The 55,869-nt window shown below is 36.0% G+C and overlaps 2 protein-coding genes across 3 annotated transcripts; both read left to right on the top strand.

Moving 5' to 3' along the window:
- The first annotated feature begins 7,207 nt into the window (after positions 1 to 7,207).
- Positions 7,208 to 7,966, top strand: LOC110028529. The gene has a single exon (XM_020730424.1). It carries the CDS (start codon positions 7,355 to 7,357, stop codon positions 7,745 to 7,747), a length of 393 nt encoding a protein of 130 aa, XP_020586083.1. The 5' UTR covers positions 7,208 to 7,354; the 3' UTR covers positions 7,748 to 7,966.
- Positions 7,967 to 29,344: 21,378 nt separating this feature from the next.
- LOC110028562 lies at positions 29,345 to 37,902 on the top strand. Of its 2 annotated transcripts, XR_002294437.1 has the most exons (5): positions 29,345 to 30,390; positions 30,488 to 30,639; positions 36,947 to 37,207; positions 37,535 to 37,658; positions 37,777 to 37,902. XR_002294437.1 is itself a non-coding variant. In XM_020730463.1 (4 exons), exons 1-3 carry the CDS (start codon positions 29,473 to 29,475, stop codon positions 37,194 to 37,196), a joined length of 1,320 nt encoding a protein of 439 aa, XP_020586122.1. In that variant the 5' UTR covers positions 29,345 to 29,472; the 3' UTR covers positions 37,197 to 37,207; positions 37,535 to 37,786. The 2 variants fall into 2 exon arrangements, 1 of the variants encoding a protein (XP_020586122.1); XM_020730463.1 differs by having other exon boundaries at positions 37,535 to 37,786.
- The last annotated feature ends 17,967 nt before the right edge of the window (positions 37,903 to 55,869 follow it).

Genomic DNA, 55,869 nt, shown 5'->3' with positions numbered 1-55,869 from the left:
CAGTTTGACATCCCTAATATTAATATATAAAAATAATATTATATATTAATTATATAACTTATATTATATAAATATACAATATCTATATTAGTATATTATTACTATAGTATATTAATATATTATTATTATTATTTTATTATATATTATAATTTATAAAATTTAATGTTTTAAATATAATAAATTTTTTATATATAATTATTTTATATTATTTTATATTTCAAACAATAACGATTCGAACACAAACGAACGCATCACTGTTCGTGTTTGGTTCGTTTAACTAACCGAACGAAAAAAAATTGTTCGCGTTTGTCTCGTTTACTTATCGAACGAATCGAACACGAACTCATTGACGAACCGAACACGAACTGTTCGCGAACAATAAACTTTTTTGACAGCCCTAGTAGTACCCTACACTAGTTTACATCAAGTCAGATTTGAATGGTTTTATTTGGTATGTGTCTTTTGAATGTTATATTTGGTATGGTAATGTTGCGAAGTAAATATATGGTTATATATTTACTTCGCAATAATTTATTCCTAATACTTATATAAGTATTATATATTTATATAATAATATAATATTAGTTTTATAATTTAAATATTCTAACATATATACTATCTAGAAAAACCCTAACCTCGCCTGCCATTCCTCTCTCGAACTTTCTCATAATCGGCTGCCTCTCCCACTCTCCCTCTAACTCTTCTCGTTGTTCTCTCGAAAATCCTTTCGGCCTACGGCCATAACAACTTAGAGTTTGTCGTGGGGTTGTCGTCTCCGTTCGTCTTCTAATATCTACTTATATTTCTCTTCGGATAGTCAATGTTAGCTCGATTGCTCGGTATTCTTGTTTGGTCGCTCGTTTGGCTACCTAGATGTTATCTCTGAGTATCTTCTCTCTAATATTTCATATTATCTTCAGGTTCACCTCTTATCTTATATTTACTTAAATTTATTTTAGATTTATTTAGATTTTTTAAGGAAACCTAGCATTGTAGGGTTTTGGCTGAATCGCAGTGCAGTCTCGCATATTGCATTTATATGTTTGTTTTTTTTTTCTATAGATGAGAATATGAGATCTGATATAAGTACTTTGTTGTGAAATTTAGTTCGACGTGCATTGCGTCGTGAATCATTATGTGGTTCTGTTATTGCTTCTAGATCAGAATTTTTGGTAAACAGTCATTCTCTTGCCTTGAATATTTTAGCAGTGTCTTGGTGTACAGTTATTTAGAGGAGGAGTATTTTCAACACTTGCGATATGTGTTTTTTATTTTTTGGCTAGAGCAGATATATGACTAATCTAAGATGTGTCATTTTTTGACGTTGTAGACATGATTCCTTAGATTTATTATTTTAGCCGTTGGCATTGAAATGGACCTCGCTATGAATGAAGTTATGGTGAATTTCCCTAAATCGCAATTTTTTGCTCATTTGGCTACCCAGCTTCATGTTCTACTGTCAGTTAAATGTGATGCATCAGAGGGCATTCTGTTTTTTTTTATAGTGATAAGTTGAATGATTCCAAACAAAATTATTACATGTATTACAAGAAATTTCATGCTACTGTGAAAGCTCTTAGTCACTAAAGTAATTACTTACTGACAAGTTATTTCATTCATTATACTTATCATGAGGCATTGTGGTTCCTGAACAATTAGAACAAGTTGAAAGACAAACATGCTTCTTAGGTTGAGTTCTTTTCTTTTCCTTTTGTGCTAAACAATAAAATTGGGAGTCAAAACAAGATAATTTATGTGTTGAGTTGTAGCCACTTATTTATCATCACCATTTAGTCGAAGTTAATTGGTTTCAAAGTATTAAATGGCCTGTAAGTCACTGATGAAGACTTTCAAGAAATTTGGATTCATTTCTTGGGGAGACTATATTAGCTATTTCATAGATTGGATGAGCATCAATTTTACTAAAATATAAGGTAAGAGATGTGAGTGAGAGAATGAGAATAATGATATTTCTTTTTATGTTGATTTTTTTCCTTTGTATTTTGATATTCTCTCGCACATTTGCTTGGAAAGAATATAGAAAAAGGACATTAGTTTACATCTTTTGTAGTACCCTACACTAGTTTACATCAAGTCAGATTTGAATGGTTTTATTTGGTATGTGTCTTTTGAATGTTATATTTGGTATGGTAATGTTGCGAAGTAAATATATGGTTATGGTTGCATGTATGTATGCATGTATGAAGTAATACTAATTCGGTAGTTTTGATTTCAGTTAGTGTGCAAGTGTAAATATGTTCGAATTAAATCTTTCACAATTAGAATCTTCCAACACAAGTCTACAACCATTTTAGGATAAAAATATAAAATGAGCAAAATTTTGTCATTAACAATTAACAATTTTGCTCTTATTATATGTTTGAACTATTGAATTGTTTGCACTTTCTGTAGAATAATGAGGAGAAGCACTCTTGACTGAAACTATATCACGTGTCTCTGGAAGTAGATCAGGATGATTACAAAACTTTTCCTTATTGCTAGTAGTGTCAAATGTCTGGACTTTAGGGCTGTAGATACTAATATCATGAAGGAAAACCTATATGCCAAAACACGTGTTTATCTTCTGGATCTTACGTGATCAGCCCAAATTATATTAGAAAGTGTATAGCCCAACAATAAGACCTCATCGAGCCGGGAAAATCGCTGCTGCCATAGATGCGCCAGCAACCACGGACCTGTAGGGTCTGCCATTTAGGCCAGCCATAAGGACCACTTGGTCGGCCGACTTATCTGCCACCTCTTTAAAATCAAAATAAAATAAAAAGTAAAAAAAAAGAGGAAAATTTACATACATAGGACCCAAACCTGTTATGCACCAACAAAACTTGTCGGCCACCCTTTGAAAGACCAAATCACCTACCGCGCAGCTACCCACTGGCCGATCGCCACCCACTCCAGCCGGCAATCGTGGCCAGTCAAGACTTAAAAAACCAGAAATTTACATAAAATAGCACCAAAACTTACCAGCCGTCACACCCGTCGGTCGACCACCCACTTGACGCCCACGAATGCAACAATAAGAAAGAACTCCATAAGGACTGGTTCGAAAAGGAAAAAGACTGAAGTACCCCTCATGACCCACTTTTAAGAGAAACATAATTGTGATCTCATGGGCATATAAATCAACCAAATATGAAGATTTTTACAAACGGTTGGAAACAATTTCATATGACTTGAGTTCTATTATTTATTGAATTTTTTTTGTAGAAATGCTGAAGCAAAATTCATATATATTTTTTTTCCAAACAAATTGTTTAGCAGTTGCCTCATTTATCATTACGAGTGGCACATTTAGCAAAATTATTATTTTGTCCTCATTGCCGGTAGTGCTATGTATGCAATTATGAAAGTTTATGTGTGAGATATGTAAATACATAAAACTTGTGTGCTGCTTATATCATTTTTTTTTTTCAAAATAAATACGAAATTTACATACATGCCACACAATTCTTAGGAGCATATCTAACACCTAAATTCAATGCATGAAAATAATAGTTTTGGGAATTAGGTATAGAAATATATAAGAATTGTATGGTATGTGTGTAAATGCCCCAAAATATATTTGAAATTAACTATTTGCAACTAAAGTTGAATTCACTTCAAAGTTAAATTACAAATTATAATTTCATATAGAATCTAAGGGTCTGTTTGGGGCAACTTATTTGGTGCGGTGGCGTTTTGAAAATGCGCTTGATCTGTTTGGATAAACTGCGTTTTGACAGCTTATGTGTTTTCAAAACGCTTTTTCACACCGCACCGGGAACTTTCTGGCAGTGGTTTAACTTTTTTAAAAAAAATAAAAATTTGTAATAGTCATCACACCTAGCTTGTAAGCAAATTATTTTTAATCAGTTTATCAACAAATTATTCAATAAGCTGCAGCTGCCACAAACAAACCCTAAGTTGCTTATACAGTGACTCATGCTCCTCTCTATCATCTAACCACTAAAAAATGCAATTTTCGAAAAAAGTATTATGGAGATATTTAAATTAAAATTTATTCATATTATATCTGAACACTTTTGGTTGTTTTGAAATTAATGTAATAAATAAATAAATATATATATATATAATATTACATTACTTTGAAAACTGGTTCAATGATTTTGAGATTTATCATTTTATTTTTTAATGAGAATGTTTTAATAAAAATATTCAGCTAATTTATTGAACGAAAATGTATATTTATGTAATTTTTTTTATTTTTTATATAAAAATGAAAAATATGTACATATCACACAATTCTTATGTATTTATACATCTAATACCTAAATTTGATATTTACAATTATAACATCGATGCATAAAAATGTGTATTTTCTTTTTAGGGGGTGTCTGATAATCCGATTTGTGCACAATTTACACGCGATTTAACAAAGGCCAGAGAATTTAAATTTGTATTTCGCTAAATCTAATTATCCTTCTCTTCCATTACTTTATTAACGTAATTTGAAATTTATTAAATCTGATTATTATTTAAATTTAATGGATTTAGCATAAGAAGAGTCATGGGAGTGAATTTATGGGAAAGACATAAACAAATTTAATAAATCTAATCTTAAATAGAACCAAATATTATTATAGATTTACATTATTATTGAATTTAGGGTGCGTTTGGGGCTGCTTTTTCTGAGCGGTGCGGCGGAAGGCCGCAGAAACAAGTCGTTTGGCGCGGTGTTTGATTTGCGGCGGCCGCGAATCTGAGGGAGAAGCGGGCCGCGGGATCGACCCCGCTTCTCCGCTTCGCTCCCGCGGCCCCGTCTAGCTTCTTCCACATTTTACCTAGGTGCCCTCGATTCTGCCTTCCGTTCGGCTTGCGATTCTGCGATTCCCCGATTCCTGCTCTCAATCCTTCTTCATTCCCCGTTTCTTGCGATTTCTGTCATCCTGTGATTCCTTGTTCTTCTTGCGATCCTGTGATTCCCGGATTCCTGTGACCTTTTGTTTTTCTTGCGATCCTACGATTCCTGTTACTCTGCTTCATCATTTCAGAGCTGGAAGGGTTAGAAAAAGGGCTTGAAGAAAATCTCCTGCTTCGCTATGCCCAGGTGCTCTCCGTCGTTTGCAAGTCCTGAAGATCATCTTCTTCGTCTCATCACTTCAAGTTACAAATACAGGGGTCTCAGTTGGCATTTTGAGCTTTGAGAAATACCCAGGTTAGATTCCAAGACCCATAAGTGATATTTGTGTGATTTTCTTTATTAATAATTTCGAACATTTCTGGATGTTTGAACTCATTAGAAAGTTGTCGGCATTCTTTCAATCACCTTCTAGTTTGGAGAGGAGAGAATTTCTCTTTCAAGTATTGCTATTATGTCTTGTAAAATTCTAGTTCAGGGTTTAAAAATTAATGTTGCACTTTTACAGTGTGGTTTGCAAGTCAATCGTCAATGCCTGTTTTGTTTCCCTAGCCCCGTATGAAGTGGCTTCTACTGACGGCTTATTCTTTATGCTTATTTGATGTGGATAAAAGTTATGAATGAAAATATATTCCAATTTGGGAAAAAAAGATTGGATACACATCTCTTTAATTGGCTTTATTTTAAGTATTCATTGATATTTGATAAAAAAAATAGTTAAATTAATTAGTTTGTTAATAATATGTTAAATCATAAATGAAAAATATATTTAATATTTTCGTCCCACCAAATATAAGAACATTCTTATTACAAGCCTTTTATTTCATATGTTCACCTATCTAACAAGTTAACATTTTAAAATATTTTAATCAAGTTATTAATCAAGTTAAATTACATTTATTACATAATTAACAATTTCAAGTTCAACTAATTTATCACATAAAAAATTTTGCGTATGGAGTTATCAAAATTTCACTGTTATAGTCTTTTCTTAAATAACTTTATCAAACAAGGGCAGAATAGTTATTTTTCCAGAAACAGCTGTTCTGCAGGTGTTTTCAAGCAACTGCACCAAACAGAAAACCAGCTTTCTCGCAGTTGCTTCCCCACATCAATTTCCTGGGTCAGCGCAGTTGCAGCAGAAAAGCTGCAGCTGCGCCAAACAAAGCCTTAATGAATCCGGTAACATAAATCTTATAGGCAGCCAAACACCCCCATTCTAAGGTATTATCATGATATTTTTAAAAATTTGAATGATGTACATGTAAATATAAATATTATATATTGGTAAATAAATACATAAGAATTGTGTGATATTTACATAAATACCCTTTTTATTAGCGCAAAATTTGTTCAAAGTGAAAGTCTAAAGTCATAAGTCGCGGCAAGGATTTCTGACCGACTTTATGGCTTGCGGTTCTTTTCTTCTGTGCGAAGCAAAATGCTATGCCTTTACATTTGCAGAATTAACGGTAAACAAACCAATATTAGACTATGCACCTCCACGCATCATATCATACCATACGGATGGCAAAATTATATATTTTCCAGATAAATATAATACGCAAATAATTAATTAAAATTTAAATTCTATTTATTTAAAAAAAATGTATTAAATTTGAAAGTTTATATTGATAAAAAATTTTGGTCTTAAAGTTTCAATCAATTTTATGGCATTTTTAATTCCCTAAATTACGAATAAAAAAACCGATCAAGTGATTAAAAATTTTTACTACTTATCATAATAGCTATTTTTTGAGTATGAGAATTGAATAAATTTTTAAAAACATACAAATATATATGAACGGATAAAATTTAGTTCGTTGTCGGCTCGTTAACTTAACGAACGCGCCAGACAGTAAAGCTTTGCGAATAACAGACTATTTTGAGGGGAAAATATTTGCGTACATAAGACATACACAGCGCTGCGTACATCAGGGGTTATTCAGTGGGTACAGGAGGGTTATATTTGGGTTATACCCCCTGTAACTTCCGTGTAACTTATATGTTCTCATGAAACTACAGAAACACGAAACTCATTTGTAGGTTACAAGGAGGTTACATGGAGGTTACAGGGGGGGTATAATCCCGATATAACCCTCCTGTACCCCCTGAATAACCCCCGGACGTACGCAACACTGCGTATGTCTTATGTACGTAAATATTTTCCGTTTTGAGAGCCCTGCCTATTCATATACATGTAATGGTGTTTTGCATGATATTTTTATAATTAATTAAGAGTGTGGTGGTTTGTATGTAAATTGCCCAAAATTATTTTTCTCAACAAATCTATAATTACTTCCTCGAGTTCCGCGCGTCCTCCGTGTCCCTTCCCGCATCAATATAGTAGCACATTCACCATTTCTTCTTCGTGCTTTCCTGTAATTTGCTTTATATTTTCTGATCCAGGTGTAAGGCTTAGGTTTTCCCTGCAAAAGAGGCGATCTAGGGTTTTCGAAGTTCGATCGTACCCTAATGGCGCTTGAGTGGGTGGTCCTCGGCTACGCCGCCGGCGCAGAGGCGGTTATGCTTCTTCTCCTAACTGTACCGGGGCTCGGCCGTCTCCGCACCGGGCTCGTATCGGTTACACGCTCGCTCAAGCCGATGTTATCGGTTGTTCCCTTCTGCCTCTTCCTGCTAATGGATATCTACTGGAAGTACGAGACTCGGCCGACGTGCGACCAGGAACACGCCTGCACGCCCATGGAACACCTTCGCCATCAGAAATCGATCATGAAGAGCCAGCGAAACGGGCTCTTGATTGCCGCCGCACTGCTCCTCTACTGGCTTCTGTTCTCTGTTACTAACCTCATTGTTCGCCTTGAACAACTTAACCAGCGCGTCGAGAAGCTCAAGCGGCAGGACTGAGACGGTGATCCGTTGGGAAGGAGGGACCGCGTGGTGAAGGCATCATACTTTGATCTTTTCCAATCCCTTTACTTTTGTTTTTCTTTGTTGAATAATAAACCCCTGTTTCAGATTTTCGCCGGCTTTTACTACGCTGTTTATTTTTTTGAGTTTGGTCTCTTTTGGTCTTTGTTTGTGTACACCCGACACCGCTATTGTTCTTTGGGCTGTGTGTTTTAATTATCTTCTACTGCTCTTGTTTGGTAATCGGTTTGAAAGTGATGAGGGGCTCTTTGTCAGAGAGGCTTCTTCAGTACGCACTTTTGATAGTTCTGTTTCTAAACCATTAAAGCGTTTAAACGGTTGAATTATGAGTGATGACGATAATGTCTTTATTTTAGCTATGGTAGATATGTCTGGAATCCAAAGTTTAGACTAGATATTGCATCTGAAGCACACGTACGTGGTATAAATGATAGTTTGTTTAAGTGTTGCCTTTTATCTTAATAGTCTATACAGAACAATTAGTGAAACTCACCTTGTTTTCTATACAGATCACAAGATCACAGACAATCATTCAATCATTCAATTTTTTTTTTTTTTTGGGCTCTTTAATATCTATTCATGGGATATGACTTGTCATATTTTTAATTCATAAGACGTAATTATGTTCTTTAGGAAAAATCTGTCTTTATTTATGGTATGTACATTGTCCTTTGTTTCTTGTAGATAGTCAATGGCTCACTCAGAACAATTCTTCAGATGATTTGCCACTAGACTAGAGTCAACATTTGAGTCAACATTTGTTGAGTGGCAGTGATGATTTGCTTTAAATTTGGAGGAAGTTATTTAAATATCTAGTTTAGTTAGTATGTGTTTGGTCATCGAGGAAAGGGGGGCGGCGGTGGTGAGGTTTTGTTTAATTTTTGGGGATGTATGCCGTGGGTAATGTTCCCACACATGCTCCTGGGCTTCTCTTTTTCATGCGATTCTTGTCATTCCATAAAGCATAATTCAAAGTGTTTAAAATTTCCATGAGCTGCACTCTTTTGTTCCTATTTTCAATAGTGCTGTTTTATAAGCCATATATTCTCATCTTTTATGAAAACTTTATTCTCTTTTCTTTCTATTATTAATATGCATTTACTTTTACAATGTATGAGATCAAAGAAGTTGTTGTTTGTCAAACATGGATACATTTTTTAAACTTGCTGATAATGTTCCCCCACATGCCCCTGGGCTTCTCTATTGTATGTAATTCTTGTCATTTCATAAAGCATAATTGGAAATGTTTTGATTATCCATGGCTGCACTCTTTTGTTTCTATCTTCAATTGAGCTATTTCGTAAGGCCTATGTTTTCATCTTTTATGATAATTTTTTTCTCCTTACTTTCTATGATTAATCTGCATTTACTTTTACAATGTATGTTATCAATCAGTTGGAGCTTTTTGAACAAAAATATTGTTTGAACTTGCTGGTATACCATACCTTTAGTCATATACTAATTAACTATTTATCCATGAAAGGACTCACATCCAAGGGCTTGAGGTTCTCCATCTTTTTTATCACATGTTCCTTTTGCAAGTCCTTTCTAGTTATGTGATAAAATTTGCGATGTTAAGTGCATGCCTCTAGTGGCCTCGTTTTTTGTTTTCACCATAGGCTAGTTTGAGTTAAGCTTGATCATGTAGGTTTGTGATGGGGCATAGGCCTGTCGTTGAAAAGAAACGGTCAAGGGACATAAACAATAGAAATGGAAACTGGAAAAGAAACAGTAAGGAGAAGTTTATTTTATAGTTTTCTCCCTTCCATTTTCCTTAACCATATATATATATATATATATTATAACCTCACCACATTACAAGTTTAGCAAAATTACTAATAACCAGAGAAGGAATAAATGGCTTAATTACAAATTACATAAATGAAAAATATCTAATTAATCGTAGAAATCGTTAAAACTTATAGGAGGTATCATCTTCGTGTTGGGTTAGGTAAGGTGAGCATTATTTGTGTCCGTATTAACTTGCCCCCCTTGAGGAAAAAAAAAACATCGTCCTCAAAGGTTGAAGTTGGGATAAGATTTGCGAAAATCATCCGAAGGATACCAAGTTGAATCATTGGTAAGCCCACTCATTGTATTAACATTTGCTATTCACAAGATGAGTTTTTAGGAGCTTACGAGAGTGGAGGATGGCACCCAATTGATGAGTGATGATTATCAATTTATGTTGGTGGTGATTTAGCAAAATGAAAGTTGTGTTTCTGGTGGTATGATTTCAACTACAAAATGTGGAAGTCTAAATGGATACACAAATGTGATGGAAGCTGTAGACGATAAGTGATGGTCCCAATACACTCCAAAATCTTATATGGACCATAATAACGAAGATACAAGTTAGAGGATGGATTTTGGCGGATTGAAGTTTGGTGATAAGGTTGTAGTTCAACTAAAACACAATCACTTGGTTTGAATTGAAGGTCTTGACAATGTTTGTCCTCTTGTTGTTTCATACTATTCTGTATTGCCATAAGATTTTGCTTGTCATACAGTTGAATATCTATTAATTCAAAGGTTGTCAATGATATGCAATGATGAGGGTGGTGACATAATGTAAAGAATGTCTGCAAGTTATTTGCCATAAATAAGATGAAATGGAGTTAACTCGTTGGAAGTATAATAAGAGATGTTAGTCTAAAAGAAGTATAATAAGAGATGTGATATGATCATTCTGCCCATGGTAGAAATTTCAACAGGAAGACGATACATCCATTGTATAGAAGCGAATATACTATTCTAATGTTCGATTAATAATTTCAATTTGATAATTTATTTGAGAGCGGTTGGCTGTGCAAAGATATAATTTTGTACCCTTTAAACAAAATATTTCTTGTCAAAAGTATCTCTTCAAAGTTTGATTCTTGTTAGATACAGTGGAACAAGAAATATCACAAACTTTATAAATATTCCCAATAAAATAGTTGCCACTTTAAAAATGGTCAATGAGTTAGTATGGGAGAAAAGATGGTGTATTTAGTGAGGCTTTTCGCAACCAACATGATACGCTTCAGAACCAAAATCAACGAACAAACCACTAAATAGGTGGAAGAAACACAAATAAGGGTTGTTCTTACAAAAAATGAAGGAAAACAAGCAAGATACAAGACTAAGTTACTATTCGAGAAGTAGATTGTCTCCTCCACACCTTAGACGTCGTTAGGAACACCACAAGAAGAAAAAAAGCAACAAGCACAACAAAACATGCATAGAAGAAAGTTAACCCTAGATTTCCCCTTAATAGAATCCTCAATTTCTCCTCATTGAGTATGTGATTATGACTCTAGTGGCCCACCTGCTCCGTTCCTTCCTTTGCCGCGGCATGGGTTTGCACGACTGCTTCTTGCGAAGAGAATCGACCTATCTGTGGAGGAGGCAGGCCAATTGGGAGGCATTCGACTGGTCCCTCTTGGATCGGTCCTGCCCGTGGCGTAACAATATTACTCTCCCAAAGAAGTACCTTGCCCTCAAGGTGGAATGATAGAAACTGTATGTGAATCATCTTGTAAGGCTCTCACATTGCTTTATAGTCTGACAACCTTTCCACTTAACCGAGATCTCATTTGCTTCCCCGACTCCTCGACGCACTCCTTTGATCTCTAACGGCTCCAAAAACACTCCCAAGTCCTCTGTCAATGTCGGCGGTAGTATAGACGGGGGTATGATCTCCAAGCACACGTCTCAGCTTTAATACATCTAAGCACGAGTGTAGTGCGAACAATGGCTGTAACCTCAAACATTAGGCCACTATTATAATGTGTGCCGTCACCTTGTAAGGACCAAATTATCTTGGTGAAAGTTATTCTCTCCTCCTGGCCGATGTTTTCTGTTTGTAGGGTCTCAGCTTCAAATAGACCATGTCACCTTGTTCAAATTACATCTCTCCTATGTTCATCCGCTTTCCTCTTCATGATTTAATGAGCTCTCAGTAAATGTTTCTTGAGCTCTACTAGTATCCTACCCCTCCCCTCTAAGTACTCATCAACGTTGGATACCGGTGTGGTACTATACCCATAATGCATTAAATGAGGTGGATCCCGCCCATACAATATGTTGAAAGGGGTAGTTTGTGCTGCGGTGTGGTACAAAGTATTATATCAATATTCAGCTCATGCAATCCTCTTAGCCCATAGCTTCGATGTATCAGATACAAAACAACACATGTATGTCTTCACACGCCTGTTGACTAGATTTGTCCCCCCATTGGTTTGGGGATGATGTGCCGTATTTCTTTTAAAGACTGTCCCTTGTAACCTGATAGCTTCTTTCAGAAGTGGCTGAAGAACACCTTGTCCCCATCTGTACAATCGATTCCGGCACCCTGTGCAAACACACCACTTCCAGTATAAACACCGTCGCGACTGAGACCGCGGTGTAGGGATGTTGTAAAGGAATGAAATGTGCATACTTAGACGACCTACGACTACCATGATCACTGTGAACCCTTATAATTGTGCTAAACTCTATATAAATCCGTATTTATTTCTTTTCAATCATTCACCGGTAATGCTAATGGTTGTTGTAACCCTCCCGGTGTTGTGGTCAAGTGCATATGCCGCTGACACATCAAATTTTTTCATCATATCCTCCATGTTTCTGCGCGTCCCCACCCAATAAAGCTATGCCGCCAGACAACTGTAGGTATTATGCACCCTTGAGTGTCTCCCCATCACATAGCTATGAAACTCGTGCAATAATCTGAGAATATACTTTGACGACTTAGGTAGCACGAATCACCCCTGGTGGAGCAGCTGCTGTCCTCTCAATGCATAGCCTGGATGAAGGTTTTGATCTTGTAGTAATTTGACTCGTTTTCCTCGACTCCTCATCCCTTTCGCTTTTTTGTCTCAAGACATCCCAATCTAGAACCAGGGCGCTGATTGGGCCATCAATTGAGGTTCCTCCACCTTTTTTGACAGCGCGCCATTGTCTAGTTCTTCAATTATGGCCAGTGTTGAATCTCAAAATCATACTCCAATAGCTTGGATAGCCATTTCTGATGCTCCCCAGCCACCATCCGCTACTCTAGAAGATACTTTAAACTCCTCTGATCTATCTTGACCACAAAATATTGTCCCAATAGGTTGGGCCATCACTTCTGAATGGTCATGATAATTGTCATCAATTCCTGTTTATATACTGACCTTAGCCTCCCCCTAGTCGTAAGCACTGGCTAAAGTAGGTAGTCGGCCACTAATCCTGCATATGAGCACTACTCTCAATCCGTACCTTGATGTATCCGCCTTCACAAAAAATGGTTTACTGAAATATGGAAGTGCTAATACCAATATACTAGTCATGACTGTCTTCAGATGTTCAAAGCCTTTGTTGTTGCTTCCCTCAATTTGAAATTGTCTTTCTTCAACTGCTCAGTTAGTGGCCATGCTATCGTGTCATATTCTTTCACGAACTTCCGATAGTATTCGTGGGACCCATGAATCCTTTCAACTCTTTCAAACTCCTTGGTAAGGGCAATCAATCATAGCATAGATCTTGGACTGATCCACTGCTACCCCCATTCCGGTGGCCACGTGTCCTAGGTACTTCACCTGTGACTGTGCAAAAGAACATTTCTTCAAGGAGGCATACAATTGGTGCTCCCTTAACGTCTCAAGGACTGTCCTTAGGTGCCCCACATGCTCTGTCTCTTTACGGCTGTAGATCAAATTGTCATCAAAGAAGATCAAGACATATTTCAGAAGGTAAGGTTGGAAAATCTTACTCATCAGTCTGACATCTCCCTGATTTGGTGAGACAAAACGACATTACTTAGAACTCATAATGTTTTTCATGTGTCTTGAACACTGTCTTGTGCACATCTGTTGGAGTCATCCTGATCTGCTATCCCGACTTAAGATAAATTTATGAGAAAATAATTGTTCCATAAAGCTCATCCTGTAACTCATCAATCACAGAAATAAAAAACTTGTCCAACACCGTCTCCTTGTTCAAAGCCTGATGTTCCACGCATAATCTCCAACTACCATTTTCTTCTTCACCTAGAAGACAAGTCTGGAAAAAGGGCTCACATTAGGCCTGATAATCTCGGCCTCGAGCATCTCACGGATCAACTTCTCTATCTCGTCTTTCTGAATCTGGGTGGCACTTGTATGGTTTGACTCTGATGGGAGAAACACCCTCCTTCAAGATAATAGCATGCTCATGCTCTCTCGAGGGAGTTAACCTGCTTGGTTGTTGGGAGACATCCTGAACTGCTAGACCCCTTCAGGAAATTATACCAACTTTGAATCTTGAACTTCCTCAATACTCTGCAACTCTACCAAGTAGCCCAGTACTTCTCCCCATGTCGAGTTGATCATGATTTTGAGCAGTACCATAGTTTTGCACAAACCAGCATCTCCTCTTAGCATCACCTTCTTACCCTCCACTTGGAACTGCATCGTTAGGGACTTTCAATCCACCTTCATCTCCCCCAACATTTGTAGCTACTTCATCCCCAAAATCTCATATGTGCTGCCAAATCTAAGGATGAAGTCCTCCACCACCTGCAGGCCGTCGAGTGTCAAAATCAATTCAATGCAGATTCCTCGGCTTTTCTTTATCTTCCCTGTCCCCATCATGACACCGAACTCTCTGTAGTCACCAGCTCTAACCCTAACTTCTCCACAACCTGATTTGAGATGAAGTTATGTGTGGCCCCGCTATCTACCAACACCACAATCTGTTATTCTCTGATCCACCCTCTCAACTTCATGGTGTGATTTGAGGTAAATCTCACAACTGAATTGAGGGAAACATCCACCACATTCATATGCAGATGCTCCTCCTCTATTGCTTCCTCTTCTAATTCCTCGCTTTCTGTATCCTCCTCTTGAACTAAAAGAACCTAAAGGGTGCTCTCCTTGCAACGGCGTCCTGTGGCGTATTTCTCATCACAATGGTGACACAGTCCTTTTGCTCTTTTATGTTGCACTTCTGCATCTGCGAGTTGCTTGAAACTACCCTGGGACGTGGTCTTGTAAGCTTTTCCTTTATCATCTCTTTTTGAAATAACACCGTCTAGGTTCTCGGTGTCGTTGTTGTCAAAGTACCCTTGTAGAATCCTTGGATGTTGCTGCCTTTACTGGTCTTATTCACATGTTTCTTATCCTCCATCATCTGGGTAAGCTCCATCATTTCCCTCAATTCTCGCGGTTTCAAGAGGCGGATTGTTCCTCGTATGTTGGGCCCTTCAAGAAGGTCCTTTCCAGTTCTATCGCAGAAATACCCCTCAACCTTCCTGACAATAGCTCAAACTTCTCCCGGTATTCCATAACCGTCCCCTCCCGAGTGAAAGCATAGACGTGTAGGGCACCTTCCCGAATGGATCAGAAACACTCTAACAAGCAATCCTGAAACTCTTCCCTTGAGTGCATCGTACACCTTGCCTTCATCCACTGGAACCATGCTAGAGCTTTTCTCTTCAAGAGTAAGCCCACAACCATGAGCTTTTTTTCCTCGGTTAACCCATCGATTGCAAAGTATCGCTCCACCTAATACACCCATCCATGTGCATCCTCCCCTTCGAAAAATTGACATCTTTAGTTTTTTGACCCTTGCATCTTCACCCCAACCTCATCTTCCTCAGGTATTTCCCCCCATGTATCTAGAGTGAAACTCACTCCTTCGATCATAGACATATCCCACTCTCGATTCCCTTCTTCCTCCACGTGCTCTTCCGTGCCCCTTACACAATACTTTCAATTTTTGGCCCATTCCGCTCCATTGGAAATCTCCACCCCCTTCTCTCGGAGTCCTAGGGGGACACTCTTGTTGGTAGAAGATGTCTTCTTCGTTGTCTTCTCGCTCTTTCCCTTTTGACCTGAGCAAGCATTCCTTGATGAATCCTTTGCTAGGGTTTACAATTGGAGCGGTTGGTACAACCTTGGACTGCATGTCCATGTGTTTTTTCATCATCTCCCGCATTTTTTCTATGCTCTGACAGGAGCTCGAACTTCTTCGGGTATTCCATAACTGTCTCATCATGAGTCAGAGCATCGAATTGCTCGTGTAGGTCACCTTCTTGAATAGCTTAAACACTAATAAACTATCCTTAAAACTCTTCCCATGGGTGCATCATATACCTTGCCTCCATCCACTGGAACTATGCTAGAGCCTTTCCCTCCAAGCATAATCTTGCTGCCATGATCTTTTCTTCCTTAGTTAACCCACTGATTGCAAAGTTTCGCTCCACCCGATACACCCATCCATGTGAATGCTCTCCTTCGAGATTGACATATTCAGTTTTTTGACCCTTGCATGTTCACCCTAACCTCCTCTTCCTCGGGTATTTCCCCCTCATGTATCTAGAGCGGAATTCCCTTCTTCGATTATAGACATATCCTATTCTTGATTCCCTTCTTTCTTCATCGTGCTCTTCCGTGCCGTTTACATGATTCTTCCAATTTTCGGCCCATCCCCCTTTATTGTAAGCCTCCACTCCCCCTTCTATTGGAGTCCTTGGGACGAGCAAAAGTTGTCTTTTTCGTTATCTTCTCGCTCTATCTCCTTCCCTTTTAACCTATCGAAGGATTCCTTGATCAACCTTTGGTTAGGGTTTACAACTTGAGCGGTCAGTACGACCTTGGACTGCATCTCCATTAGTTTTTTCATCATCTCCAGTATTTCTCCTATGCTCTCAAATCCATTCTTTATTCGGCTTTCAATGGAAGAAAACCTGTCCTCCATGGTGGCAAACCTCTCTTCTCTTCCCGATCTAACTTGCCCGACTTCTCCTTCTAGCACATTCACTTTCTTTACTGTCATCCCACCAAGTTGTAGGTTTTGATACCAATTTGATGAACATAATCAACAAACAAACCACGACGAAATGGCAATACATAGGTGGAAGGAACACAAATAAAAGCTGCTCTTACAAAAATTAAAGAAAATCAAGCAAGATACAAGGCTAATTTATTATTCGAGAGATAGATCGTCTCTCCTACACTCTAGGCGTCGCTAGGAACACCACAAGAAGGAAGACAGTAGTCACAACAAAAGAATGCATAAAAGAAAACAAACCCTAGGTTCCCCTTAATAGAATTCTTATATAACATTTGAAAATTTTCTTTCCAAACTCTCCTCTAAAGTTCCCTTAATTTCCCTCCACAGAAGGGCCGGTCCTCTTTGTAGGAAGCAGCCAAGCAACCTCATACTGTTAAAGGAATAAAGAAAGAAATTATAATTTGTTGTTGGGACGCCATAATTATTCCTTGCGAAAATAAAGCAATTCTTATCGGAGTAATTGGAAATGAGATCAACATGCGTGGTAATTCTATTAATGATGTCAGAATTTCGAATCAGAGGCAATGGCTTCAGTGAAATAAGAATATTGTTAATGATATAACGAGTAAAAAGATAATATATAAGATGCATCATCATGCATACATGAAAGTGTATTAGCTCCTTTGTTTGAATTCTTGAATTATATTTAATTGAATAATCAAAACCAATTAATTTTACGAGGAAATGTTGCTGGACCGAAGTTGAAGACTTGTGGTCAGATGCTGAAGGCCGTCAGTGTATGTTTTGTGGTAATGCAAGAACATCATCAAATAGAACAAAAATAAATATGTGAAGTTAAGTAAGGTTTTAAAATTTTTATTCATGATATTTTGAAAGGTAGATGGGGTGTTGGACAATTGAATTGCATAACGAGGAATTCATAATGTTCCTCACGAGTACAAAAATTATCGTATAACAACAGATTTAGCCATGCGAAGCTGTTGCTATCCTGAATGTAGTGGCCCCATGTAGTTCATCGAGAAGCTCACCTACAATTGGAATTGGAAATCTAATTGGAATTGCAATTGGTTTATGTGAACGATAATCAACTTAGAATCTAATATCATCTTTCTTTATAATTAAAACCTCTTAACATGAGAAAGGACTAACACTGGGTTTGGTAATGCCAGATGAAAGCATATCGCCACATGTTGTATTTATGTTTTTTTTTTTTTTTTTTGTAATTATCGGTAGAGATATGGTCTGATGTTCATTGGTTTTGAATTGGGTTGGTTTGCATTTGGTGGTCATCAACTTTAGTTGGTAGTTTGGTAGGAGGTTGAAACAAACAATCAAAAGAAGCTTATCAGCTTTTGTAAAGAAGGTGAAATTGAGTTGTATTTGCATGGAGGAGAGATAACATCCTGAATAAATTTGAAAAATATGATGTGATACTGTTGGTAGCATGAAGTTTTTTTGATGTTGGAAGCTGAATTCAATCAATCGGAGGGTGAGTGGTGCATTGTACTTGATTAGGTTGGCGGTTATAACTAAATTTCATAATAAGTGTTTTATAATTAATTAAAAATTGACTAATCCGTCTGACCACTGAATACAGAAAACAACCCCAACACCATGAATGGTTGAAATAGAAGGAATGACTTGAAATTGATGGCACTGGTTGGATAAATTAACCTGAGAACACATTGTAGTGTACATATGACTTCATTGTTACCGACCATAATAGTAAAAATTTTTAATTGCTGTGACAACCAAGCCAAGGTGATGTACGAGTGTTTTTTGTTTGAAATTGTGTATGGACCAGATGAATGAGAGTATTAAACAAGGATCCCATAAGACTGAATATTTGCTGGTGAATGCTGAACTGCTAATGCATGATTACTAGTCGAAGTGCGATCATCTATCTCAGCTAGATGAAGATCTGAAGTGGGTGGAATTGAAAGTTTTGAATCATCGTGTAAAGAAACATTTTTTCATGTATTATTAAAATTTACATGCAAGCTTTACAAATATATTTTTTTAACAACTTTTGTCGCAACTATAGCATTAGCTTTTTATTGTTTTTCAGCCATTTCAAGTGGTAGAACATTGTGATTTGGTAGGATGCCGGCATTATTGTTTGGTGGTATAGGAAAGGGGCAATGCGAGGAATGAAAAGTGTTTTTCATGAATCTCATTTTTAATGACTTTGGCGAACTCCATTGCTTGGGTGAGCTAATAAGGTCAATGGATTTAGGCCACCTTTCTAATATTTTTTGGCTTAAGGCTTGAATCAAAACAATTTTTTAAGAAGGCGGTATCAACATCCGAAATTAGGTTTGATAATTGTTCAAATTTTTGTTGATAATATTGAACCGAAGAAGATGTTATTTGTTTTGTGAATTCGCCTCTAATATTTGTATATTGTGAGGGAAAAAAATGAATGATGAAGTTGCAAGAATTCAGGTTAGGCATGTACCCCTCTATGACATTCGACCCACGGACATCATTCTTAGGCAGGTTGGGTTAAATGAAAGAAAATGATAGACAATTTCTTAGGATCAAAAACTATGGAACCCCTAGAATTGTTCTACCTTACGACAATCAAAAGGACGAGTATTAGATGTGGTGATGAGCAAACTGGGAAAGACATTCGAAGAATGCATGTGTCGTGAAGCTAGTGTCATAGACCATATGGATGGTAACGAGGTGAGGAGGGTGCAAGATCTGGATGGCTGCAGTCGGCGATGTAGATTTGGGTTGGCAGGTTGGAAGGTTGGCGACCGTGTGATAATGCCGAGATGGGTGTGAGTGCAAGAACAAGATTCTGGGAGAGAGATGGTGGAGCAATCGACAAGGGGAGTGGTCGACAGAAAGAGATCGGTGGCAAGATTTTTGGAGGCGGCAGAGGGAAAATCGGCAGCCAAACTGGATACTTTGCTGGTTTTGAAAGAATAATCTTGAATGTCGTGGTGATCTTGGATGGCAAGCGCAGCTAACAAATATATGGAAGATATCTGGGATGCAATGGGATTACGATGAGGAGAAATTAAAGAAGTGGAGTGTGGTAGAACAAGAGAACCGAATGATCGGGCGTAATCCTATTGTTGAAAAGACACTAGGAAGGGATGGAAGCAACATAAACAGAGAAAGGAAAATAAACAATAAAGAGAAGTCGCAAGTTCAGCGAAATTAAAAATAACCAGTGAAGGAATAAATGGCTTAATTACGAATTAAATTAATGAAAATTGCCTGATTAATTACAAAAAATTATTATGCCGAATAGGTGGTATTCTATTTTTGCTGGGCAGGGTAAGAGCATCATATTGTACGTATCGGCATCAAATGTCAATGAGATTAGGAGAATGTACATCTAAATAATAAATATGATATGAATAGTAAGTGTGTCTTCTAGTTACATATTAAATCCTCATAAATTGTTTTTTTGTAGTTCATATGAAGTAAAATCAAGTTCTTAAGACTTATGATTAGATGTGGAATGACATTAATCCGCTCTCAATGACATTGATGATGGTAATGATCAGTTGATTAAGGAGATGGGTGGTAAAATCTCAAATTTATTAGATAAATTTGTATTTGATGGTGATGATTAGACATGAGGTGATATAGAATAGTATCAAATGTTAGAAACAAAGGACACTCGTTAGAAAACATGTATCCTTCTCTATTTTAACCTTTTTTTTTAGGATGAGGATGAGGATGAGGATTAGGCTATTGAAATTGGAGGAGGAGCTAGAGGGGGGCCACAAATCTTGTGATGGTGAGAGAAGCATGGGTGACAAGGGTTTTTTTTTTTCTATTTTGATATTTGGAATGAAAGAATTGGTTGATTATGATAAACTCTAGAAGAATTCCTTATGATTAAAATATGCAATTTTTTTGCACTCAAACTCTAGAGAATGTGTAGTGTAAATACCGAGTGGCTTAGTCAATCGAAATTCGTATTGCCTCGATGGCATTGAGCCCTTTTAATAACATTGGTTGATGAGGACTGGCTCAGGATATAGGTGGGAATTGGTGGAGTTGAGCTCATGCAAGCGGGTCTTGGATTTTTCTTGTGGGTTAATGTGGGGAATTTGTCTCAGACAAGTAGGTGGCTAGCGAAGGGGTTTATATAAAAAAAATTGTGGTACCTTACTTCATTTGGTTCTATTTTGAGTGGGGGTTTCTTTGTATCTCTTGTTTGAATATATAAATTAGGGTCTGTTTGAGATAGCTTTTTGTCTGCTTTGTTTTTCAGAAAATTACCATAGTTCTATTTAAAGAACTATTTTTTTGCTATTTTTTTTAAATAAAGTTGTGGTAACTGTCAGAATGTTGCGGTTTGATTTTTTTTTAAAATAAAATAAATTTATAATAATTACCTCAGGATTTTAAAATGTAGTTTCTTCTGCAATTGTTTTTTATAATAGCTGCAGCCGCCTGTGTTATAAACCGAGTGATTTTTAAGCGGGTAGTTGTGGTATTTTTGATGTGATGAAGATTTGAGTACTATGGACCTAAATATAAATGTTTAGGTGCTAGATATGTAAATACATAAGATTTGTGTGGTATGTTTGTAAATTCCCCAATTAATTTTTTGCATTTGTTAAGTTGCATGCATCCTAAGCCTTGAAATTGCTATATAAGGGCTCCCATATGCTTTGCTTATGCACAAGAATAAAATCAAGGCAAACGCATTAGAGCACTTGCACGCATATGCGTGCAATCCACAAATCAATTTTTCAGGTCATGCATAGCACAAATAATTAAGATGCATGCACCAAAATGCATAGCTCATGAGATTTACACACTTAGGGCTGTAAACGAGCCGAGCTTGAGCGAGCTCAGGCTAGGCTCGTTCGGCTCGTTTGAAATAGCTCGTGTTCGAAATCAGCTCGTGTTCGAAATCGGCTCGTGAACAGTGTGTTCGTGTTCGGCTCGATTTAAATATTCGTGTTCGTGTTCGGCTCGAAATTGGTTCGTTAAATTAAAATTGAGAAAAATAGATGTAAAGTGTGGGATTCGAACCTGAATCAAATATATACAAAAGAAGACACTAACCACATTGTCATATGAGGTGTTATGATTTAAACTTAGACATAAATATATATGATATATTATTATATAAATAATATATGTAATATATTGTTATATAAAAAGTTATATAATTTTTCATTTCGAGCCGAACACGAGCGAACAAACTGTTGTTCGTGTTCGGCTCGTTTACATTTTGAGCTTAAAAGTTTGTTCGTGTTCGGTTCGTTAGGCTTAACGAACGAGCCGAACACGAGCTGCTTAATGAGTCGAACACGAGTTGTTCACGAATAACGAGCCAAATTGACAGCCCTATACACACTTGTGCATAATAAAAAAAAGGAGGAAGATTTATGTACGTATGACTGAATTTTTATGAATTTACATATCTAACACTTGAATTTCAATTTTTATATTTATGCCACATTACCTATGCATGTATTTTTTATTTGATGTACAACATTTAGGTCGTATAAATATAAAATGCATGGTCGTAAGTGCTAGATATGTAAGTACATTAGAGTTGGGTGGTATGTCTGCAAATACCCCTTAGAAAAAAATAGTAGAGCTTCCAAAAAAATAGTAGAGCTTCCATCAAAATAACCCATACGTAAGAGTGTATAGCCTATAACTCAAGTTCATAGGGCAACACATGTAAAGAATAACCCTAAAATAAGCTCTATATGGTTTGACCATACTTATAGGGAGGTGCATGTATGTTCATAACATTGAAGGCAGAGGAATTTTCACCAAAGTCCTTGCACGCATGTTTGCACTATATTAACATTAATTTTAAAATTGAATTTGTAATAGTGTATATACATTAATGTAAATTTAATATAAAGTATATATATATTATATATATATAGACACAATGGATGATTTATGAGACATAAAATATTACTTATTAAAACCTTTAACATCAAAAAAATAATTTAAAACTTTGTTGCGGAAAATTTAATTTTTTAAGAATAATATTAGAGATAGATTAAAAATTTTTTAAAGAGAAAGTTATCATAAAATTGGAAATCTCTAAACTTTATTATTTATAGCTTAATCGTTTACAATTGTTAAATTTAAAGGTCAATTTGAGGTAGTTTATCAGTTTATTAACTGGAGTTTAGTTGTCCCAGGAAGCTGCTGCAGGAAAGTTAGTTGTTTATATTTCAGTTGTTTCAGTTGTTTCTGGATAAATGACCATTTTGCCCTTATTTAGTAATATTGTTTATAACATAATTGTCATAGCAAATACTTCAGAAGCAAAAATTTACTTCAAAACAGTACAAAAGTTTAGATCTCACAATAATTTCTCATTATATGCCTAAGGGGTATCGGTAGTTATGCATGATATGCTTTTAAAGTAATTGTTTGAGGCTATCTATTTTCCTGCCTCACTTTAGAGTGTGTGATTGAAAAATATGTTTTTCTTGTCATAAGAATGCTCCAAGTGGTATTACTAATAAATTTCTGTAATAAAGTATGAAATTCTACTTATGTTTCCTTGCAGTGAGCATAAAAATATTGTTGAAGATGATCTGTTGTCCTTTCTAATAATAATTTCTCATTATATGCCCCATATGGTATTATTAGCTATGCATGATATGCTTTCAAAATAATTGTCTGAGACTATTTATTTCACTGCCTCATTTCATAGATTGCGTGTGATTGAAAAATATGCTTTTCTAAGCATAAGTTTTGTAAAACAGAAGCACGAAAGAAGAAATCCACGGGCAAATCCACCACATTAAACTAGAGCACCATCACCAGATAGAAGCATCAAACAAAAAAAAAAAAAAACCAAATCCATACAGTGCAAATCCATAAGAAGCAAATCCATGAGAAACAAAAGTGTATCGAAAAAATATAAGGAGAGAGGATATCAGAATGATGATGTCCAACTCGACGGGTTACGGCAGGGGAAACTGAAGCTCCGCGAGAAAGGAAAGTGAAAAGACGAATGCACGGTCAAAACCAGTGGCAAGGGTAAAAAATATAAGAAGAAACGAGGGCTACGGGTCGACCCTGTGACCTACGATTTGCTAAACGACGCGACCGCCGCGATCCAAACTCCGCCCCAAAAGACGAAAATGTGTGGTGGCCTATCACACTGCACGAAAAACTCCACCCCAAACAGACCCTAAATCTCAAATAATTTTAGCATTTTAAATTTTCAGAATAATTTCATTATATTTATTATGAGCAAGGCATATGTAAGTAATTTATTAAAAAAATGGAAAGAAATTTAATATTTATTGTAATTTCATGCGGGATCTAAAATGTCAGAAAGAAAGAACCCCGACCTAAGGGTCCGAATGAGCGACAACAGTCAGTGACATACAAACAGGCATGCCAACGTCAGAAGAAGAGGGAGTTGTGGCCACAACTCCATCTGGGGTCAATTTAGAAACAAACTCCCTCTTGTTACCTTCTCCTGCATTAAAAAGGGAGAAGAACATTTCAAGTAATAGCAATGACCTTGCTAGTCACCTGGTCTTGAATAACAACGCTATGATATATAGAGAGACAAGGTATCTCGAGTTCACATTGTTAGGGAGTGGGTCATAGTCTCCTACAGGATTACTGTACTCCATGGGACGCTTCTGCCTTTGGAGTTTAGCGACAAGCTTCTTCTTCGTTTCCCTTGCTCAAATTTCCTCCCCAATGTCAGAAAGGCACCACTATTCCTTGGTCATCTCGATCACAAGTACACGGACGATCGTTAGCTCGGCGGTGTAATGCAGGACCGAAAAGGTAACGACCGGTCAACATCGTCCTGCCAAATTCCATACTCTATGGGAGAGTCTTTGACTTGAGCACTATTTGCTCCGATGACTCAGTTCGAATACATGAGGGGTCGGAACAAGAGCCGACCAAAAATTTCTTCTTCCAGTCATTTATTTTGTTCTCTACTCGGAGCAAGTGAAGTTCTTATCCTGTTGAAAACATGAACAATCACTCCTTATTGACTTTAAATGAAAAGAAATGCGTGAATAGGTCGATTGACCATGAGATGTGCTCCCGACGACTAGAGGACAAAGGTCATCATAAAGCTATGGAGTTCGACAGTACCTGCGCCAGAATGACCCCATATGTATTGAAGATGCTCTAGAGCTCGCTGCATAAAGACAATCAGAAGCCATATTTGAACAGGTCCCGGTAGAAGACCAGATCTCCGCCCATAACGTCCGTCGCCCGAGTCGACCTCAACAACTTTCGAAAAGTGATGCTGTTGTGCATTACATACTTCTTCTGCAACTTCTTCACCTCATTCTTCGTCAAGAATGAATGATCAACGCTCTTGACGGAGCCGAAGAGGGTGGGGAGTACATCAGGACAATTTCAGAAAACAAAGAGCGGTCGGGAGGATAAACAAGAGAGGAAGGAAAATCAAAAGCTCGGATATAGGATTCAAAATGCGTAAAGTAAGGAGCAACAGTTCTGTGCCTTATTTATAGGACAAAAGTGTAAAATGATGTGTCACATAAGGATAAATGTCACACCAAACATCTTTTCAAAGTTATTCAAATCTCGTTTCATTTCCAAATAACATTATTACAAGTCTAAGATAAAGTGTTTTATGAATGGGTCTTCCAGCCTCAATCAGAACATACCCCCTCTGAGTTAACCTTCAGAGGACCATCGCCCCTTCTATCCTATGCTATTCCATTCAATCGGCCTTGCGGTAAAATTTAAACAAGCAGTCGACTTGTGAAGTGCTCCCAACTCGCTCAATACTTCATCTAGTCCGTTCCACAAAGTGACGAGTTCCGCCTGCAGGACTGACATGGTTGAGTCCATGAACACTAGAGGGATTAAGTGCCCCCACGAAAAATAGTCGGCCAAGCCTCTAGCCTCTCCCTCCAAAGAACTGACCCTCATCGTCAAGGACCCAATCCCCCCTGTCTGCTGCTCCATGGTTTCAAGAGAAGCCGACCGTTGCTTCATTCGATCATGCTCAATATCAATAGCAACCAAATGGTCGGGCAACTAATATCCTTCCGAAATAACTGCTGACAAGATTCCCACAGCTCGGCCTGTAGACTGGCCACTACAACAAGAACGGATGTCGCAGTGGCTTTTGACTGCCCGCTGTCCTCGTGATCCTCGAACTTCGCCAATTCATATGCATATGAATAATGTCAAGAAACGATTAAAGATTTGTGGAGGCCAAAGAAAGATCTACATACTTATATATCCATTTATTGAGGAAAGGGCCTCCAAACATCTTTTTTCCTCTTCTCTTGTTGTGTGGTGCCTTTACCTCCCTATAATAATGAATGAGAAGGGATACCGCTCCCTGTTTCCTATGACCTCTGTTCACCCTCCTCGGCGCCTCTAGCAAGCAAGGCCTGCTGGTCGGTCCTCAGACCTCACTGTTATGCCAAAGTCTGACCTCCCGATGAGAGGCCTTCGACACCTGCCCCTTGGGATCCCCAGGTGAACGACTTTTTCAGGTGGTGTAGGTTCAATTCTCTACTGTTTTTCTTTCCAAACCCTGCTCTTCTTTTCAAAAATTGAGGGTCCATAGCCCACCTTGACGAGGGTCTTGAGGTTCGCGAGAAACTCTCTTAGATCGTTCGACATGGTGCAATTCAATTATCAAAGGAAAAATAAGAGCAACAAATGCAATGCCAAGCATTTGACTCTATTTATAGAGCACGCTAGGCACAAAAATCCAACGAAAAGAAAATTATCAAATTAATTTTCTCGAATTTAGTACCAACGAATGCTAGTATTTTTCCTATCCTTATCGCAACTATCAATTTAAAGGAGCAGGAAAAATTTGGGGAACTAATATGTTTGCACCAAAGCTTTCAGGATAGATCTCAAAGCAATCGAATGGCCTAAATGATAGTCAGACGATCGAGGCGTCCTGCCGTGATACTATTTGTATGATCAAAAATCGACCGTCACACTATGACGAGAGCACCGAACGACAGACCACGCTTGCAGTCCCAACCAACCAGAGCACAGGAGGGAACCCTTGATCGTTACTATTCGTCCGACCCACTTTTATCACAGAGGACGAGTTCGCCACTCGACTAGGTGCCTCGACCGACCAACACAAGGCGCGGTTGCTTCATTTTGGTCGAATTCAAGCAAGTCAGTCAACCAATTACCGTCATATTATAATTCAAATTCTAATATAGATATTATATGAAATCAATACGATTAATTAGAACATCAATGATATTAAAAACAGTTTCCATAACTGTCCCTCCTTTCTGTAATTATATAAAGTACGCCTCTATAAATAGGAGGCAAAAATATGAATAAATGACCTCCTGATTCTCTCTACAGTGAGTTTTGGACTTATTCTACTCTTTCTTTCTCTTTTCTCCTTCGTCCGGCTCTAACTCTTAGGTTGCGTTCACAAAAGACAATTTAAGATCCAATATTATTGATGTTATAATGAATCACATGGATTTCATACCATATCTGTATTACAGTTTGAATTCTAATAAGATGGTAATTGGTTGGCCAACTTGCCTGAATTTGGTCGGGTGAGGATATCGCGCTTTGTGTTAGTCGGTCTAGGTGCCCGGTTGGTAAAAGTGGATCAGTCGATTAACCACGATCAAGGGTTCCCGCCTGTGCTCTGATTGGTCGGGACTGCAGGCGTGATTTACCTTTCACATCTCTCGCCATAGTGTGTCGGTCGATTCTTGATCATGCGGTTGGTTCTAGGATTGTAGGATGCTTCAATCGTTTGATCGTCGTCCGGGACGTTCGATTGCTTTGAGATATGTGGTGACAAATTTGTTGTATACATATATCACAAAAGATCATCATGCTTGGTAATAATCACATAAATTATTTGCTGATCATAAATAGATTATTGATGAATATAAATCAACAAGTTAGATTATATTTTTGTTTAATTTATTCAACTTAAGAGCTTAAAAAAATGCAAGCATTTTCCTTAGGCATTTTGAATTAAATGAGTATTAATTGTCTAATTAAAATACTTGATAAGTTCAAAGTCTTCTACATCAAAATATATAATTAAAATTAATGTAGTAATTTTGATATATTTGTATAAGGAAAATGTGTTAGCACAAATCTTAAAATAATTTGACAACCTAAAAAATAATGACATGGCAAAATGGGGCCCATCAGAAGCAACCCGCCGACCCAAAAGACTAATCGACTCAAGCTAGCCAATGACCATAAAATCCGATTCAACAATACATGCCCAAAAAAACATCCTGATGCCAGAGACAATCGAGGGTTCCTCGGGGCATCATGGAGCCATGAGCTTTAACCAACTTCCTCGAGATCTCCTCGCCCAAAGGGTAAATAACCTGTCGGGTTACGGTGGCTCACCCTCTGCCTAATGGTTTATTTTTACTCAGTTGATAAGAATTATCTACGCGAGAATTGAGGGTTGACGACCAAATCAATACATTCAGCTAGCTAGTGCCAACCAACCGAATCAATCCTATTGATTATTAGATATCCAGTTGGTCGTCCCTGCCTGAAAGGTCAATTGATTGATAGTCCCTATCCATCTGACTGGCCGACAATGCTGATTGCTTCACCTTGTCAGCCTCGTAGACCGAACCAAATAACAACAAAGTTTTGGGGCTTAGAGGAGTATAATCCATAAAATAATATGCAAACACCATATTTAAATAGGGGCATAAATATAACTTCAATTTTATTACTCTCTTTATTTATAAAGAGTAAACCGTTTAATGAATAAAATGTCACCTAATTTTCTTAATTTACGGTTCATTTGTGTATGGATTCAAAAATATTTTTTTAAAATAGTACGTATTAAAGTAAAAAAAAATTAATATAAGTTTAACTCATGGTCGACTAGGCTTTCGTCTTGGAAAAAATATTACATCAAGATTATGCATGCAGAGCTGCTTGCGGAGTCCAATCTCGACCTGACACGTGGAAAGCCGGACCAACCTCCATAAAAAATGAAAAAATGAAAACGCGCGACCCGACCCAACCGTATTATAAGAATATTCCCTTCACATTATTCTGAATATTTTTCGCGTTATTTATGTGTTATTGAGGTGATTGTGTGATATTATTGTTCTTTAAACAATAATACAAATAATACATGAATAACGATAAAATATTACCTCAATAATACAACAATAATACATGAATAACACACCAATGACACATTAAAAACTCACGATCCACTCTATCGTGTTATAAGAATATTTCATTCACGTTATTCTGAATATTTTCTGTGTTATTGGTGTGTTATTGATGTGAATTATGAAGAACGACATTCTCAAATATTCTCAAATATCACCCTTTATATTTTATTTATTGATTTATTTGTTATAATGAGGTTTATTAATTATTTTTCTGAAGTTTATGGTTGATAGTATTTTTTTTAGCCCATACAATAAAGACATAAATTTTTATAGTAATATGTATCATTTTTAAAGTAGAACAATAATGTAAATTAATCATTTATAAATAACTAAATTATCATTATATTCCTATAACACATCAATACTACATGAATAACGCTAAAAATATTAAGAATAACGCGAAGAAAATATTTCTATAACACGGTTGAGTCGGGTCGTGCGTTTTTAATGTATTTAGTGTGTTATTCATGTGTTATTATTGTGTTATTGAGATAATATTTTCTGTGTTATTGTATGTTATCTATATTATTTTTTAACATATTAATAATACATCAATAATATAAAAATATTGAGAATAATGAGAAGAAAATATTCCAACAACATCATCTCGCGATCTCCCGTATATATATATATATAAATATATTTTCATTTTTTATGGCTTCTTAGCGTCCAGACTCCAGCGCTTCGAGGCCTCTGGGTCATTCCAGTTTCTTCTTCTAACTTCAGAGTTCCCTCCGTCACGATCCCAACTCCATGCCTTCCTCTCGATCGATCCATTGCCGAACTCCTAATCTCTAATAGATGCTGAATCTCTTCCGCAGATCCAACCCTTCATCCCTCTCCTCCATTGCCTCCAAAATCACTCGATTCAAAAACTCCCATCTTACTCACTCCACTCCCTACACCTTGCCCTCCACTTCCCGATCCGCCATCGCCGGCTCCGCAAGATGGTGGCAACTACCCTATCCGACGAAGCCGGAAGTCTCCTTTCCCGGAGGAGGCGTTTGGCGGCGCTCTTACTACATCGCTCGCCCCGAGCTCCAGCACTTCCGTCGTCGCCAGGTTCCGCGATGGTACGAAAACCCTCGAATCGTTGTTGTCGTCGTCCTCGTAGGAGGCGGCGCAGCTTTAACCATCTACTACGGGAACATTGAGACCGTTCCTTACACCAAGCGCTCGCACTTCATCCTCCTCTCCCCCTCCGTCGAGCGCCAGCTCGGAGAGGCCCAGTTCAATGAAATCAAGTCCGCTCTCCGTGGCAAGATCCTCCCGGCTCTCCACCCGGACAGCATCCGCGTCCGGCTCATCTCCAAGCAGATCATTGAGGCCGTGCAGCGCGGCTTCAGCCATGGAGATCGAGGATGGGGCGACATCGATTACGCATCAGAGCAATCTTTGCCGGATTTCGCGTCTTCCGCCTCACCGGAGAAGTCAGGGGGCACGATTCGGGCACTTTCTGGCAGCAATGAGGAGGTGCGGTGGAGCAAGGAGGACGAGGTACTTGATGATGAGTGGGTGCATAATAGTCGGAAGGAGGGCAAGGCTCGGGGATCGCAGTCGTCTACTCGTCATTTGGAGGGATTAAACTGGGAGGTAGTGGTTGTGAGAGATGACATGGTTAATGCAATGTGTCTTCCTGGAGGAAAGATTATTGTGTTCACCGGTTTGCTGGATCACTTCAGGACCGATGCTGAGATTGCTACGGTGATCGGGCACGAGGTTGTTTCTTCTGAACCTTGAGTTTTGCTAGTCGGGACGACGATGGTGTTTTCGTGCAAGTGAAATTAAATTTTGTTTCTCTTGGTCATTCGTCTAGGTTGGGCATGCTATTGCTCGGCATTCAGCGGAAGGGATCACAAAGAATTTGTGGTTTGCGATACTGCAGATAATTCTTTTGCAGTTCTTTGGTATGCCAGATGTGATTAATGCCATGTCTAATCTGCTTCTCAGACTTCCATTCTCTAGGAGGTATATTTGTTCTTTAATCCTCAACATTTTACTTGTTTTTAGCTGCAGTCCTGTACGTCAGTTATCTCCTTTAGGTAAAATTACTATGAGTCATGGTGAAGCGACTTGTATTGTTTGTTGCCATTTAAATTGAGACCCAAAAGCTGGTGAATCAGGCCATAAGGCTCATGCCAATGCAGGATCTCGGAGGGTTGATGGATTTAACCTTCTTCTAGCACTCTAAGATATCTTTCTCATGACTAGAACCCTCACTTAGGTCATAATGGAGGCAACTAACCATTGCTCTAAGTCCGCTCTCTTAAATAGACACGTTCTCATAAATAAATTACTGGAAACATGAGCTCAGGGTTTGAGCAGCTTCTAAATGTTGTGTACTCTATGAGGAGTATTGTCATATGTGAGGGAGAAAAAAAAATTATTGTTGCACATGCTGTCAGAAAGTGCACAATTTTAAGAATAAAACAAACTGATAGGAATTTGCAAATTTAATATATCCAGCCCTAAGCAGTATACTTCCTTAAGATATTCTCCAATGCAAGCTGTATCCATTGTTTTAATGATTTTTTTTTCAATTATTAAGGTCTTCAATTTCTTTAGGGTCGTCAAATTCAATATAGTCTTCAAGGACAATGGTGGCTTCAGGGACGATAAAGTATGGTAGTCTATAGAAGTTTTGAAAATTATTAAAATATTCAAAAGTATTGGGAAGTGTGGAACCCATACTTGTCAATGGTCAATGATACATCACAGCGTAAAGGTCTCCATTGAGCAATATTGCTTAGCACATAGGGCAATGCACTTCATTTTAAATGGTATAAAATATTGAAAATTATAAAAAAAATATAAATATGAAATAATATTAAAAAATAAATAAGTTGACATGGCAAGAAAAACAACATAAATAATTCGTAAACTCAAATGCTCAATACCTCAATACTTAAAATTCAAAATATTATGATTTATTGATAAGCCTGGTATTTTCAGAAGCAATCAAAGTGGTTATTCAAAGAATTATTATCATCATCATAAGTCAAAAAATAAATAAATAAATAAAATATCACTTCATCAAAATCATTATAAACACGTAAAGCATAATCATCATCATCAAGCAAATGAAGCTCACTATAATGCAAATGACATAATGTGGACAGTTTTTGGACAGTTTTTTGCCCCATATATGTACCTATGCATATATATATGTGTGTGTTATGTATATCATTGTGTGTATTTGTATTATGTAACATTTTGTCATAATCTAATTAAAGCATACTTATAAAAAATATATATTTCACTTTCAAGGAAAATTAGAGTATTTTTGATGTGTTATATAAATAAATATTAAATTTTAAATGATAGATATGCAAAATATACAAGAATTGAATTGTATATATGTTTTTTTTTTATTTTTCAATATTAAATTTAAAAAATCAACCTAATGTGTGCCATGAGCGCAATGCATCGTGGCCATTGTCCATGTAAATGACTCATATGGTGCATGCACCATGTTACCCTTCATTTTGCGTCATTGACATGTATGTTGAAAGAAACAAAATAGAGTGAAAGATAAGCAGCATTTTTTTGGTGGTCAATTTTCTTAGCGAACTAGTTTAATCTTGAGATGAGAGCTGATTGGTTAATATTCATAGATCAGCAAGGGTAATACAAACTAAGGATAGACAAACCTCTCAAAGATATATATTCCAATATAGGACCCTTTTGTTCCAATAATGATGTTTTCTTAATCTAGAAGCTCTTCAAGACTTTTAGGGTCATCTAAGCCAGTAAAGTCTTTAAAGTCATTAAAGCCTTCAAAGATAACGCGACATCCTAAAGAGTGATGAATTCTTCAAGGATGATGAAGCCTTTAATTTCGTTGAGTTTTCAAAATTACTGAAACATTCATATGTTAGTGGGTAATGAAACAAAAGGGACTAGCGTTAAGTCAGATACACACATAGTCAGACTTATTTCAATCTAAAGTTTAAACCTATGGGTTAGTGTCAATCCCTTGTACATATATACCAACACAATTTAAGGGGCTAAATTTAAAACTTCACATGCCCTAATAATCTTTTCCTCATGTTAGATCTCTTCATGTTGACCTTCACCCATCTTTGAACAGAAGCTTTAGCATGTATCATTTGTATGTAGTCACTAATCACATGAACTTGTCATGAAGGTCACTCTTGAATTTTTGTTAACCATGACAAAATTAATTGAGAACTTATGAGAGTCACATCACTGCATGAATCACTTAAATTATCAGCTTTCATATAAATTTTTAGGGAATCATTATTGATCAAGATACATTAGCAGTCAAACATATTTTCAACCCAAAAGCTTAAGCCTATGGTTGAAAGTCAACCACTTGGTTTTTTCTTTTTTTTCATTATCTTTTTTTACTACCCGATTTGTAACTAAATTCATGTATATGTGCTCATCAAAATTTTCAAAGTCCAGGAAAGAATTATACAAAGGGATGGAAGGAAAAATAGCTAGATAGGCTTGATTTTTTATTATTGGTGCATAAATTTAGCCAACATCCCTTTTTTTAAAGCCATAATTTTATTAATCGTATATAAATGTTGAGACTGACTTAGAGACATATATTCTGAATTGAATGAGTCATATTTTTTTATTAATGATATCCACATAATCCTTATGTCTCGGATAATACTTTTCTTGATTGTTATACCAATAAGGCCTTTTGGTAATACTAAAATGCTTACAAATTTTATCAATAATATACACTCGTCGTATGGCTGTGAGGTTGATGCGACGCAACCATGGTTGCCAACTCATTGAAATATCATTCTTCTAATGCCTAAAGCTTGTTCTGTTTATGCCATCAGTGTTGACATGGATATGAAATTAGAAGATTGCCTCAGATATTAAAGTTGGAAGTCTATTAAAGTTTTTGAATTAGGGAAACATTGAAGGTGTTGGGGAGTAGCTTAGCAAATGAGACCAAAGTTTAGCTAGATACACCAGTATTCAAATCCATTTTAACCTAAAGCTTAAATTTATGGGTGATGATAAATCATTTTTATTTTTACATCAATATATTTATTAACTATTCGATGTGTAACTAAATGTAATGCTTTGCATGCTTTAATAATTTTTCTCACGTGATAGCATTTCACATCAGTCATGACACATCTTCAAATAAGAGCCTTATAAAGTATCGGCTTTTGAATTTTGGTCAATTATAATATATTCAACTAGACACTTTTGAGAGCAGCAAACTCATGAACCAATTGATTTTAATTGAATCATTGATTATAATTTATTTATCAGGAAATATTTAATAAAAAGAAATTATAATTTAGCTTGATACAATATCAAATGAATATATTTTCAACCCAAAAATTTAAGCCTATGAGTGAGAGCCAATAAATTGGTATATTTATCAATTTTTTGTTTAATTTTCTAACCCATCTTGAGCACAATATCTTTTTCGGAGAGGAGTATTATTAAGCAGGTGCCTAAGGAGTAATTTAGTCTTTTATTAGCTTAAGGGCAATTAAATCTTTGATTATTATTGTTGTTTAGTATAACTATAACCTAATATGTTCAATGTTAGATATGCATGAGATTGTGTATGGTGTTTTAGGTTAGGGGTTGGGAGTGATTTACTATTCCTTGAATTGTAGGAATAGGAAGAGATCACCTACCTTTTGAATTGTAGGTGTTTATTTTTGTATTCATATTTAATGTTTGATGTTCTTGAAATAAAATATTATTTACTGTAATTTGTGCCGAGAATCGTATTAGTCTGTTACCTTTTTTAATGCTTAAAGCATGATCTACTTGCGTTGGTGCTGTTGATATGAATAGGAAGAAGAAGATAGGCTCATATATTGAAAGTGAATGTTTATTGAACTTTTCAATGTTACTAAAACATTTATGGTGTTGGGGGATATAAAGAATTAAAAAGGACTAGGTTTGGTCAAAGATGTCAGTTGTCAAACCTATGCGTCATAATCATCCACTCGCATTTCTACGTTGATCTATTTTTAAACTTTTTGAAGTGTTACAAAATATAAAATTTCATATGCCTTGATAATCTCTCTCATGCGAGAGAGCTCTCCACAATAACTATCTCACATCTTTAAACAAAAGCTTTGTTTGTATCAACACAAAGAGCACTATATTAATTTCTTGAGCTTGTTGTGATAGTCACTTGCTAGACTCTATTGCATGAATCGCTCAATCTTGGTTCAAACATTGCTTTCAAAATCACTTGTTAGGATAAAGGGAATTATAATTGTGTTAAATACACTAGAAGTTAAATTTATTATAAGTGCGACAAATTTGAGTCTAGAGGTTAGAGCCAACTTCTTGGTATTTTTATAATAATATATTTTTTATCTATCTGATGTGGGACTAAACCCAAAATTTAGTGTCTTAATACAAGGTTTTAAGCATTTGTGGTCATCAGTGTTTCCAGAGTCCTAGAAAGAAGAACAAGAAGAGATGGAGGGGAAACAAATAGCTATACGAAGTTTAGTTGGTTAAGTTTGGCCCTCAAAATCAGTCTTCATCCCTTTTTTAAAACCATAATTTTATTAATCCTTCAGAAATGTTAAAGTTGTCTTGGAGAGAGATCGATTTGTAGTTTCAATGAGTCATGCTTTTTTTGCTGATGATGCTTCAAACCCTCAATTCTCCTCATTGCCCATTATTCTAATTCTAATTAGAAACCATTCATTTGAATTAGAACAATGGGCAAAGTGGAGAATTTCATGTGAGGGACAGATGATTGAGATGCACATAATAGCGTAAAATATTCACTTACAATTGATAGCAGAACATGAGTCGAGCTCTTAATATACTAGTTGTGTCTAATAGCAATTAGATATGTTTTTTGGCTTAACAAAGTTTTTTCTCGGTTTTAATTGTGAACCATTAATTAAGTGTATTCCCTTGGAATTTTCCCTTTTTATTGGTAGGATTAGACTCTCTATTTTACTGGCATAGTTGTCTCGAGTGTGGAAGGGCTCTCTTTCTGGTGTAAACACTCAAGATAGGGCTACATCTTGTTGGTTGGACGTGACGCATGAGGTGAATATGGTATGCAATATTGTGCAAGAGAGTTCTTCCATTTTAATAGATGTCATAGAGGCTCTAATCTTCCTAAATAATGTAAGATTTATATACTTACCACTCAATTCTTATGTATTCATATATTTAATAACTAAATTTCAATTTTACATACATGCCACCTTACTTTTTACAAGTTAAAATAGTGGTATTTTTATGCGATCTGAAAGATTTATGTGGTGTAAAATGTAAAAATCAAAGTTACCTTAACTATGCAAGAAGCTCTATTTCACTTTTTAAAAGTTAAAATAGTGGTGTTTTTTATGTGATACAAAAGGTTTATTTGGTGTAAAGATAAAAATCAAAGTTTAATTGTTAGATATATAAATACATAGGAATTGTGTGGTATATATGTAAATGCCTCACATTGTAATTGTATTCTTGCATGACCAGTGCCAGCCTTAACTGTCTTTCATAAAGATAATATTCTCATCTTGTTAATCACCTTTCCATCTTTTCAGGTTGCAAATGGTAAACCAGGACTAAAGTTAAGTAATGTCTTGGTAAAAATATGTTTTTAGATATATTTATAAATTCCCATGAAATCAAATTACCTGGGAAGTTTTTTGTTGCCTGTAAAGCATGATTAAATTTTGACCATCCTTGTTATTATTGATTGCTTGTGCTTGCTTCTAAATGCAACTTTTATTACCTTTTTGGAGATTTTTGCGCTTCTGTTTACCAGTCCTAAAACAGGAGTTACATTTGTTTAAAAAGAATTTTCCAGCTGATTCATGATATTGTTTACTGTTTTATGCTATGCTACCTCTCTTCATCTCATATGCTATATATTAATCTAGTGACATTTACATATGTGGCACACAATTCTAATGTATTTACATATAAAACACCTAAACTTTGATATTTACACACATAACACTCAAATCTTTAATATTATATTAAAAATAGCACTATTATCACTTTAAAAGTGAAAACACATTTTCATGCATAGGTTTAAAGCACTAAAGTGTTATGTATGTGAATATGAAAGTTTAGGTGTGAGATGTAACTACAGAAGAATTGTGTATTGCGTATGTAAATTTCCCATGTATAATTTTTTTCTTTTGTATTTATAAGTTCTGAAAGAATGTCTAATTTAGTTTATAAGTTCTGAAAGAATGTCTAATTTAGTCTTAAAAAAGCATTTTTAAGAATTAATGATTTCATGGGATGTGAGATTCTTTTCATTCTTGATAATGTTCAGGATGGAAATGGAGGCGGATTACATTGGGCTTCTGCTCGTGGCATCGGCAGGATTCGACCCTCGTGTTGCTCCTCGAGTCTACGAAAAGCTGGGGCAGATTACTGGTGATTCTGCTCTCAGGGATTACCTCTCCACTCATCCTTCCAGCAAAAAAAGAGCACAGATTTTGTCTCAAGCGGAAGTCATGAATGAAGCTCTCGCATTGTACAGGGAAACTATTGCAGGCCACGGAATAGCAGGATTCCTCTAAGTATCATCCTCGTGAGTTCTTATTTTATCAGGGCATTTGCATACATGCCACCCAATTCTTATGTATTAAGATGTTTAACACCTAAACTTTACTTTTTACATTTATGCCACCAAATCTTTCACATCAGATAAAAAATACCACCATTTTAACCTTTAAAGGGTTTACTTCTTTTAATGCATAGATAACGTGACTCATTTATAAAAATTGAAGTTTTGGAGTTAGATATATAAATATAAAAGAATGAGGTATGTATGGAAATTTTCCAATTAGGTTTCAGTTGCAATTTTGCTTACCAGAATTGCTATTATTTACCATTTACTATTATCTTCTTTGCTCAGATTGAAAGATGAAAAAATGGAAACATTACTCGGATAAATTGCTATGGTGATAGAGATCCATCTGTTGTGAGCATAGTTCGAAGCCGCAGCATATCAAAGGTTGCGTGTTGTCGCCATGATACAGGTATAGTGTCTATTGATTTTTGAGAGAAAGCAGGTAAATGCAATTCTTTTTTATATCATTAAAATAGACAAATTGTGAACTTGTTTTATACTTTGAATTTTAAATATTGCTGATGTAGGCTTCAATAATTGTATTCTCATTTCGTGCTGTATGCATCTGTTCTGCTCTATTATTGGTGACACTTTACTGCAGAGCCGGCTTTGATAAATTTCCAGTAAAAAGATATTGGTGGATGGTCCACATTACAAAGGTTCGTCATTTCTTATTTTATTAATATATATAACAAGACACTTTGATATTTATAATCACTTCAAAATATTACATGAATCACTTTTAAAAAGTTAGTATCGGTTATATATTTGGTAGGGTATAGAAGATTTGAGTGTTATAGGGATATAGAAGACTTAGATATGTAAATTCATAAGAATTGTCTTGTGTGCTATGTAATTTTTTTTACCGTGTCAATATGGTCTTTTGGTTGGATATATTCATTAGTATTAACCCTTACAGCAGAGCTCATATGATCCGATCAGGTACACTTTGTAATTGCAAAGCATTTGCATGGGATATTGCCACAAACCGCATGATCTTCTCACTAGTTTTGTAAATGGAATTTATCTGAAGCTAATCTTGAGCATTTTTTTATTCAGGATTGATCTCGTACTAATTGATTTTGTACTCTTTTTGATTTTTTAGAGTATAATAAATTAACATTTGCCGGTCCCAAGCCCGGATGTTAAAAGTGAGGGTTGTGTTAGGTAGCTGACAGCTAGTGCAAATCTTATTGAAAAAATCAGGACATGAATCCTTTTGATCATTGTGTAAGTGCTAGAGCTTCCCCTGAAAGCGACGCGATGTATGATCCGAATACAGTGAAAAGTGTGCGGAGCCCGAGTGTAGTGTCAAATAAACAAGTGTTCCCACATTACAGACAAATGTGAGTAAAGAAGTTAGTCCATGAAATTAATATTAGGATAAGACCTTGGAATATATGTACTCTTACTCGTAAATTAATGAAATAAATTGATATTATAATTCATCGAAAGATAAGTATCTTATGTGTTCAAGAAACTAAATGGGTTGGAGAAATGGATAAGGAGATTGATAACTTAGATTTTAAACTTTGGTATTCAGGTAAGAGTCGCACTAGAATTGGGGTAGGTGTAAGAAAAGTGTGCAGCGCCCGGGTGTAGTGTCAAATAAACAAGTCTTCCCACATTACGGATGAATGCGAGTTAAAGAAGTTAGTCCATGAAATTAATATTAGGATGTGATCTTAGAATATACGTACTCTTACCGGTAAGTTAATGAAATTAATTGATATTATGATTCATAGAAAGATAATTATCTTATATGTTCGAGAAACTAAATGGGTTGGAGAAATGGGTGAGGAGATTGATAACTTAGGTTTTAAACTTTAGTATTCAGATAAGAGTCTCACTAGAAATGAGGTAGGTGTAATTATAGATAAGAGTTTGAAAGATAATTTTGTAAAAATTAATAGAGTTAGAGATAAAATTATAGTCTTTAAGATTATTGTTGATATTAAGATTTTTAATATATAAATATTTCTGCTCCTTAAGAATTTTTATTGGAGGAGATTTAAATGAACATGTCGGTAGAGTGGTATAGGATTTTAGAAATATTCATGGTGGCTATGGTTTTGAAGTGATTAATGAAGGAGGTGGAGCTATATTAGATTTTTGTTTAGTGTATGATTTTGTTATTGCTAATACTTTATTCAAGAAAAGAGATGAACATATTATTACTTATAAGCATGAATCTAATAAAACACAAATTGATTATTTTCTTATGAGAAGAAGCGAGACATAATTAAATTTTTTTATGAGTAAATTTCAATATTTCAAAATTTGGATGTTCATGAGGAAACAAATTCTATGTGGGATAAATTAATAAAAACTATTAAACAAATGACATAAGTTGTACTTGGAGAATCATAAGAAAAAAATTTTATAAATAAAAATAGTTGATGGTAGAATAATACTGTACAAGAGAAGATAAAATATAAGAAGATATTTTATAAAAATTAGTTTAAATGTAAAAAATTAGATAACTGAGAAAATATCAAATAGCATGTAGGGAGTTTAAGAGAACAATCCGTGATGCCAAAAGTTATGCTTTTAGTTATTTTTATAATAAGGAGGGTGAAAAATATATGTATAAACTAGCCAAAGGGAAAAGAAAAGTGGAGATTTAACTCAAGCAAAATATATTAAAGATGAAAATCGAACAGTGTTTTTCTTAGAAAAAGATATTCAAAATAGGTGGGTGAGTTATTTTGATAAACTTTTTAATTTATAGGTGGGTGAGTTATTTTGATAAACTTTTTAATGAAGTTTCGGAAAATATAATCGACCTTAGTGATCTTAATATCATTAATAATAATAAAATGTTTCATTATTACCGTTGAATTAATAAAAAAAATTGAGAAGGCTTTAAAGAAACTAAGGGTGGAAAGTCTGTAGGATCTAATGATATCCCAATTGAAGTGTGAAAATATTTAGGAGATTTTGGAGTTTCTTGGCTTACTAAACTCTTTAATATTATTTTAAAAACTAAAAAAATGCCTGAAGAGCGGAGGAATAGTATTTTGGTCCCCATTTTTAAGAATAAAGGGGATGCACAAGTGTGTGTCAATTATAGAGGAATTAAGTTGGTGTGTCATACTTTAAAATTATTTGAGAGGGTAATTGCACATAGGTTAACGTATTACAAAGATTTCTCATAATCAATTTGGATTTATTTCAGGTAGGTCTACTATGGAAACTATACATTTATTGAGAGGTTTGATAAAGAAGTTCAGAGATAATAAGGAGGATCTACATATGATTTTTTATTGATTTAGAAAAAGCTTACGATAAGGTTTCAAGAGATATCATTTGGAGAGTTTTTGAGAAAAAATGTGTTGATATGACTAATATTCAAATCATAAAAGATATTTATACAATAAGTGTTACTTGTGTTCGAACAGAAGGAGAATTAACAAAATATTTTCCTAATTCTGTTGGTTTACATTAGGGATAAACTTTAAGACCATATCTTTTTGCTTTAGTTATGGATGGTCTTACTAGACACTTACAGGAGGATGTACATTGGTGTATGCTTTTTGCTTACGTGAATAAGACGAGAGAAAAAGCTTAGAAGAAACTTGAATTATGTAGGTCTACATTGGAGTCTAAAGGCCTTTGTTTGAGTAGAACTAAAACTGAATACATAGAATCTAATTTTAGTAGTAGTAGCCATAGTGACATAAATGTAATTATGAGTGGTCAAATTGTTAAAAGGTGCGAACGCTTTAGATATCTCGGGTCTATTGTTCAAAGTGATGGTGATATTTATGGGGATGTTATTAGTAGAATTCAAATTGGCTGGTTGAAGTGGAGGAATGCTTCGGGCCTGTTGTGTGTAGAAAAGTACCGCTTAGACTGAAAAGAAAAATGTATAAGATGGTGGTGAGACCTGCAAATGCTCTATGGCGTTGAATGTTGGCCTTTAAAAGAGAAACATAAAACTAAGTGTTGTCGAGATGAGAATGATTAGGTGGATGAGTGGCTTTACACTTAGAGACAAAACACATAATAAATATCCGTGATAGGGTTGGTATAGCTCCAGTGACAGACAAAATTAGAGAGACTCGTCTTAGATGGTTTTGTCACATTAAATGCTTAGATTCGACTTATGTTAAGAAAGACAAAGGTAGACCTAGGACGACTTGGGCATTCTGTATAAAAAATGATTTTAATTTATTAGAATTAAATGAAAATATGACACTAAATCGGGTGCAATGGAGAAAAAGGATTCATGTAGCCAGCCCCCACTTAGGGCCTCCAGCCCCCTCTTAGGGCCTGTTTGGGGCAGCTTATTTGGTGTGGTGGTGTTTTGAAAACACGCCTGAGCTGTTTGGATGAACTGCGTTTTGGCAGCTTATGCGTTTTCAAAAAGCTAAAAATAGCGTTTTCACACCGCACCTGTCTAGGTGTGGTGACAGCTTTCTGGCTGGTGCAGTGACAGCTTTCTAGCTGCGGTATTACTTTCCAAAAAAAATAAAAATTTGTAATAGCCACTATTACACTTAGCTTATCAACAGATTATTTTTAATCAGCTTATCAGCAGATTATTCAACAAGTTGCAGCTGCCCCAAACAGACCCTTAGTGGGATAAAAGTTGCGTTGACGTTGAGAGTATGATAAACTATTGATTTGTGTGCCATATTTTATTTTTCAGGAATATTATGATGCCATAAATAACTTAATTTTATAGCCTACATGAAAGGTAAGAAATCTTCAGACAGCAGTGCTAATGGGCTTAATAATATTAAAAAATTGGGAAATTGCAGTATTTTCATTCGACCATAAATAAGCATGAGATTTGCTCCACAAGGAGTGTAAGTAGTGAAATTTTAGAATCAAAGTTCATATGTTTTTAATCATTCGATCATAGTTACGATGAGAAAAAGAAAACCTAATAAAAGGGGGCATTTGCATGCATACCTTTCAATTCTTCTTTATTTATATATTTAGCGCTTAAACTTTTTTTTTTTTTACATTTTTACCACCCAAATAGTCATATCACATCTTTTACAAATACCAATTTTTTAACTTTTTAATATATATATATATATTTCTGGGATAATTACATGCATACCACCTTAAATATTGATATTTACAAATTGATCACCCGGGTAATTTTTTTTGAACTATTGATCTGGTGTTTTTGCGCGTCCCTATATTACTATTGAGAATTTGATAAAAATGAAAAATGTGTTGGGGTTTTACCATGAATTTTGATATTTGAGTGAGAATTTGAAAAATTGACGAAAGAGTGAGGGTTCATTTGTAAATAGCATGTTTTCAGTGATTTGTTTGTAATTGCCACATTTACAAAAAAAAATGAACTTTAGGTGTTAGATATGTAAATACATAAGAATTGAGTGTTGTGTATTTAAATTCTCCTTCATAAAAAGTTTTGGAGCATGGGTCCATGGAATAATTCAAAGATCATTAGAACCACCACTATTGTAACAAAACTTTAGATTTGGAATCCAAGTTACACAACATCAATATGACAATTATTGAGAGATTATTAAACTGATACATGGTAGATAGCAAATTGAGAAATGGACCCCAATGCGAGTAATTGTTTTGTAGCTATTATTGTCACATTTCACTTGCAAAATACAATAAAATTACACAGCAATGCAGAGAGATGGCAAATATTCTTGGTTTAGAATAGACTTGGTGTTAATCAAAAGGAAGATTTGCATTTCATATCATTTAATTCCTATGTATTTACGTATCCGTTCTTTTGTTTTCTCTAGTTTTCACTTAGATCGACACGGCTTGATCTTGCCCTCTTAACATGTTTGAATGTAAGGCTATCAACATGGAACAACTCGTGTTTGATTCATTCGTTAAACTAGTGGGCTGCATTTGAGCTGGGTTTGTAAAGTAGTCGAACAAATGTTTGATCGTTCATGTAAATAATAAATTTTATCCACATTCTTTTTATATTAGTTTTTACATGTGCTTAAAAATGTTAAATTTTATTGTTTTTAGAAAGTATTTGGTATAATTTTAAAATATGTTAGTTTAGGTGTTAGGTATGTAAATACAAGAAATCAGATGGTATGTATGTAATGTCTAAGCGCTTATTCGGGTTTTTTAGATGCAAGTGGCCAGAACCTGCGTGTGCATGATGGGGAGACTGAATGTTACATTCCGTAATCTCAACATCTTAAGCAATGTTATCATCAGTAGTGGAAAAAATAGTTTTAATGCAAAAAAATTAGACTTTTTCGATGCCAAAAAAACTTGTAATCTGCAGAATAAGCATCCGAACTGGTTTATGTTCAATATAATTATTATTTTTTAATTTAAATTTAAGCTGAACATAAGTTTAATTCAAACAAATGAGTTTGAATCGAGTCGAACACCAATAAGTTATTTAAGAGCAATTGCAAGCATGAAAAAAAATGATCGAGCCGAATACAAACAAGTTTTGGGTTGGCTTAAACGAGCGATTTTTTCATACGTTCGGTGAACCAACCACCTTTTCAAAAATTAAAAAAAAAATAAATAATAAATAAAAACGAGACTCACTTTGGATGGGGAGGATTTTGATTGGTACATCATAGGTATCTCTAATCTCGGTGAATGTATGCAATAAATTTTGAGCTCAAACTCAACCATATTTGAATGATAGCATGAGAATCAATCATAAATTAATAATTCTCATTATGTATATAAACGTCGACCATCTGATGATCCGATTAGGAGAGTAGATGTTTTAGATTCGACTTGTGTTAAGAAATGCATAGGTAGACCTAGGAAGACTTGGGCTTATTGTATTAAAAATGATCTTAATTTACTAGAATTAAATGGAAATATGACATTAAATAGGATGCAATGGAGAAAAATGATTCATGTAGCCCATTACACGCAGCGGGATTAAGGCTTTGTTGTCGTTGTTATTGTTATTGATATTTGAATGATAGCATGAGAATCAACCATAAATTAATATATATATATATATATATATGCGGATGAGATTCCGCGTGTCCAGGCTGGCCGTACCGCATAGATAAAGTTGATGATAAATGATTGTCACGAGAAACCGGGGAGTGACCAAATCACAGCTGTGTGCATTATTTTTCTCTAAAAGGCTAACTAAATAATGAACATTAAATAACTATATTTCACACATCTCCATACCTACATTAAGTGAAATACATTTATTAGTTTTTATAAATAATTATCTTAAAGAAAAAAAAAGGTCATGCTTTTGCATGAATGAATTTCAGATAATTTTCGTGAGATATATCGTTCAAGTGTGATAATGTCCATGCAAAAAAATATTGGACCGATCAATATGTAAAGATGGAGTACATAAGTGATCATCTCTAGGACAAGGAATTTGAATTCATTACATGGTTAAAATTTTGTATTTATATTAAATTATTTATTGTCGTGATCAGGAAGAGGTTTATGATATTCTACTTAATCAGCTTCATGGCTTTCGTGAGTCCTCACCTTGTCGGTCATCTGTATTGTTTAGGATGTTTAATCTTGTTAAATATGAATTTGTTTTTGAATCACATAAAGAATAAATCGTGTCAGGAGGGAGAAGTAGATGGATAGGAAGCGAATAGCTCAGTAATATCTGAAGTTGTATATTTTCCCCTATTTTTGTGGGGATATTACAAAATATTTTTGATATTTCATATATATAGGTCTTATGTTTAGCCATCCTATGACTCGATCGGCCAGAGTTAGTAAATCCTTGTTTGATTTGACTTATTCGTCTAATCGAGTTGAATTGGGGTGTCGGTCGACTCTTGATGGTCTTCGGGTGAGTGAAACTTGACTATGTCAGCTTGGTTCTACCAGTCGATTATACTAGTCGAGTTGCCAACTATTGATTCATGTATAAGGAACCACCATCGGCATAACGTGGCTAGCTTATTGGTTAGAGGATAAATTATAGTAATATAACAGGTAGCTTACTTCTTGATGCGGCGATCCTTTAGGGATGCTTCGTGTGGTCGTATGATGGCTAGTTATCAGCCCTTGATGAGAGGCCTCAGGGGTGTCTGTGAGATGGTTGGATATGTTGCATTCTTCCATTAAGTTGGCTTATGTTGGGAAACTGGTCAATTCCTCCACTCAGTTCATTAAGCTTAGTTTGTGGCTCGGAAGGCCTTCGCTTCATCGGCCTTCAACCTTGGCTTAAGGTGATTTGCACCTGGTCATTCAAGTCTTTTAGTATTTCAATAGTGAACCGTTAGCCTTCCAATCGCAGATGGACATTTGGTCTTCCACTTGTATACTGTTGGTCTTTCGTTTGTGAGCCATTGGTTTTCCTCCTATGGCCATTGGTCGTTCACCTCCTTAGTTTTAGTCCTTTGTACTTATTGTCTGTTGGTTTTTCTTGAGATTCATGTAGACGAATATTTGATATGAATATTTTAGTTCTTCGATTTTTTTATTTCTTGAAAGCAAAGATTGCAATAAAGAAAAAGAAAGCACTTTTTAGTTGTACAACTTTAATCAATAGTTGATCTTACTGTCATATGATGAAATGATTGTCCTCTTGAAGTTGTGATGATAACTTCCTCTAGAACAAGAATTAGTTCAAACTCGATATTTGAATGTGATGCGAGATGACTACCCGTTACAGTTGTGCTTAAGAAGTTAAAGTGAATAATTTTCATGACTGCAATGAAGGTTACCCCCAAGCTTAGAAATGTTTTTTATAAACTTGGTTTTTGAATAAGATGAGGGAAGACCACCCCTCCAAAAATTTTGCCTAAAATATATCATAAATGAATTTTTGAGACTACATCGAAGGTTGTCCCTTAATCGGAGAATGACTTAAAAACTATCATTTAGTGACTTTCACTCTTTTGATGAATCCTAAAAGGATAAGCAAAGACAATCCTTTATCAGCATAGTTGTGTGTATTTTTAGAAAATGAAGTAGGTTCTCGATGTCTCAAACTTGAAAAATATGTCGAATGATACTTTATTTCCCACCAATGATGTAAAATTATTGTGTGTAGGAAGATTTACTATGTAAGTGTAATAAATTAGTGTCCTAGCATTGCACATAGATCCAACATACATAGACATAAATAATAAAGAGTAGGGAGACACCATGATTTTTATGTGGAAAACTCTAGTAAGGAAAAAAAAAACATGGAGCATAGCCTAGTCAAAGTGATTCACTATGTAATTATAAGTACATAGGTTCATTCTTCTTCTAAAATAGGAAAAATGGAAATACAAAAGTACAACAACAGATGATTTTAATAGTTGTAATATATTTTTTGGTGGTTGTAATAGCTTTAGCTTGTCGTATATCTCGCAGTTCAAAGTTCTAGTGATATTTGACCATGGAGGCCATTATTGGTAGCTTCAAGAACATTAGTTGTCCACAATGATTGTAGTGGGGAGATTTGATAGCATCAGTTGACCACCAAGGCTATAGTTGGAATTTGAAGTAGCAGTGAGCTATATAGGTCATAATTGTAAGCTACATGAGATGTAAGCCTCGTAGGTCATAGTTGGTCACATAGGTTGTAGTGGTGAGCTGTGAAGGAATTGATTGGACCAAAAAGCCATAACAGAGGATTATAATGGTAATAGTCAGCCACGTAGGCTGTAATAAAGAGTTGCACTAATGTTCCTTGGTCATAGAGGCAAGAGTTAGGTGTTATATGAGCTGTGAGCCACATAGTTACTAGTTGAAAGTTGCAGTAGCGGTGAGTCACATAAGTCGTAGTTGTAAGCTACATGAGTTGCGAGCCACATAAGGTATAGCTGGTCACATAAGCCATAACGACGAGTTTTCATAGCATCGGTTGGATACAGAGATCATAGTAGAGGGTTTTAATGACATGAATCGTCTACATTTGTTGTAATGGGGAGTTGCACTAATGTTTGTAAGCCATATAGGTCAGAGTTTGGAGTTATATGAGATGTTAGCCATGTAGTTTATAGTTGGTCATATAGGTTGTAATGGTGAGTTGTGATAACATCGATTGGCCACAGAGCCTATGGCGAAGGTTTGTAATGACAACAGTAGGCCGCATAAATTATCATAGGGAGCTACACTAATGTCTATAGGTCACAGAGGCTGAAGTTGTGAGCTATAAGAGTTGAGAGCCACATAGGCTATAATTAGTCATATAGGTCATAATTGTGAGCTGAGATAACATCGGTTGGCCATAAAGGCCATAGTTGAGGGCTATAATGATAGCAATCAACGACATAAGATATAGTAAGGAGAAGCACTAACATTCGTAAGACAAAAAGACCAGAGTTGGGAGCTTCATGAGCTATGAGCCATGTAAGTCGTAGTTGGTCACATGAGTCATAATTGGTCATATAAGTCATAATGGAGAGTTGAGATAACATCGGTTGGCCATAAAGGATATAGTTAAGGGCTATAATGATAACAATCAGCCACATAAGATATAGTAAGGAGAAGCACTAACATTCATAGGACAAAGAGACCAGAGTTGGGAGCTTCATGATCTGTGAGTCATGTAAGTCGTAGTTGGTCACATGGGCCATAATAACGAGTTGCAACAACGTCTGTAGGCAATGGAGGTCGAAGTTAGGAGCTACATGTGATGTGAATCATGTAGGTCATAGTGGCAAGTTACAATAACGTTCGTGGGTCATTGAAGTCAGAGTTGGGAGTTGTGTGAGTTGTGAGCCACATAGTTCATAGTTGATCATATAGGTAGTGGTGATGATCTGCAATAACATCTATAAGTCATAGAGGCCAGAGATAGAAGTTTTTATAATATCCACAGGCCATTGAGGTTAGATTTAGGAGGTATGCAAGCTTTGGGTCACATAGATCGTAGTTGGTCACATAGGCCATGGTAGTGAGCTGCAATAACATATGTATGTTGCATGGGCCAGAGTTTAAAGTTGCATGAGATGTTAGTCATGTAAGTCGTAGTTGGTCTCATAGGTCATGGTGGAGAGTTGTAATAAGGTTCATATGTTAGTTTGGAGCTACAATAACTTACGCAAGCCACAAAGACCGGAGTTTGAGAGTTGTGTGACTTATGAGCCACGTAGGATGCAGATGGTCTCATAAGCCAAGATGATGAGTTGCAATAATGTTTGTAATCCATTAAGTTAGATCTGAGAGCTACAATAATTTTCGTAGGTCACAAAGGCAAGCGTTGAGAGCTGCATAAGTTGTGAGCCATGTAGGTCGTAGTTAGCATAATAAGCCATATTGTAAGCTACAATAACATTCATAAGCCATAGAGGCCGGGGTTGGGAGCTGCAAGAACATTTGTAGACCACAAGGGCCAGTTTTAGGAGTTATGGAGCATTATTTGTCTGACAAGGCAATGGAGAAGCTACAAGGAGAGAATTTTAGGAGCTGGAAAAAGTCTTCGTATCTAGAGTATCATGGTCGTAAGTCATTTCGATCAGAAGTTATAGCGAATCTTCAATATAACTTTTTTTGTTAACTCGTATTAATGGATTATTGTTGCAATGTATTCAGATGCTTCGTTACACTGTATTCAGGGTGCGTCATTACATTGTTTTTGGATACGTCGTTACACTGTAACATACATTTTGACTTCACAAGGTGCTTCATTGCAATGTGCGTCATTACTCCATAAGGTCCACTAATGGTGATGAGAGGGGGCGACCGACAGTGGTCGACGGTGTTGGCAAGAGACAGTCGATGATGTTTGGCTGCTCCAAGGGCATGAAGTGTTCACCGAGTCTTCTGTCCAGAAGAACACTAAAACTCAACTTGTTCGCCTGGTCCAGCTTTAGGTCTTTATCTTTCTGTTTTTCATGAAGGGAGTAGAGCCCTATTTAAGAGTTTGAGTGTTATTCCCTGTAAATAAGACTTGAATCTAGATCACTCCATAGAAAGACCCAGAATGATTCCCTTGATCAAATAGTATTTCATGGACATTTAAGTGCTTTAATGTTGTCGGAATTGAGTGATCTTGTGCTCGTTGAATTCGTCTCATCAAGACACTCAATTGAAGCTTGTTAGATATGGAATCCATTATGCTCCAATTGAGCACCCAAAGTCTCTAAATGTGGTTTAATGACTTGATTCATGCTTTATTTGACCTTGATTGAATCAATTTTAGTGTCATTGGGTCCGCCTCGTTGAGCTAGTCATTTTGACTATAAGTTTACTGAAACCGAGGATTTTGATGATTTTTAATTTGAGATTGAGTATTTCTCGCTTTGAAAATATCTCATGATTTATATTATACCTCAAGATTTGTCAAATAATGAAAATTTATTTGCAACTTAAAATTTTGATGTCGGAATAGCTATTTTTATTCCCAGAATGTTGTAGTCATGTAAATAATTATTAGCCCTAGCACAAAAATAATTTGGTTTCAAGTCAGGTGCTTGAACGAAAAATTAAAGAGAGAGAGAGAGAGAGACTGTTAAGAATAATAAAGAAATCTAATAAAGATATATAGTAACATTCTTCCAAATGACATAATATGAAGCAAGATTACATCATGCATTAAAAAAACATAAGCATAAGACAGATTTACTTCAAATTAAAAAGGACTATTTAAAATTGCAAATTTTGTTTACATTGCTTAAGAAATTATATATATATATATATATAATTACAAAGGGCATTTTTTAAAGTTTTTTTCTTTTACTTTTTTTTTTTTTTTCTTAGCTCTATAATCGACACACCTTCACTAAAATTCCATCATTCGACACAAATCTGGAGGTATCACAAGAAAATCTTTGAAGCAAGAAATGTTTAAAATTAGATTAAAGTCATTCAGAGTTCCGATTTTAACAAACTTACAGTCAAACTGACAGACTAAACAAGACATACCCAAGAATATTAAAATCGTTCCTATCCGAGTCAAATCAAGCTCGATCAAGTTATTAAACCACATTTGAAAGCTTTCCAGGCATATTTGGAGGATAAAACAGATGTTGAATTTGATAAGCTTATGGTCGAATCAAGTGTTTCAGCAAGACGAATCCAACGAGCCTAAGATTACTTCATTCCGAAATCGTTGAAGCATTCAAATATTCATCAAGCACCATCTAATTGATGGAAGCCCTCTAAGTTGTTCTATCAAAGTGGTTCATATTTCTTCATTAATTTCTCCCGTCACTCTATAAGCAGAGCCCAACCCTCTCATGAGGGGAGGGAGAGAGCTTGAGACCGAAGGAATAGCTTGAATCTTTGAGAAGGATCTGAATTCCAACATCACTCTTGCCACCATAAACTACCGCCGACCACCACTTGCCAGCAACCGCCGACCACCACTTGCCAGCAACCGCCGACCACCATTGATCTCCGCCCATTTCTGGTGTCAAGTTTCTCTGTGCAACGATGTTGTAACATATGAGACTTTGTAACATTTTCCCGACTGTGGGATAAGGAGTTGTACTTGTAATATTCAGTTTATAATGAATTTCTTCAACTAGGACATGACTCGTGATTTTTTTCCTTTACGAATTTTCCAAGTAAAAACTTCTAGTGTCAGTACTGGTTGTTTTCTTTCTTCTGAGTGTGTGATGGATTCTAATGCAATGCTAAGACAATGATTTTTTACTTTACCGCCGCAAATCTTCTAGCAAGCATCGATTTGACGCAGTATGTGGGAAACAAATTTCTTTTCAGCAATGTCTTCAACTCTAAGACACGGAGCCCTAACTTTATTTCACAATGATGTACATCATCCAAATGTTGAAGGAATCACCTTTGTATTTTGAAGATTATTTGTGAAGCACTTTTTAATGTAAGGGGCAACCGTCATTAAAGTTTCAAAAAATTGTTCACTTCAACGTTTTGGGCGTGATTATAATGAGGTTATCTTCTCACATAGCATTCAGACACAAGTCGTTCACAACTTCTTTCAAGTTGGAGGACAATCTTTATTGCAGTCTCGAAAAGTCAATCATGTTAACGTTGCAGGCACGCCTGTGGTAGGGTAGTCACCCCATATTTCATTCAGACATCAATTCCTTTGGAACTACTTCTAGATTGAGGAAAGGTTCCCATAAAAAAATTGTGGAGGTTCCCCCCCCCCCCCCCCCCCCCACCATTTTAGAGTCCTTCCTCAATCGTGTCAGGAAAATGATCTCTTTAAGGTTCAATATTATTTTTTACAAGTTCGTGTGGAAAACACACTCACAAGAGGAACAACGAATTCAAAAGCAACAATTAAAAAGTTGTCAAACTTCATTCTTGAGTATGACTGCAACCATATTTCCAAAAAAAATACGGTCCATTGTGACCTACGACCAATCTTGAGAAACACAGAGCATCTATGATACCTCATTCTTGGCTTAATTGATCATAGAGGGACTCAATTTGACCTCTTACATCACAGACTATGATTGCTAAGTAGAAGCTTTAACTAACAACCTCAGATAGGCCAATAATCCTTGATGGATTTCCTTCAGGTTACAATCATCAAGCAAAAGCTTCGACCGACAACCGAGGAAAGGTCAACCATCCTCAGTGGATTTCATATGACTTTGTCTGTTACATGTTAACTTCATTAAGCATCTCTGAATATACAACCCAAAATGGGTCTTACATCCTTAATGGATTCTCCTTTCAACTCTACTCCAACATAGGTTACAGTCGTCAAACAGATGTGCTTCGACTAAAAGCTTGGGAAAAGTCAAACATTTTCAGCAGTAGACGAGATCTCCAACCATGCCTCTGGAAGTCCAGTCCAATTGATAAGATTTTGGGAAGAAACGATACCCCTGGAAGTTGAGCCTAAGAGGCAGGACTCGATGGGAAGCTAGAATTCGAGCCCAATAGGTAAGACTCGATGGGAAAATACGGTACCCTTGGAAGTTGAGCCCAAGAGGCAAGACTCGATGAAAAGCTACGATACCACTGGAAGTCGAGTTCAAGAGGCAAAATTCAATGTGAAGCTACCATGCCCCTGGAATTCGAGCCCAAGGGGCAATACTTGATGGGAAGATATTGTACCCTTGGAAGTTTAGCCCATGAGATAAGACTTGATCAGAAGATAAAGTACTCCTAAAATACAAAGCAAAGAGTTAAGTCTTGATGAGAAGCTAGCAGTGGATAGGGTCCTCACTAGGAACACTCTAAGAGAGCAAGTGGTTGAAAGGTTCTCCACTCAAAGACTTTAGAAGACTACAAGCCTTAGAAGACACAAGCACTTCAAAGGCATCAGAAAGCTATAAGTTTTAGGAAACACAGGTACATCAAAGACCCCAAAAGGCTACAGACCTCTAGAGGCACATGTACATTAAAGACATTAGAAGGCTATAAGCCTTAGAAGACACTAATGCATTTCAAGCTCCAAGAAGACATAAGCTTAAAAAGACACAAGTCTCGAAAGATACATGCCCAAGAGGATACAAACCTTAGAAGGCATGAGCCTTAAAATATAAGTGATTATTTTTTATGTGGTGTATATGTTAACTTAAATTGTAGAATTCCGCAAGATTAAGAAGGCACAACAATCCTAAAAGCAACGCCAAAGATGTATAAAGAAATACACTATCATCATCTACAAATGCCACATCAGATGAGTAAAAAGGCCATAAAGATCAATAAGAATTGGTACAAAAGCTACAAGAGGTCAACTCACTTCAAATAGTGATGGATCACCTCTTCAAAATTTTGGTGCTTCTGCTAATCTTCAAGAGGACAAGATTCTCCAGATATCACTTCCAAATAAGCAAGTAAATCTCCCGTAAAAAGAGTGATAGGAAATCTCCAGCATTACTTCATCACCTCCAGAATGTGCAACAACAACGAGAGAATCTCCCTCGGAATGCATGACAGCAACACACGAAAGAAGATCTTGTTAATCACTTGCTACGTATGATGAGGATGATTTTTTTATGCACCACTACACAAAAGAATATCTCGTTGTTTGTCTGCTATGCAGAACGGGGATGACTTTTCTTAGAGTGAAACATTTCCTCTAAATCATAACACGAAAGAAGATCCCATTGATCGCCTGCTACGCAAGACATAAATGATTTTTCTCTGTGCCAAAACTTAAAAAGAAGATCCAGTTGGTCGTCTCCCATGTAGGACGGGTAAGACTTTTCTCTGCGCCGCAATATGAAAGAAGATTCTGTTGATCTCCTGCTACGTAGAATGGGGACTACTTTCCTTTGTGTCACAACACGAAAGAAGATCTTGTCGGTCTGCTGCTTCACAAGATGATGACGACTTTCTTTCACACTACAACATGAACGAAAAACCTGTTGGTCACTAGCTACGCAGAAAGTGGATGACGTTCTTCTACACTGTAACACGAAATAAGATCACATTGGTTGCCTGCTATGTAAGACGAGGACGATTTTCTTCTATGCTGCAACATGAAAGAGGATCATGTTGGTCACATGCTATGCAGAATGGGATGAATTTCTTTTGTTGTGCAACACGAAGGATGATCTTGTTGATCGTCTGCTATGCGGGACGTGGATTACTTTCTTCTTCTATGACGTTGATTGACCACCAACGAATCAATTAAACTCTGCTCTCCACTCTTCATCATTTGCTTCTACTTATCATCCTCTCATTTGTCATTCTTTCTCTTATCGATAACCTATAAGCTTAAGGGGGAGCCTATCATTAAAATCAATTGAATTTTTTTTAAAAAAAGAGCTTGAAGTGAGAGGAAGAGCTTGAAGCATGGAGAAAGAGCTAAAGTCTAGTGTCACTTTGTCGCTAATCATCTATCACTGTCTTTAGTCGACCACCACTCGCTTACCATCGTCGATCACCATCAATCATCGCCTACTCCTTGCAAAGAAGCACCGAGCGAAGTGACAATTGACATTGCTAAGTCACAAAGCAACATGCAAAGTTGTGCATCATCCCAAACACTGGGATCCCACCCCAAAAGGTGATGCATCTCGAAGATGGTGTAATGAGACACCCCAGATACGCTTTGTAACTCCCGACTTTGGCCCATAAGGCCTACGGTCGTTATTGCAACTCACCACTACGGCCTATGTAACCAACAACAACCTATATAGTCCTTAGCTCCTACAGCGCCCGACTCCAACCCCCACAGTTTATGAATGTTATTCACCACAACGACCTACATCATCCACAACTCCCACAACTACCAACTACGACTTTTTTGGCTAATCAATGCTCATGGAGCAACCATCTACATTCCACCTGACCAAATATTGTCATAGTTATCAACTACGGCTCCTACGATAAGATGGTGCTACAACTACCATGTACAACACTCACAACAGGCTGTCACCTTCACAACAATCGACTATGACCCTTGCAGTCTGTTATTGCCAAGAAGTACAACTAAATTACAGCTATACGACTTTATAATTTTATCTTTCCTAATTGAGAAGAAGAGTGGACCCGTGTACTCATTATTAATAGTGGATAATTTCAACTGTTCTAGGCCCCATTGTTTTTTTCGCTTTCAAGGGTTTTTCACGTAAAAAAATAAGACGTCTCCTTCTGTCCTTCCTGTAATGCTAAGATGATAATTCATTACTCTCCCACTGCGAATCTTCTAGTACACATCAATAATTATTAAATTTGTAATTTTTTGTGATAAAATTTTTATTTTATAAGCTTTATAGCTTTCTCATAAGAAGTTTGTCTCAGAAGTTCTGCCACAAATGTGGCTACTTTCTAGCATTTAGAATTAGAAGACAAAACGTTGAATGAAAATTTTGTGGAAGGCATGTTCTTTTTTCCCTTAAAAAATATATTTGAAAATACCAAATAAAATATTTAATGCCAAAACATAAACAAAATAAAGCAAAAATAAAATTAATGATAAATAAAAAAATAAAAAAAAAATGATTTCAAATGACCCCTAAATTATGGGTAACTTGTATTGTACATTTATATTATAATAATTAATAAAAGAATTAGATTGAATGCCTTAAAACTTAATTTTAGTATCTGTTAAGAAGATTTTAAGAGAGTTAGAGTTAAGCTAACTATACCATTATTCTTTTAATAATCGTGTTGAATTTCTTTTTAACAAAATGAGGGATACATACAAGTTTAGCTTTATTTAACCCTAAACCCTTCGCGAACAACTCTTGTTCGGCTTGTTAAGAAGCTTGTATTCGGCTCGTTCGCTAAGGGAACGAGTCGAACACGAACCAAAATTTGTTCATTCGTGTTCAGCTCGTTTTGGCTCGAAATACTAGGAGCCAAAAACAAACAAAGATTTGTTCGTTCGTGTTTGACTTTATTTTGGCTCCAAATACTACTCATCAATTATATATATATATAGATGAGTAGTATTTTTTAAAAATTTAATTTGACTAAAAAGCTACAAATATTAATAATCAATTAAAAGTATTAATTAAGAAAATAGAATAAAAATTATTAAATTACATTCAAATTATGTTTTAATATAAACAATAATTTTTAAATCTGGCATCAACCCTTAACATCTTATGACTATGTGATTAGGGTTGTCAAAATGACTCTTTGTTTTGTGAACAGCTCGTATTCAGCTCGCTAAGCAGACGAGTCGAACGAGAACACACTTTTTGAGCTCGAAATATAGCTCGCTCGTGTTCGGCTCGTTTACACCCCAAGTTCCAATCCCATGGCCATTATTTTTGGTCTTGATTTATTTTAATTCAGCCAACGGTAAAACCATATGTATGTATATATATATATATATATATCTCTTACTCTCT

Source organism: Phalaenopsis equestris, unplaced genomic scaffold (genome assembly GCF_001263595.1).
Source record: "Phalaenopsis equestris unplaced genomic scaffold, ASM126359v1 Scaffold000513, whole genome shotgun sequence".
NCBI lineage: Eukaryota > Viridiplantae > Streptophyta > Magnoliopsida > Asparagales > Orchidaceae > Phalaenopsis > Phalaenopsis equestris.
This window is presented reverse-complemented; position numbering and strand designations above follow the sequence as displayed.

Excerpts from the sequence above, each read along its gene's own strand:
- LOC110028529 (XM_020730424.1), top strand. The coding sequence starts at position 7,355 with ATGGCGCTTGAGTGGGTGGTCCTCGGCTACGCCGCCGGCGCAGAGGCG.
- LOC110028562 (XM_020730463.1), top strand. The coding sequence starts at position 29,473 with ATGCTGAATCTCTTCCGCAGATCCAACCCTTCATCCCTCTCCTCCATT. Across the intron at positions 30,391-30,487 it reads CTACGGTGATCGGGCACGAG|GTTGGGCATGCTATTGCTCG; the intron begins GTTGTTTCTTCT and ends TCATTCGTCTAG. Across the intron at positions 30,640-36,946 it reads AGACTTCCATTCTCTAGGAG|GATGGAAATGGAGGCGGATT; the intron begins GTATATTTGTTC and ends GATAATGTTCAG.